The 72089-nt window shown below is 42.4% G+C and overlaps 1 protein-coding gene across 2 annotated transcripts; it reads right to left on the minus strand.

The window, feature by feature from the left end:
- Window positions 1-27164: 27164 nt before the first annotated feature.
- Window positions 27165-56454, minus strand: LOC141113755 (peptide YY-like). Of its 2 annotated transcripts, none has more exons than XM_073607038.1 (4): window positions 56382-56454; window positions 33587-33774; window positions 28987-29070; window positions 27165-27501 (listed from the first exon to the last, which is right to left on the minus strand). In XM_073607038.1, exons 2-4 carry the CDS (start codon window positions 33772-33774, stop codon window positions 27474-27476), a joined length of 300 nt encoding a protein of 99 aa, XP_073463139.1. In that variant the 5' UTR covers window positions 56382-56454; the 3' UTR covers window positions 27165-27473. The 2 variants fall into 2 exon arrangements, with proteins under 2 accessions (XP_073463139.1, XP_073463138.1); XM_073607037.1 differs by lacking the exon at window positions 56382-56454 and adding an exon at window positions 43043-43282.
- Between the last annotated feature and the right edge of the window lie 15635 nt (window positions 56455-72089).

Consider the following 72089-nt stretch of genomic DNA (forward strand, 5'->3'; position numbering starts at 1 on the left):
GGCGCACCAACAGGTCACGTTTTCAGGATTTCCCTCAGTTGAAAAGGCTGTGGTAATTACTAAGGCAGCGAAACTGATCAAATGACCTGTGCAAAATAATGGAAAGCTGAACCCTTGAAGAAGCCAATGCCGGCGAAGCGCTTCTGAAGGGTCATTCCCTGCTGCAACTTGTGTGTTAGATCTATGGTAAAATATTACTTGAATTATTTGCCATATATGTATAACACTATATACAAGAAAGAAACTCAACCTTCAGGGGTGCTTGTTATGGTTTCAATATTATGTGTAGGAACAAAAATAAATGCTGTTAAGGGGTTATACCCCTAGTATGTCTTGTGTAATTTTTTTTTTTTTTTTTACTATTTTTGTAATAAATACTTTTTACCTCCAATTTATATATTGACTTTTATTCTGAGAGGGGGTTCACAGCACCTCTAAAGTCCCATTGTGCATGATATTCTCTATAGCAGGGGTCTCCAAACTTTTTAAGCCGAGGGCCACATTGTAGATTTTACAATTATTCGCGGGCCGAAAAAAATGTATGCATTTATAAATAAATGAATAAAATGAAAATAATCTCATCATAGCCTTTCCGCACATCTGTGTCCCCATGGGAGCCCTTCTGCACATCTGTGTCCCCATGGGAGCCTTTCCGCGCGTCTGTGTCCCCCCACTCTGATCACACCACCCCCACCCCCCTCCCTTACACACCTCTCCACCATCACACACACCTTTTGGGTTTTCCAGTCCTGCCGACAGTTCCTCCCAGTCCTGCAGCTCCTCCTCCAAATGACAGTGGAGGAATCTGCAGCACGCCAGGGTGGGTTAGCTGTCACTGGGGCAGGCATGACAAGACCTCCATCCAAATCTCTGGTGTTGGTGGCAGCTGCACAGAGCGGGAAGCCTCCTTCACCCCAACCTCCTCCTCTGACGGCACCCCCCCAGCCTGACTCCAGCACGCACAGCCTGCCCGCACATCTGTGCTGCCCAACAGTGGGCCCCGCCTTCTCCCTTCATGCATGGGAACCCGCCCACAGCTCTGCCTCATTGGATCCGCTCTGACAGCGACGCACATCGCCCCACCTGCCTTCTGCTCTGCCCCGCTGCCTAAAACACACGAGGGGGGGGGGGGTTAGAGCAAGAAAGCAAGCAGTCTCTGAATGGGCTGCATAGATTATACAAGCGGGCCAGGGTTTGGAGACCCCTGCTCTATAGCAATGTAAAATAGTAAAAATCAGTGACTGTGCATACACGGTCTCACCCTGCTCTGCACATGCTCAGTTGTTTTCCATAATGGCATTGTGCTGATCGCTAGAGGCCAATCTGCTGACAGCCTAATGAATTATTGCTGTTCAGGGGTTCTAGGCTTCAGCAAAATGGCAGCCTCTGGCAAGAAGATACAGGAGCAATGCTGGAGGCCATATACAGCACACACTAATTTTGGTAGCATAATTATTAATGTGGAATGCATGTTCCTTGCTAAAGAACATTGATTATCAATTTGTTATGGATAAAATTCCACTTTTAACTTTGTATTCTTGTTCTGGTGTAGCACCGCCCCCTTGGGGACTGCTTGGATTTACCTGCTCATCTGCATCACCGTGACCCTGTAAACAATCCAACCTGACACTCTGGGTTCAGACATCATTGCAGCACCTTTAAGTAATAAAACAACACTCAATATGTTTATATTCTATTGACGTTTACTGAAATACTTCAGATAAGATATCCTTGTACAAAAGAGGTAATGGTTCCACTGAGATTTGAATAACCGCACAAACTCAGCAGAATGATCCCTCCGGTATGCCAGTTAAGACAGTTGGCAGACAACAGGATGCATTATACACATATGTACAATAGAGTACCACTTGGACATAACCTGAAAGAATTTGTAAAGTTAACCATCAATTCTGAAAATGCTACCAGAAAGAGAAACCCAGGCCGGCCTGTTCAACCCTTTTATCCCGAGAGATGAAGCTAAACATGGATGGTATGAGGACCCTTTAAGCAGCAATGACAGAATGTCCCCGTTGCAGATCTGATGGTCTTCACCGGCAGTCGGAGCTCATTAACTATATTCAATAAGGTGTAGTAACAGAGTGGTAGTATATCTTGTGCTGACTGCAGCTAAAGATGCCTATGTACAGTGTTCGAATAGAAGTGCAGTGAAGTGTTCCCAAAGTAAAGCTGCCTGTACACAGTGTCCCAGTAAAACAACCAAGGAAAGACTTGCAAAGGTGGGCAATCGCCCTCTCGCCAACGACCAGGTTGAACAAACGCCTTCCAGTTAGCGACTCCCGAATGAATGTCCTGGCTGCAGACCCGCTTGTGATGATCACCTGAATGCGGAACACGAAGTGTGGATTGCTGTGTGGTCAAGTTGGTGCTGATCAGATGTTCGATGAACCATAGGCAGCGCTGGAACCCCTTCTTGGTCAGGTAGGAATGTTGTACACCGCGTGGTAGGCCGTGACCTCACTCTCCCTGCACGGAGAGATTCATCACACACGAGGCCTGGGAAGAAGAGAGCCTGGGACGTTTCTCTGGTTTCTTTTATAGCCCTTCCCAGCAATCTCCCTGATGGTAGCAAAGAACCCTGGGGGATATATATATATATATATAATTAGTCCGTGTGTGTATAGCAATCTGGTGGAACTACCAGTCCCACAATCTCTTTGGTTGGGCTCACAAATATGATGTCAGTTTGGTAACACCGGGCACTAGAAGGATAGTATAATATACAGAAAAAGTAGGGAATAACTGCTTGTTGCAATTGTAGTCCATATTGCTACACTGGTGACAGTTCAAACTGTTGACTTCTCCATCATTTTCTTTCTCAATGACAGTCATCACCAGGACATATAACGGAGAAGAATCTCCCCAGTGGGGGCACAGATGGCAATAAAAGCTTGCTGGGGTCTAACCCTTCCCTACGCTATCCAAAACTATGAAAAAAAAAATAATACAAATCTGGATAGTTGAAAATAAGCCAAGTATTACTCTTTTGACTGCTTAAGATTAACCACTTAAGGACTAGCCTCGTTTTGGATTTTAGGTGTTTACATGTTTAAAACAGGTTTTTCTGCTAGAAAATTACTTAGAACCCCCAAACATTATATATGGTTTTTCTTCTAACACCCTAGAGAATACAATGGCGGTCATTGCAATACTTTTTTTTGCACCGTATTTGCGCAGCGGTCTTATAAGCGCACTTTTTTTGGAAAAAATTCACTTTTTTGAATAAAAAAATAAAACAGTAAAGTTATCCCAATTTTTTTTTATATTGTGAAATATAATGTTACGCCAAGTAAATTGATACCCAACATGTCATGCTTGAAAATTGCGCCCGCTCGTGGAATGGCGTCAAACTTTTACCCTCAAAAATCTCCATAGGCGACGTTTAAAAAATTCTACAGGTTGCATATTTTGCGCTACAGAGGAAGTCTAGGGCTAGAATTATTGCTCTCGCTCTACCGGTCGCGGCGATACCTCACATGTGTGGTTTGACCACCGTTTTCATATGCGGGCGCTACTCGCGAATGCTTCTGCGCGCGAGCTCGTCGGGACAGGGGGGGTTTTAAAAATTTTTTTTTTTAATTTTTATTATTTATTTTACAATATTTTATTTATTTTTACACTGTTTTAAAAAAAAAAAAAATTGTGTCACTTTTATTCCTATTACAAGGAATGTAAACATCCCTTGTAATAGAAAAAAGCATGGCAGGACCTCTTAAATATGAGATCTGGGGTCAAAAAGACCTCAGATCTCATATTTACACTAAAATGCAATAAAAAAAAAAAAAAAAAAAGTCATTTAGAAAAATGACATTTGAAAAAATATGCCTTTAAGAGGCGTGGACGGAAGTGACGTTTTGACGTCGCTTCCGCCCAGCAGTGTCATGGAAACGAGTGAGCGCCATCTTGGCCTCACTCGTCTCCAGACACCCCACGGCACAGGACGCGATTGGCTCCGCCGCTACCGACGGCTCCGGTAAGCGGCGGAGGGTACCGGATCGCGGCGGGAGGGGGGGGCCCCTCTCCCGCCACTGATAAAAGTGATCTCGCGGCGAATCCGCCGCAGGGACCACTTTTATCTGAAAGCCGGCCGCCGCACGAAAACGGGGATACCGGGGTTATGGCAGCTAGCTGCTGCCATAACAACGATATCCCCGTTCAAACTTAGGACGTACATAGTCGTGCGGCGGTCGGGAAGTGGTTAAGAGTACATTCACACCAGATGTGGGGCTGCATTGTGTGGCTATTCCTGCGCAGTCCCGCCACACCGCCACATGACAAAGCAAAATGTGCAGTGTGTGCTGAAAAAAAGAATGCCTTGCATTGCGGCCGGCAATTGAACCTAATTAAATGTCTCTGTGACATTTAACCGCTTCAGCCCCGGAAGGATTTACCCCCTTCCTGACCAGAGCACTTTTTGCGATTCAGCATTGCGTCGCTTTAACTGACAATTGCGCAGTCGTGCGACGTGGCTCCGAAACAAAATTGACGTCCTTTTTTTTTTTTTTTTTTTTTTGCGCCATAAACAAAATAAGAGCCTCAATTTTGAAAAAAACGCATTTTTTTTTACATTTTGCTATAATAATTATCCCCAAAAAATATATTAAAACACTTTTTTTCCTCAGTTTAGGCCGATCCGTATTCTTCTACATATTTTTGGTAAAAAAAAATCGCAACAAGCATTTATTGATTTGTTTGCGCAAAAGTTATAGCGTTTACAAAATAGGGGATAGTTTTATGGCATTTTTATTAATAATTATTTTTTTTTACTAGTAATGGCGGCGATCAGCGATTTTTTTTTTTTTTTTTTTATTGTGACTGCGACGTTATGGCGGACATTTTTGACACATTTTTGGGACCATTGTCATTTATACAGCAATCAGTGCTATAAAAATGCACTGATTCCTGTATAAATGACACTGGCAGTGAAGGGGTTAACCACTAGGGGGCGGGGAGGGGTTAAGTGTGTCCTGGGGAGTGATTTCTAACTGTCAGGGGGATGGGCTGGTGTGTGATGTCACTGATCTCTTCTCCGATGACAGGGAGCAGAGATCGAGTGACACTTGTCACTAGGCAGAACGGGGAGATGCTGTTTACAATGGCATCTCCCCATTCGTCCTCTCCGTGAGGCGATCGCGGGTATGACCGCAGCGATCGAGTCCGCGGGACCCGCGACCCGACTCACAGAGATCGCGGCAGGCGCGCACACGGCGGCAAATTCAAAGTAACGTACAGGTACGTTACTTTGCGCAGCCGTGCCATTCTGCCGACGTATATCTACAGGAGCCGGTCGGGAACCGGTTAAATAAAGTTAATTTACCAAAATAAAAAGAAAAAAACGGCCTGTTGTAACACAGCAACTGGTGTGAATGTGAACTATCTCTTTGTTTTATGCCATGGAGCGAGGGACTTTTATTCAATAAAATGGCAGCTGGAATAGCTGAAAGGCTAAGTTAACCTTCTTTCAGGCATAAGTTCACTTTTCATAATAAATAGAAGCCTTTTCTAATGTCTTTTCTACCCAAGCCATCCCAATGTGCATATCTCTTACTTCCTAGTCCATGGCAGCTTTGAATCTTCACCTCGGTTCAAAATGTAAAAAAATGCTTTGTGAGCCCTGACTTCCTGAATCATCATGAGAACTACGAGGAGGCGTCTTATCCCATTATGCACTTGTAAGCATTATGCACTTTTGATCTAGTACAGCCATGAGTCTTTTTGGGAAAGATGCAACAAATTTTTCACACCTGGATTTGGGGATCCTCTGCCATTCCTCCTTGCAGATCCTCTCCAGTTCTGTCAGGTTGGATGGTAAACGTTGGTGGACAGCCATTTTTAGGTCTCTCCAGAGATGCTCAATTGGGTTTAAGTCAGGGCTCTGGCTGGGCCATTCAAGAACAGTCACGGAGTTGTTGTGAAGTCACTCCTTCATTATTTTAGCTGTGTGCTTAGGGTCATTGTCTTGTTGGAAGGTAAACCTTCGGCCCAGTCTGAGGTCCTGAGCACTCTGGAGAAGGTTTTCATCCAGGATATCCCTGTACTTGGCTGCATTCATCTTTCCCTCGATTGCAACCAGTCATCCTGTCCCTGCAGCTGAAAAACACCCCCACAGCATGATGCTGCCACCACCATGCTTCACTGTTGGGACTGTATTGGACAGGTGATGAGCAGTGCCTAGTTTTCTCCACACATACCGCTTATAATTAAGGCCAAAAGTTCTATCTTGGTCTCATCAGACCAGAGAATCTTATTTCTCACCATCTTGGAGTCCTTCAGGTGTTTTTTTTAGCTAACTCCATGCGGGCTTTCATGTGTCTTGCACTGAGGAAAGGCTTCCATCGGGCCATTCTGCCATAAAGCCCCGACTGGTGGAGGGCTGCAGTGATGGTTGACTTTATACAACTTTCTCCCATCTCCCGACTGCATCTCTGGAGCTCAGCCACAGTGATCTTTGGATTCTTCTTTACCTCTCTCACCAAGGCTCTTCTCCCCCGATAGCTCGGTTTGGCCGGACAGCCAGCTCTAGGAAGGGTTCTGGTCGTCCCAAACATCTTCCATTTAAGGATTATGGAGGCCACTGTGCTCTTAGGAACCTTAAAGCGTTTGTATACCCGCTGTCTTTTTTTTTTTTTTTTTTTCTACACCTGCAAGGGAAAAGGCATAATGAGCTAGTATGCACCGCATACTAGCTCATTATGAGATACTTACCTTAGAACGAAGCGCCGGCATCTCACCTGGTCCACGCCGAGGGAGCTGACATCTCTCCTCGGCGTGTCTTCCGGGTATCGCGGCCCCGGCGCTGTGAGTGGCCGGAGCCGCGATGTCGTCACTCCTGCGCATGTGCGCGGGAGACTTCTGCCCAGCAAGCTCCAGAGTTTGCCGGGCTGTCAGCCGAGAATCCCCTGTGCGCATGCGCCGCTGCAGTCAGCAGCTCATTGCGAGGGGAATAACTCCTAAACCTGTAAGGTTTAGGAGATATTTTTTTTTACCTACAGGTAAGCCTTATTATAGGCTTACCTGTAGGTAAAAGTTAAAAATAAAGGTATACAACCACTTTAAGTGAAGCAGAAATTTTTTGTATACTTGGCCAGATCTGTGCCTTGCCACAATTCTGTCTCTGAGCTCTTCAGGCAGTTCCTTTTGAGCTCACGATTCTCATTTACTCTGACATGCACTGTGAGCTGTAAGGTCTTATATAGACAGGTGTGTGGCTTTCCTAATCAAGTCCAGTCAGTATAATCAAACACAGCTGGACTCAAATGAAGGTGTAGAACCATCTCAAGGATGATCAGAAGAAATGGACAGCACCTGAGTTAAATATGAGTGTCACAGCAAAGGGTCTGAATACTTAGGACAATGTGATATTTCAGTTTTTCTTTTTTAATAAATCTGCAAAAATGTCAACAATTCTGTGTTTTTCTGTCAATATGGGGTGCTGTGTGTACATTGAACAAAGAGTGAAAAATTGAAGGGGGTTTGAATACTTATATATATATATATATATATATATATATATATATATATATATATATATATATATATATATATATATATATATATATATATATATATATAATAATTATAAGGGCTGTGGAAATTAAAGATTAATTCCTCGATTAATCGTTCATTTTTTTTTGATCGGTAGGCTGCCTGCTCTGGGCCGCTTTGGGCCAAGCTGTGGCTCCGCTCCCTCCTCCTCCACTATATGTCATACACAGTCTGCGGGCATCTCGTGTTCTGTCTATCACACGAGCTGATCTAGGAGGAGGGCGGGACTTTTCTCACAGCGCGGCCAAAGTTTTCACACTTAGCTCTGAGACACACAGCGGGAGATGCCCACAGACTGTGTAATCCAGGTACTGACTACAGTGAGGCTGCGATTATGGGCACGGTGAGACTGCATTATGGGCACGGCGAGGCTGCGATTATAGGCACAGCGAGGCTGCGATTATAGGCACAGCAAGGCTGCGATTATGGGCACGGTGAGGCTGTGATTATTGGCACGGTAAGTCTGAGATTATGGGCACGGTGAGACTGCATTATGGGCACGGTAAGGCTGCGATTATGGGCATGGTAAGGCTGAGATTATGGGCACAGTGAAGCTGAGTTTATGACATGTAACGTCCTAGCCATGCCCCGCTATGTCTGGCTTCGTCCGTTGCCATAACAACGGTGCTAAATCAGCTAAAAGTAGTTGGATCTATATGTGCGTTATAATTAGTCGATTAATCGATTTAAAAAAAAATTGATTAATCGAAGACGAAAATTTTAATCAGTAACAGCCCTAATATATATATACATACACACGGTTGCCCTTAAAGTCCCCTGTGTACTCTGTTGGGGGGCACTTCTTCTTTTTAATAATATAAATATGGGAGAAGGCTGGGTTCGGAGGCTGCTGCCTGCTTTCTGTCAACTCTCAGACAGGGCTGGACTGGGACAAAAATTTGGCCCTGGAGTTCATCCAGACTGGCCCACTTTGACAGGTCTCTCCCATGCCGGCTTGCCACCCAAGCCCCCCCCCCACACTAGCCATTAGCCGTTCTACATTATTTCTCTTATAGGCAGTACCAGTGGGGAAGCTAGACATTATTTCACCTGGGGCAAAGAATCAGTTTGGCGCCCCCCCCCCCAATGGGACAAGATTAGGCAGGAAAGTGAGGCCGCCCTCCTTCCAGATCGTATGATGAGCTTCTCAGTGTTGACTCCTGAGCATCATGTCTGTATTCAGGCGCGCTGCATAACTAGCCAGGGAGAGGAGGTGAGCACTGCGGGGGGGGGACAGAGGACCGGAGGGAGGCAGCGGTCCACTGTCACTGAAGTCGGCCCACTGAGCCATCGGCCCACCGGGAAACTCCCTGTAGTCCCAATGGCCAGTACATGCCTGCTCTCAGACAAGACATTTCTGTGAATCATGCGGAAAAGGCATGGGGGTTCCGGAGCTCACCCAAAGCATAAAAAACGCTAAATGTTACCATGCAGAGGTACGCCTGGGCAGTCATTTAGTTGTAGTTAGGGTTAGGAAATGGACTCTGTTCACATTGAACTGTGTTACTGAAAGACTCTTAAGTAAAGTTGCATCAACTGGTCTGAGCCTGGTCTGAAGTTATTCAAAGGGGTGCATGTTGGTTCTGGCATATCAAAAGAACCAGGGCCTGTAAAGCACAAAGGGGTATGAAGCTCTACTACTTTGAAATTGGCTTGGCGAGACAAGGAGGAGGAAAGCAATTGCTTTGAGTAACCAAGTACTAGTTCAAGACACAAACAACCATTTGTTAGGTGTGATACCTGGCAAGGTCACAGGTCCTCCAGTATGAGGGGGGGTCGATGTTCTGGCTCCCTCCCTAGCGGTTGGTTTCCAGTAGAAACCGAGCCTGCGTTAGAGATCAAAAGGTATGGGGAGGAAGGCGTTAACAAGTGCATGCATGAGGTCCATGCTAGGTGCATGGCGGGACCCTATTCTGTTACTGGGAGTGAGGTAACAGAGGTACACTGGAATGATGGAGAGAGTGGGGCTTAGCACATCCCTCCTAATGCAACATGCATCAAATAATGCCCCGTACACACGGTCGGACTTTCCGACGTAAAATGTGCAATCGGAGCTTGTTGTCGGAAATTCCGACCGCATGTAGGCTCCATCGGACAGTTTCCATCGGAATTTCCGTCACACAAAATTTTAGATCTGGTTCTCAAATTTTCCGACAACAAAATCTATTCGCGTAAATTCCGATCGTGTGTACACAATTCCGAGGCACAAAGTGCCACACATGCTCGGAATAAATTACGAGACTGAAGCGCTCGGTCTGGTAAAACTAGCATTCGTAATGGACATAGCACATTCGTCACGCTGCAAATTTTGAAATCTTTTAATGCAGCGCATTCTCTTCTTCTTTAGAATGCTAGAAGAATGAAGTTGTTTTGCTGCTCATATTCACACAGATTTCTCACAAACTTCTTTCTTTATAATTTCTCGTGACCTCATGAATAATATTTTTTTTTTTTCGTCAGATCTCCATAATACTTTTTTTGTTTTTTTATTTTTTTATTAAGATCTGCCTTTTTTTATTTTTCTAGTGCTCTTCATAATATTATTTCTCGTTTTGTGTGTCAAGTTACCACAACACCATTATTATCTTTTATTTTTTTACCTCAAGGAGGTTGGTTGGTGTCCCTTGTTAATTTGACATTGTATTTTGGAAATGTACTTGCCTACTCACAAACAAACTGTCCTTTTTGAAGTAAAACACATAGGCAAGTATTTGTGAAAAATAAATAGCCATTTATTCTGGGTCATAACAAAATAAAGAGGAAGGCAACGCTGGAGAAATTGCTGAAATTTGCGAAGCCTTTGTACCCCAGGGCAGACATCAATTATTTTACAGTCAAAATTGGTGGCCTGAGGAGTCCTTATAATAGTGAGCACAATCTGGTCCAGGACTACAAGAGATCAGGAACAGAAGCAGATGACATCTATGTCCCCAGGCTGTGGTACAACAGCCTGCGTATTTTGCCAGACCAGACTAAACCCAGGCCATCACTCTCTGGTCTTCCTTAGACGCTTCCTTCCACGCTGTGGCTCTGGTGTTGGAGGTGTGGCAGGAGGTGAAGGAGGAGGAAGACCTGGAGGAGGAGGACCATGGTTCAACTCACAAATGTTGCTTTAGCTTGTGTGTTCGCCCCTCAACCTCTTATTTAGGGCTTGCAAGATCACTTCCTCACATAAGAGGCATTGGCCCTCCTCCATTTAAAGCATTTTGAATGCTGTCATGTAGGCATAGTCCTCTTGAACACTGGGGGGGGGGTTCTTCAGAAATAGGCCAATTGCTGTCTCCTTCAGGTTACTCTTCTTCCTGGCACTTTTTGAGGCAGGCGCAGGGGAGGGACCTGGGATTCTGGCAGGCTACTGGGCTCGGCCACCTCCTGGCTGCCATTTACCCCACCACCTCCTGGCTGTCACTTTCCACGGCCTCCTCCTGGCTGAGACTTCCCTGTGTATGAAAAAGGGACATAGTTTTAGTTTTTTTGTTCATCAATCACACACAATTTTCAGCTCATGACTTTTGCAAATTGAATGTTAATAAATAAAAAAGACTATCATTCTGACCCCAGCATTTTTCATTCTTGTCACAATATTTTGTGGCCACTACTGTCTATTGCTATGTAAAACACTTTGTGATATCAGAAATTAGTTATCTAATCTTCTAAATCTATCTTAACTAACATATATTTAACATCATTAATTTGACAACCAGAAATATTTTGAAGAATGCTATACCTGACTCAAGCTGGGCTCCTCCACATGTTGCTGCCTGGAAGGCCCAGGTTGGATGTCGGAAGCCTCAGCTGAGGTGGAAGGAAGCCTTAAAGGAAGACTGGAGAGTGCTGGCCTGGGTTCAGTCTGGCTTGGCAGAAAATGCAGTCTGTCATAGTACCACAGCCTGGGTACATAAAAGTCATCTGCTGCAGCTCTTGATCTCTGGGAATCCTGAACCTTCTTGCGCTCCCTTTTTATAAGTGCTCCTCATGCCACCAATTAGGGCCTTCAAATAGGGGATGTCTGCCGTGGGGATCACCGGCTTCACAAATTCCAGCAATTGATCCAGTGCTGCCTTCCTCTTTGATTGTTATAATAGGGGTGGTTTACCTGCCACAGACAGGGCAGCTCCCTGTACATATCAATGAATATGGGGATAAAGTCCTCAATGTTGAATAGATCCATTTTCTCTGCAAGACACAAAACAAGACCAACCCTAATGTCAGGTGAAACTCTCCTAATCTTGACCCAATATAGGCCTCAATCTCTAAGCAGTATAGGCCACTGATGCACTTTAAAATTGTACCTTCGTTATAACGATCATCGCTTCCGTTACTTCGTCCCCCGCTCACAGATCGTACATATGATGCATGCGTGTTCCGCATGCATCGCATGCGCGAAACTCCGGCCGCCCCTGACTTTCTTTCTATTCCCCGCCCCTTGTCTTTCGACGCAGTGGGAGAGACGTGCATGCAGAGGAGAGCAGCAAAGACAAAAGGCCGGAGCCCCGATCCTCGCGATGCCAGAGGAGATTTAAGGCCTCTAATATGTCCTTTGTAGAGATGGTGGACATCTTGAAGAGGGCCGACTATGACGGGAAGCATGGACCTTGCCCAAACCCAAATGTGAGAAAGGCCAAGATCATGCCTAAAGTTGTGAAGAGTCTGCACAGGAATTTTGGGGTACGGCGATCCAAGGAGAAATTGAGGAAACGCTGGTCAGACCTCAAATTGAGGGAGCAGGATCAGTACAGAAGAATCAAGAGTGCTGCAAAAAAGTAAGTAGTTTGTCGTGTGTTCTTATTCTTCTTCTTAACGTTCGTGCTGCCCCATGTGCTTTTCTTTACTGTTGTACATTTTAAAATGGCAACTTTCATGTTCATGGGCACAGTAATCGGTCGTAGGAAACATTGTTCGTTCACCCACTTATAAGATGTTTTAGGCAGATAAAAGTTAACTACATTTGTTCATGCCTATTTGCATTAAAATAAGTTTGTTGTCTAGATGGGTTTGTAACTAGAATGAAATGAAAACTTGATTCAGTGTAAGGAGAGGATACTCAGCAGCTGTTTACAGCTGCTTACGCAGTTTTCTGGACGCAGGAGCACTAGTGTGGGACACCAGAACAAACTTTTTTGGGTGTCCCACACAGGTGCTCCAGTGGATACTAGGGGTGTCTCCATGTGTGAAAATTGAACAAAAAAGGGAAAAGGGGAAGTATTCCAGTATTGGAAAGGAAATAAAAATGTCTTCAGCTTGGAACTCTGCCAAAACAGACACTTGTACAACACCTCCAAGCAATGTTTCATATTCCTATTTCTGGCATCAAATATCTGTGTGCTAAGTATACCTTTTTTTTATTCACATAGGGGAGAAAAGACTCGGGACATCTGAGGACACCAGGGACCCCCCACCTCCGAAAGAAGGGGAAGTCACCAAATCCAAGCAAAGGATGAGGAGGGAGAGGTTTTGGAAGTGGGCGAAATTGTCACCACAACAGGTGAGTGTCTGAGACCACAGCTTCAGGTAAGAGATCTGTTCCTGTATATTTATAATACATGGTGTGTTATTTTGTTTTTTTTTTTAGATGATGTGGATGTTGTGAAAGAAGAATCTCATTTCACCAGTGAAAGTGCCCAGATCCTCATCGGGGAGATAATGGGGTGCAATCGCGATTTCAAAATTCTAAAGCAAAACATCAATGATGTTAAAAAAAAAAAATGAAGAACATCGTTGATGTTTTTATGGAGAATCTAAAACACCCAAGAATGTAACCCTTTGTTTTTGTGCATTTTGGGTTTTAAAAAAAGTTTTATTTTAAAAGCCTAATTTTGAAGATGCACACAGTGTGTCAACATGTGCTATCTGCCATCAGGGGATATCAATGTACACGTTTTGTGGGTGCTACCCCTTTCTCGCTACTAAAGTAGATGAAAGGAAGGGGTTGCACCCCCAAAACACGTCCATTGATCCTCCATGATGGGAGCTAGCACATGTTGACATTAGGCATGGGATCAGGAGGAAAATCCCCATTTTGAATCCCAATTTGTGTGCATCTTCAAAATTAGGCTTTTAAAGGGGTGACATCACCCCATCTGATGAAGGCAATATCAACACATTTTGGACATACTAACTGCCTTCACTTTGTCAAAGTAGAACTTTGTAAGTTCCTAAGTTCTGTATGTTATGCTTTGAAACATGCCTGTTTAACCAAAAAAGGCTATTTCTAATTAATGTGACAAACAAATAATGTTACACACCAAAGATGTTGGTTTGTTCAAAAACACTTTTCTAAACTCACATGTGAATGTGCTTTGAGTAAAAACTTTTCTACTCAACAATGTGTGGCTTCTTATTTCAATGATCAAAAGCAGTTTTTGGAGTAACAGTTGGTGTTTACAGTGACAATGGGGGTTATGTACTAAAGGCAAATCCACTTTGCACTACAAGTGCAGTTTCAGTGCAGTTTTAAGTGCACTTGGAGTGCAAAGTGGAATTTCCTTTAGTAAATAACTCCCACAGTGCTTTCTAATTTGCCTCAATCATGCCATTTTCGTGACTCCACAAAATTCATTTATGGTGCTGAAAATCATGAATATTTTTGTCAGTATTGCATTACATACATTAACAACAAAAACAAGGTGTGTGTAGCAACATAATAATCGTTTGCTGAAGAAGAGATTGTCACCTCATGTATCAAATAAATTAGCCCATTGGAGAACCTAGGAGACAGCTAAAAGAAACCCAGGCAGTAAATCAAAGGAAATATTCTTTCAGTTTAAGTTCAAAAATTGTTGATAAAATGTTTCTTAAACCGTTTTTGCCATATCAATGGCTCCCCTACCCGCAAAGTACTCGACATACTTCTGTCTTACTTCGCGGGCGCTTTGGGGGGCAAGCCAGGACGGCCAGCTTCAAGCGCCGTCTGGGTTTTTTGTTGAAGTCTGGCCTCAGGCCCAACTGAGGCCACATAGTTCATTGAATTTCTCCTTAAATAGTTGTGTAGAATGCAGCATGCAAGGATTATCTGGTTAAGTTTATATTCTGCCATGTTGTTTGGCGTAAGGAATAGGCGGAACCGGCTGACCATTATCCCGAAAACTTTCTCCACCACTCTTCTGGCTCTGGCCAGACAGTAGTTATAAACCCTCTGGTCTGGGGTGAGGGTTCTCATGGCTTCAAAATGGTCGGCTGGTCAGAACGAACTAACAGAAAGCACTGAAAAACAGAAAGGCCGGAGCTGAAAATGAGATACGAGTGGACAAGAAAATCAAATACGTAATATAAATATGAACCTACAAGCACAAATTGAAGAGCAGTAACGATCATAAAAGCAGGAGGCTGAAAAGCGCGAATCTTCTGTCACCAAACTTCTACTAACACGAGATTAGCGGTAGAAGCACAAAGGGTGGCGCACTTGGTATTGAACATCCTCTTTCTAGTGCCGTCGTACGTGTTGTATGTCACCGCATTCTTGACATTCGGAAATTCCGACAACTTTGTGTGACCGTGTGTATGCAAGACAAGTTTGAACCAACATCCGTCGGAAAAAATCCATGGATTTTGTTGTCGGAATGTCCGATCAATGTCTGATCGTGTGTACAGGGCATAACAGTTTGTAGTGATATGGGACATCTTTCAGAGGAACACTGTATGCTTTATTACTGCACACAGTGAGGGCTCATCTCAAAGTCGGTGAACTTCCTCAATGCTAGATTTTTTAAATGATTGCAGTCTACCCCTGGGGCATTGATGAGCGGGCTTCATGCGTTAGGTACCCCACTGCCTTACTGCATCACAGAATATGGTGTGTTTTACTTCTGTATATTTATTATAATAATTATTACAAAAATAATATACTATAATATTACTATTGCTTTTATTATTATTAATAAAAATATGCATAATATTTAATGAAATAATAATTACAATTTCCCAAACTTGTGACAGTATTAAAGTAAAACCAGAAATTAAATATATATATATATATATATATATATATATATATATATATATAATTAGTTGTGCTCATAAGTTTACATACCCTGGCAGAAATTTTGATTTCTTGGCCATTTTTCACTCATGGTTAGTGTTTGGCTGAAGCCATTTATTATCAATCAACTGTGTTTACTCCTTTTTAAATCATAATCACAACAGAAACTACCCAAATGACCCTGATCAAAAGTTTACATACTCCAGTTCTTAATACCCTGTATTGCCCTCTTTAAAATCAATGAGAGCTTGAAGTCTTTTGTGGTATTTGTGGATGAGGCTTTTTATCTTCTCAGATAGTAAAGCTGCCCATTCATTTTGGCAAAAAGCCTCCAGTTATTGTAAATTCTTGGGCTGTCTTGCATGAACTGCACATTTGAGATCTCCCCAGAGTGGCTTAATGATATTGAGGTCAGGAGACTGAGATGACGACTCCAGAACCTTCACTTTATTCTGCTGTAGCCAATGACAGGTTGACTTGGCCTTGTGTTTTTGGATCATTCTCATGTTGGAATGTCCCATGCGCAGCTTCCTGGCTGATGAATGCAAATGTTCCTCCAGTATTTTTTGATAACTTACTGCATTCATCTTGCCATAAATTTTGACCAAATTTCCTGTGCCTTTGTAGCTCACACATGCCCAAAACATCAGCGATCCACCTCCATGTTTCACAGTAGGAATGGTGTACCTTTTATCATAAGCTTTGTTGACTCCTCTCCAAATGAAGCGTTTATGGTTGTGACCAAAAAAGCTAAATTTTGGTCTCAACCCTCCAAATGACTTTGTGCCAGGAGGTTTTAGGCTTGTCTCTGTGCTGTTTGGCGTATTGTAAGAGGGATACTTTGTGGCATTTGCGTAGTAATGGCTTTCTTCTGGCGACTCGACCATGCAGCCCATATTTCAAGTGCCTCCTTATTGTGCATCTTGAAACAGCCACACCAAATTCTTCAGAGAGTCCTGTATTTTACCTGAAGTTATTTGTGAGTTTTTCTTTGCATCCCGAACAATTTTCCTGGCAGTTGTGGCTGAAATTTTAGTTGGTTCACCTGACTATGGTTTGGTTTCAACTGAACCCCTCATTTTCCACTTCTTGATTAGAGTTTGGACACTGCTGATTGGCATTCTCAATTCCTTATCTTTTTATATCCCTTTCCTGTTTTATACAGTTCAACTACCTTTTCCCGCAGATCCTTTGAGAATTCCTTTGCTTTTCCCATGACTCAGAATCCAAGGGTCTGTCAGGAGTCCAGAAACTCATTGACCTTTTATACACGCACACTAATTACAAGCAACCAGATCACAGGTGAGGATTGTTACCTTTTAATAGCCATTCAAACCCCTTTGTGTCAACTTGTGTGTATGTCAGTGTTTCTCAACTCCAGTCCTCAAGGCGCCCCAACAGGTCATGTTTTCAGGATTTCCCTCAGATGAATCGGCTGTGGTAATTACTAAGGAAGTGAAACTGATCAAATCACCTGTGCAAGATAATGGAAATCCTGAAAACATGACCTGTTGGGGCGCCTTGAGGACTGGAGTTGAGAAACACTGGTGTATGTTATCAGGCCAAAATCAGCAGGGTATGTAAACTTTTGATCAGGGTCATTGGGTAGTTTCTGTTGTGATTATGATTTAAAAAGAGTAAACACAGTTGATTGATAATAATTGGCTTCAGCCAAACACTAACCATGAGTGAAAAGTTTTTGTGTATTCTCTGAAAAATGGCCAAGATTCTGCCAGGGTATGTAAACTTATGAGCACAACTGTGTGTATGTATGTGTATAAATTTTTTTTTTTTTTTTAAACCTCGGGTCACATTTCCATTCCATCCCCTTTTTACTGTGTTTTTTTTGTTTTTTGCTGAAAATTGTTATTAGTTTTGCTGTAATTTTGCACACTCTGCTCCAAAATGGTTTATATTTATTCTAACTCCGCTCCATGGAGTGTCACAGCTTGATTTAATTCCATAGCATTGGTGTGTTCCATAGATGCTGTGATAATGAAAGCTGGACAGATAAAGACTTCCGGCATCCTTAATCTTCACCTGAATTCTTCCCATCCAGGTAGTACATTTCAAGTTAAATGGACGTTTGGTGTTATGACCATACATACTATAAGGCTTGTAATGCTCTGCTCTACTATTCATTTAAGATGGCACCCCAGAGCACAAGTAGAGTAGGTGCCCATGGACGTGCACTGCAGTTATGTACATTATGGTGGATAGAAGACAATCATGCTCTTCACTAAGCCCAAACTTATTTTAACTCCATAAAAGATAAATACATAGATCTGAGGGGAAGATCTGAAATGAGGGGAAGCTCTGCTGATTTTATAATCCAATCATGTACAAGCAAAAATGCAGTTTTTTTTTTAATTCTCCTTGCATGTCCCCCTCAGTTCTACAGTGAATGCACTTCTAAGCACGTGTAGTACAAAGTGGATTTGCCTTTTGTAAATAAACCCCTTTTGGTGTTGCATAGTGCTGTTGGTCTAACCTATTTCAGGCCCTGGGAGATGAAGGGTCTAAGGTGAGGGATTGACCTTTCCTTTTGCTATTGTACTACTGGCCCCAGTCCAGGGAGGGTGAGGGGGGAAAAAGGTGTAGCAAGTTATTTAAGAGGGAGAAAAAAAGGAATGAATTAGTTTTAGTCCACATATAAAGATTTTATTTTTATTGAATTAAGTTAGTTGAGTATAAAAGCCTCTAATGTTATTAAGACAGTAGGATCTAATGATGAGAGAAAGTGTAAGGAGAAGCTTTAATGATATTGGAGGCATTATAGATTGAGAATGCAGAGGAGTGTGAAGATAATGATTGAATTAAATTAGGGGCTAATTCCATAGAAAACCCTTGGGAGATTTATTTAGACTTCATATAAGCCAAAATCCGTTTTTTAAACACGCTTGATGAAAAAACACCTTTTTATCAAATGGTATATTCAAATCCGACTGTGAGTGTGTGTAAATCGCAATAAATTAGGGTCCTTGTCTAAATAATTTACAACAAAAGGCTCCTGTATGTCAGTCTAAACACATACCCAATCCAATTACTGTGATGCACAAATCTCAAAGTGTACAAAAATTTCCCCTCACCTTCCCTGATTGACCCAAATCCTCCCTTATTTTTGTGTCTCGTGCTCCCCCCTTCTAGCCATCGCAGCTCACAGTGGGAGGGTTTCAGCAAAAGAGCCTGTAAATCAGCTCTGCCAATGCTGATAGCCACACCTCCTCCTGCAATATGTTCATATCCCACTGTAGTGTAAGCAGGTACAGCCTGCATGAGAGTGGCAACTCTGCTCTGAATTTAGGAGCAGTGGAGCATTGTTGCCAACCCTTCACAAGCTGCATTAGGTGGACATCTTTGGCAAGATCCACAGGTAATTGTGGGACTTTGCAGGGGGACTACAAGAAAACTGTAGGTACAGGTCCACTTCTATTTAAGTGATCCAGCAGGTAATTTTTTTATGGAAAGCCTTATGCACACACGATCAGATTTTCCGACAACAAAACCATGGATTTTTTTCCGAAGGATGTTGGCTCAAACTTGCATATACACGGTCACACAAATGTTGGCCCAATATTCCGAACGTGAGAACGCGGTGATGTACAAGACATACGACGAGCCAAGAAAAAGGAAGTTTAATAGCCAGTGTGGCTCCTTCTGCTTGATTCCGAGCATGCGTGAACTTTTGTGTGATGGACTTGTGTACACACGATCTGACTTTCCGACAAGTTTTGTTGGCGGAAAATTTGAGAACCTGCTCTCAAACATTTGTGGGCGGAAGTTCCAACAGCAAATGTTCGATGACGCATACACACGGTCGGACTTTCCGACAACAATCTGACCTCCAACATTTGTTGTCGGAAAATCCGATTGCGTATACGGGGCATTAGTTCTCCTTTTAAATGCGGTAGAACAGAAGACCATGAAAGATATGATGGAAAAGTAGGATTTTTCATCTGAATGCTGAATGCAGCCTTTCATGCTCCCTGCTGTGAATCAGCATCATTCATTGCCATGGTGCTGGTGGCCCAGCCCCTAACACTATAGTAGCAGACACTGTTGGTTCTGCCCTTAAGCATCATTTGGTTGTTGTGGTGCTGGCCCACCTTCACCATGGCAAGTCATGACGCAGGACATACTGGGCCTTGTGCTCTCCTCACGCCTGGGGAACCCAAATGGTATCCCAGATTACCACGGCACCGCAGTTGAGAAACACTGCTGGATCAGCATCATGAGTTGCCAAGGTGCTGATAGCCCAACCACTAACACCATAGTAACGAATGGTTCTGTGCATTCTACCCTAGAGCATTATTGGTTGTGATGGTGCTTGCAGCTGACCCAAATGGCATCCCAGTGTGCCCCGACACCCCAGTTGAGAAACACTGCTCTGGAAAGTCTCAGACATGAACCCCCTGCCGATAGATTCCATATGAGTGGATCTGAAGCCCACATATTGATCATAAATGTATGTTTATTTTTTCATAGTAATGTACTTTTAATAAATGTTCTAGAAATCTACACTATTTTAGTGCACTCTGGGTGTTTTCATGTACTACTGGCTCCTATGCCTGGAGTGCTGGGAGAACCAAATTATAAGTACAAGCAATCCATTTCACAATAATGCACAGCTGTGACTATGAAAGGGCTCATATGAGCAAGTCTGGTGCTTTGGGTGCAGTCTAATTTAGAAGCAGGAACTTTTAAAAAGGTCAAGCTCTTCAGCAGAGCTATAGAGAATACCAAAGTTGCTTTGTTTTGTAGCAGTCGTCTGTGAATCCATTCATGTTGTATCAAGTGAGTTTGAAAACACACCACTCTAGAATTTCATGTAAGCTTCCAATTTACCGTATCCCAGTGGAATTTCAGAAATCTGAACATCTATTACTATTAACTTATGGTTCTGAAAGGTCAACCACTTTATGGGATATTTCGGGTGAAGATTAAAGGCAGGGCCAGATTAAGAGCATCATGGGCCTGGTGCTGAGGATTTTGGTGGGCCTTTTTATGGAAACAATATGAAAGTGCAAACATTTTTTGCTAAAACAAATTAAATCTACTCTCACCAGTAATATCAGCCGTGCAGCCTCTGAGCAGCAGCAACACCACCAATACCACCTGCTATGCAGTCTCTCACTAACAGCAACATAGGGCGACCACATTTCCAAACTGCCATTCAGGGACATCCCCCCCTTCCCAAAAAAAAGATGAGGGGGGATGTAGTCTTGGGTTTGATGGGGAAATAGGTGGCGGGGGTGATTTTTCGGGCAAATGGCTGGTGTTAGCACTTAAAATCATCCTGACACTATGCTTGATATGGCGTCAGGATGATCAAATTCCATTATTTCTATTACTACATTGTAATATATAGTGAAATAGTTCAACTCATCATGATGCAGAATCAGTGGGAACCTGAGCTTGTCACTTGCCACCATCGCCTGCCGCCAGATGCCACCCATAGCCTGCTATCAGATGCAGTGTGCCACTTAACACCTGCAACCTGCCACCAGATACAGTGTGCCACTTGCCACCGGCAACCTGCCACCAGATACAGTGTGCCACTTGCCACCAGCAGCCTGCCACCAGTGACGGTGTGCCACTTGCCACCAGCAGCCTGCCACCAGATACAGTGTGCCACTTACCACCAGATACAGTGTGCCACTTGCCACCAGCAGCCTGCCACCAGATACAGTGTGCCACTTGCCACCAGCAGCCTGCCACCAGATACAGTGTGTCACTTTCCACCAGCAGCATGCCACCAGATACGGTGTGCCACTTGCCACCAGCAGCCTGCCACCAGATATGGTGTGCCACTTGCCAACAGCAGCCTGCCACCAGATACAGTGTGCCACTTGCCACAAGCAGCATGCCACCAGATACAGTGTGCCACTTACCACCAGATACAGTGTGCCACTTGCCACCAGCAGCCTGCCACCAGATACAGTGTGTCACTTTCCACCAGCAGCATGCCACCAGATACGGTGTGCCACTTGCCACCAGATACACTGTGCCACTTGCCACCAGCAGCCTGCCACTTGATATGGTGTTCCACTTGCCAACAGCAGCCTGCGACCAGATACAGTGTGCCACTTGCCACAAGCAGTCTGCCACCAGATATGGTGTGCTACTTGCCACCCACAGCCTGCTACCAGACACAGTGTGCCACTTGCCACCAGCAGCCTGCCACCAGATACAGTGTGCCACTTGCCACCAGCAGCATGCCATCAGATATGGTGTGCCACTTGCCACCAGATAGTGTGCCACTTGCCACCAGCAGCCTGCCACCAGATACAGTGTGCCACTTGCCACCAGATACAGTGTGCCACTTGCCACAAGCAGCCTGTCACCAGATACAGTGTGCCACTTGCCACCAACATTCTGTCACCAGATACACTGTGCCACTTGCCACCAGCAATCTGCCACCAGATATGGTGTTCCACTTGCCAACAGCAGCCTGCGACCAGATACAGTGTGCCACTTGCCACAAGCAGCATGCCACCGGATACAGTGTGCCACTTGCCACCAGCAGCCTGCCCCAGATATGGTGTGCTACTTGCCACCCACAGCCTGCTACCAGACACAGTGTGCCACTTGCCACCAGCAGCCTGCCACCAGATACAGTGTGCCACTTGCCACCAGCAGCATGCCACCAGATACAGTGTGCCACTTGCCACCAGATACAGTGTGCCACTTGCCACAAGCAGCCTGTCACCAGATACAGTGTGCCACTTGCCACCAACAGTCTGTCACCAGATACACTGTGCCACTTGCCACCAGCAATCTGCCACCAGATATGGTGTTCCACTTGCCAACAGCAGCCTGCGACCAGATACAGTGTGCCACTTGCCACAAGCAGCATGCCACCGGATACAGTGTGCCACTTGCCACCAGCAGCCTGCCCCAGATATGGTGTGCTACTTGCCACCCACAGCCTGCTACCCGCCACAGTGTGCCACTTGCCACCAGCAGCCTGCCACCAGATACAGTGTGCCACTTGCCACCAGCAGCATGCCACCAGATACAGTGTGCCACTTGCCACCAGCAGCATTCCACCAGATATGGTGTGCCACTTGCCACCAGATAGTGTGCCACTTGCCACCAGCAGCCTGCCACCAGATACAGTGTGCCACTTGCCACCAGCAGCATGCCACCAGATACAGTGTGCCACTTGCCACCAGATACAGTGTGCCACTTGCCACCAGCAGCCTGCCATCAGATATGGTGTGCCACTTGCCAACAGAAGCCTGCCACCAGATACAGTGTGCCACCTGCCACCAGATACAGTCAGCAGCCTGCCACCAGACACAGTGTGCCACTTGCCACCAGCAGCATGCAACCAGATAGAGTGTGCCACTTGCCACCAGCAGCCTGCCACTGCCTCCAGAACTCTGCCCAGACAGATAGGAGGGACAGGGCCTGTATAGTCAATCAAATCCCTGGAGCCCCTACCCCTCCTGAGCTGGGATGGTATGGCCGTGTGTGTGTATGCCAGGAGTATTGATCAGACCAAGTTCTACAGGGGGTTGTGTGTACAGCCTTTGGGCTCACACTGGTGTGCTGCAGTCGGCCGCACTGCTTGTGTATCTGCAGTTTTAGCTGCAGTCCTATTGATATATATCAGGTTGCAGGTTTTGCTGCATTTTCTGACAGTGCGCCAAAGATAAGATGCAGCATGCAGGAATTTTGGTGCACTTTCAGAAAAAAACACGCAACCTAATAGAAATCAATAGGACTGTGAGTAAAATGCAGGAAAACTGTGGATACACCAGCAATGGGCCAAAACATAGCAAACCAGTGTGAACCCTTCCTAAAAGCACAAGGGACCGAGTACTACCACAGGCTGAGGACACAATTCTTAACACTTTGGCTGCAGTTATAAGAGCTACTGCTGGAGGAATAAGATAAAAAGGAGGGGAAGGGAGATAAGAGTCACTGAGCTCACATTTGGATGGTCCCTGGAGGCTCATCACTCAGAGATATCTGCCGCTGTTCTGTTCATAATTTCCCACCCACACGGCTCCTTCACTACACAGCCACAGACTTCACAGAGTGAGAGAGGGGAGGGGAGGGGCAGAGCCGACTCAGCCTCTCCCATTTGTGTAGGGGGGGAACTGTGCACTGTGACAATGTAATAAACACAGTGAGCAAACACAGATGCAGCCAGACACCCCTACATTTACACACAGCTTCTCCTGTCCCATAGAAGTTTATGGACACGAGAAAATCGGCCTTTTACTGCTGACTGTGAGGGCCGATTTTAAGGCAGGGGCCTGGAGCTGCAGCTCCATCAGCCCCTATGTTAATCCGGCCCTGATTAAAGGTAGCTTGGGTTCTCATATACTATATGGCCATAAGTATAAATATCAGACTAACACACCTACACTATATGGTCAAAAGTATGTGGATACTCCAAATTGTTGATTTCAGATATTTACAGGAAACTACTGTTGGTGCTATGGCATACAAAGACCATTGTGCTCTTCCGACTTTTTTGTTTTTGGTTTGGGGAAGGTCCTTTTCTATTCGAGCATGACACTATCCTTGTGCACAAAGCCAGCCAAGACATGGTTTGCTGTAGAGGAACTAGAGTGATCTGCATAAAGCCAGGATCTGAACAACTTTGGTGTGAATTAGAATGCCGACTGTGAGCCAGGACTTCCCATCCAACATTAGTACCTGACCTCTGAGAGGGCACAAATTCCAACAGACACACTCCAATATCTTGCAAAAAGACTTTCAGAATGGAGTGGAGTGCATGGAGGCTGTTATAAGGCCACAAAAATTTGGTCAAGTTTGTAATGATTACCATGGATTTTGAATCGATGTCCAGCAAACTTGTTTAGGTGTGATGGTTAGGTGTCTAATAAATTGGCCAAGTTGTGTATATCTTGGGGGTTGTTGTGTCAAGACATTCCCAGTGTCAGTCAACTGCTGCTTGCATGCAAATTTAAATGAAGGGTCATTTTTGCTAATAGATGTTTAGAGTAATAGAATATACTAATAAATGGGATGACCAGTTGAGAGATCAAGAACCCTATGGTTTTATAAGAGGTGGGAGACCAAACCTCCTGCAGGTTTCTGACAAATATACAGTAAGCTGTCCTATGTGGCCCACCACTACCTACTCTATCAAGATATCAGTTGACTGGTGAGTTATTTTAACTTTTGATAAATGTTTTTTTATAAATAGAGGTATGACTTGGGTGTGGAATAGTCCTTCTGTGCCATGAAGTGAGCATTTATTTGTTGAACGTGCCTTATAGTTGATACCTTCCTTAAGCCTTAATACTGTAGGAATGATAACTCTCCACAGAGTGTGGCTATCAATATGCGCTTAGCTCTCTTTCATAAACCACTAGGTTACTCCACTCTGTGATCTGCATTTTACCGTTTCATAAAAGGTAGGCCACGGTGTTGGATCTATAGTACCTTACAAATTTATTTTTGTCCATCAAGCTTAGAGATGTTCATTTAAGGACATATAATTGGGTTCTTGTCCTGGCTTGTGTTTTTTTTTTTGTTTGTTTGTTTTTTGGAGTGGAGTGTAATGGCCACAGTTCTGCCATACTGCTGCTTTATAAGTGGACTCCTTTGTGAAAAGACTTTTCACACCCAAAATACTGCAAAAACTATAAAATTATGCAGAGTACTGCAATAAATTAAACTTATCTGTGCAGAACGGCCTCCTGCCAAAAATGTATTTAGAATTATTATATTTTAAAATGTGCAGTACCTAAAATAAGGCAAGTTTTGTGGATTGAGTTCATTATGTGTTTTAAGAGGAGCTGGACTGTAAGGAAATTTGTCATAATTTCAGTTGTCTGTATCTCTGAACCTGAACATCATGTTGACATTCTGTTTTCACTGGCGGTAACCTCTGTTTGTGAGTTTTTTCATCATGGGTTTGCATTTAATGCCAATAGATTTTAGGTATTTTATTATGATTTGTAGGGATACGCCAAAAGTAACCTAATCAAGACTTTTCAGTGTTGCGATACTCATGTCTCATGTCATGTCATTCACCATAATATATGGGTATGCAATCAATCTGGTTGGTTGTTCTGTAATCATTTTCTTGCCTCCGGTTCCTATAAATCGGCTCCTATGTTTGCTGGGTTGTCAAGACCTAGAAGGGTGTTGCTTTGCATATTACCACTGCCAGGCCAAGGAGCCTAAAAATATGAGACATGCTATTGCCATTCAGAGATTGCAGTGGTTTTTTTCCAGCCTATATACGGATTATAATTTCCCTCTGTAGAGATCTCTGGTCTCCTTGTAAAACACATTATTGTTTCAAATAAGGAGCTAGTGAAAGCAGTAAATAAAACCAATTAACACTCTGACCTCTTTTGCTTGTAATGTGAGAAAGATTAATCTGCAAGACCTGCATCCACCACCTGCACTGACAATGGAAGAAGATTTATAAAACTGGCACAGACTGAAAGCAAGGCAATGGATGCTCTTTTTACAAAATGTTTGCATTTTGAGTGAATTTTTTAAAAATCTCATCAAAAGCTTTTGCTATGTTCTATGAAAAACTGCAAAAATATGTATGTTTTACTATTAGGCATTGAAGACCTGGTTTGCAGTCGCTTTAAGCTTTATGTCTATGTAGTCTTTATCTAGTAAAGGTTCCTATTGCATCCACAAATTCACCAAAATTTGTTTCATTTAAATTGTTCAGCCCTGCCCAAGTAAAACCCAACTATTTTTAGTAATACCCTCCCAGTCTTGTGAAATGTCTCATTGAAATAGGGTTTAAACAGAGTTACTATAGGTAATATCTATGATTTTTTTTTTTTTCAATTTTCATTACTTATTTTTTGTTTATTGGGGATAGATGGATTTGGTCAGCGGAGGTCAGATCCAGACCTCCATGCAGCTGCAGAGCCGTTACTACACTCCCAATGTAAACCCTATATGGTGTTGCATCGTTAAGTCTTATTTATTTAGGCGCTAGCAATGTTGATGGTATCAGAATGATATTTATAACTTTGTATGACACGTAGTCCATTGTTGAAGGGTCAGTTCCCACCCCCTCCACTGGAAGCTTTTATTTATAATTAGAGCCTTGTAGGCCAAGTAGTCAGACCCTGGATTCTTATACATATTGGCAACTCCAGTAGCCTGATCTCTCCTAATTCATTAATCTGTTCCTGTCCACCTGGGGATTTTTGGGTGTTCCCATCCACCTTGGTGTGTTTCAACACTCCTTGTTCTATTCTCCAGTATATAAAATACATACATCCAGCGAGAGATATTCTATTTCTGTATGAAAGAGTGAACTCTTCCTTGTGGACCCAAGATGAAGTCTGCTGCAGGAGTGTCTTTGAGACGTGTGAGACATGCTGGTGGGTAATATAGCTCATCCTTGTCCATGCAAAAGTAAAATATCGGTTTTGCACGGAGAGAACTTTTAGTTAATGCACAAACACATTGTGTAAAGTACATTGGCCCAGAATAGCCAATTAGATTTGACTTTTTTAGAGTTTACAGCCATCAGAATGAGGAAAGGCGCCAGGTTGCTATGCGTGACCGCGCTCTTTACATTGCTCTTTGTCATATTGAATGTAGAATGTGTTGATGCGAAATAAATTGGACAGATGCACACTCAGAACTGTGTCACTTCCATTAAACTTGCTTTTATTATCTGGACATGGTGAATTTCTCAGTCAGACAGACATTACGGATTGTGTGTTTATGGGAGAGGCAGCGCTGGAAGAAATGGTGCACACACACGACACGCACATGCGTGCTCTGCACACACCCCCCGGGAAGGGTGTCACCGACCACTCTGCACTCCGATGGGTGGAGAGACGAGATACAGGAACCAGTCAGAATGCAAAATGGCATAAAAATAATAGATACGTTTAAAAAGAAGGGAAGGCGGGATAGCGGTCACCTGGGTAGCAGAGGGAAGAGAGGGCTCCAAGGGTCACCATTTATAGTAGGAGTCGTCGTACCTGGGAAGAGAAGAAAAGGGCAGGGTTAGTCAGGCAGAATGGAGTATTTGTATGTGTGTTAAATTGTGTTAAGCTGGCCATGCACCAGTAGAATTATGTTAAAAATTCTTCATTTTAAGAACATTTTGTTTGATTTTTCTAAGTGTTATTGGGGTGTTATCAATGTTCAATTTCTTTCGAAGTGACGAGAAAATATTGAAAGAGTTGGATGAGAATTATTTTTTGCGCAAACAAATTTCTAAAAGTGTATTTGGCTTTCATTCCATCAAGCCCATCTATTAAAATACGTTATGTTAAAAGTGAAATTTTAAAGTACTATTGGATGACAATGATTTGTTATCGAATGTACTGAGAATTTTCATAGGAATTTTTGGAGAACTGTTCGAAAATCTACTAGCATTTGGTCACCCTTGACTTAAAGCTAGAAATTTTAGGTATGGAAATTTTGATTGGGTGAGGTGGAGATTGTGACATCACCTCTTCACCTCATCCAATCAAAATTGCCAAACTTAAACTTCAGCTTGGGAAAATGCAAAATTGTTCCTTGAATGGTGCCTATGCCAAGCAAGTGACCTCCTGTGTTTGCAATGCAGCAGGGAAGTTGCTCAGCATGGGAATAGCTAGTGGAGGTCACTGAGGTAGTGGTGCCTACTCCAGAGATTTCCAGCTTCCACGGGGATCCCACAGGTATAGCACTTATGCTACATTGGTCCAAGCTTGACCAATATAACCTTGCCATACCTAAACTTCAGCTTTAGGGTATGTTTGTAACTGAAAGAAGAATTGTTACAATGTGTAACCTACAGAAGATGAATAAAGAGAAGCAATTTGGGCAGGGCTAAGCATAGCTCTTTGTGTCCTATGGACACAGTCAGGTCGGGAACTAGCATGCATGAGTGCCCCCATAGCAAGCGGCTTGCTATGGGGGCACTCGGCAAGGGAGAGGGGCCCAAATTGGGGGAACCAAGAAGAAACCCTTTAGGCTCTGCGCACACATCTGTCCAATCTCCTTTTAGATCTTCCAACAAGTATGTAGTCCTAGGGCTTGTCTGATTAGATAAAAATTGATTGGATAGTTCAGGTAGGTCATTATAGACCTAGATGCTTATGTATGCTCTCAATTGGTCACCATTTTTGTAATATTCTTTCTAAAGTCTTAAATGCAAAAATTCTAATTGGTAATGCCCATTATTTAATGAGCAACCAATTATAAACACAATCTTGGTGTTGTGATTGGTAGTCTCTATGATTAAGCCCCACATTGGGTGAAACACATTCGATTGAGTTCTCCTATGGGCCGGAGACTAAGCTGAAGAGATTTTTGACTAAAAAGGTGCACCGTATGGGCAGTGTGTCGATTAGGCACCATTTTGTTGTAGTTGTGATTGGTTGTTATATAAGATGACCGCTGCCGGGTTCCATCTCACCTTTGCAGTCTGAACTGCTTTAATGAAATATGGCTGCGTATGTTGTGCATACACCTACCGTGATCTGCTATTGTAGTTTCCGTTGTCACCGTACAGAAGATCAGAAAGCAGGTTGTCAGCGGGACTGTCCCTCTTTCCATACCTGAAATATAAGAAGACCATTAGTAGGAGTAATTACAATGCCTATAAATTCTAACCAGATTATATTCTTCACTGCTTTGAGTCACATTTATCTGCCTTGCTACGTGTAGAAGTATCCACGTTTTTTTCTTTATACTAGAGTAGCTTCCTGTAATCTGCACATCAGCATTGGGAGAGCCAAAAACACCCCAAAATGTGGGCATTTTTGCATTGTAGTGCTGTCCAGTCTGTCCATGGAAAGTTGCTTACGGCAGAGGACGGAGATGACTTGTCAGTGTGCAGCACCCTATTTCTTAACCCTTTGCCAATGCTGCCCCTTAAGAGGCTCTTAATGTGCATATGCAGGCTTCCTGGTCATGCAACCACAGTGATTGACTGTCACAGTGGTCACATGATTGGGAGCTTGTCCAGGAGTGCACAGCAAGGGCTCTCTTAGCATAGAATGGCAAGTCCCCATGGGTGCTTATGTGTAGTGACTAGGCATTAAGGCCCACCCATCCTGCTGCCACATGTGTACAGCCGACAAGAATAGGTTAACTGTAATGATGTGGGAAGTCCCTGTATTGGCTGTTAACTGTGACCAGGGTGTTAATTTCAGGCAGCCAGTCAAAAGGAGAATTCTTATCTGTCGGACGGGCGGTGACTCAAGCTGAGCAAAGGTTTGGGTGGAGGATGGTGTGTCGACCACTGTGCCCTGATGATTTGCCCTCCAGCCACTAATTTGTTACAGGACACAGTAGTCTAGGTGGATCCACAGCACCCTCCAGGAGGTGTCCAATATCAGTGGCATTCCTAGCTCTGCAAGAGAAGGAAGATTGGCAGTGGTTTGGCGGTATCTGTAGTAAACAAAATAATGAAAAATACCTTGGCTGGCCTCCCCCATAAAAATGGTTGTTGCCGATCTTGCTCTGGATTTAATACTTTAGGTCACTAACCAGGAGCAAACGTCCCAATTTACATACTCGTTCCCAAATACTGATTCACAAAGTACCAGAGCCATCAGATCATTGTTACAGCCATGGAAAAAAGCATTTTCAGAGGGATAGGTCAATGTTGCAGCCAGGGAATTTGCATTTTCATAAGGTTAGGTCAACAATGGCAGCCTCCATTCTTCTTTAGTATAAACTTCCTTTTATTTTTGAAGATCTGTCACGGGGTTAAAAGGAAGCATCAAAAGCCAGTATTGGAAGGCTGGAACCAATTTGTGAAAGGAATCGGCAATGCCTAGATAAAACACTCCTAGAAGAAGACAAGACTGCCTGCTGAGGGATAACACTTGTGAGGGATCCAGGTGACACTGGATTTGATTTACTAAAACTGGAGAGTGCAAAATCTGGTGCAGCTGTGCATGGTATCCAATCGGCTTCTAATTTCAGCTTGTTCAATTAAGCTTTGACAAAAAAAAAAAAAAACCCTAGAAGCAGATTGGTTTCTATGCAGAGGTGCACCAGGTTTTGCACTCTCCAGTTTTAGTAAATCCACTCCCATTGTGTATATCCTGCCAGACATGTCACAGGCAATAAACTATTATGTAATGTAGTCATTTAAAGCATTGCAGTCTATGAATAAATAGACCTTTGCGAGGCTGGCTAATTGTGTGTAAGACAGGAATGATATCTGCATACATGACGTTCATTCTGTGTCTGCTTCTCCAAGAGTTCACTTGCTCTATTCTCTGTAGAAGTGCAAGGGCAATGGTTTTCTGCCTCTTCCTATATACTCTATTCATGTCTGATTTTAAAGGATTTCTAAACCCAAGAACAAAAATGTAATATATTGCAACTTACAAGTGATTAGATGTAAATAAAGTAAGGAAATGGGGTAAGTGGCGCTCCCTATACTTGGGGGAATGTGCTCCCTGTGTAAACACAAAGGTGTGCTCCCCACATATTAAATACTTGCATCAACAAAAATATATAATATGTTGGCGTATGTCTATGTCGTAAAACCAAGCAGTTCAAATAATGAAAAAAATATCTCAAAAAATGAATAAATATATAATATGCATAACATAATGATCGTTATATCAATTGATATTATGTAGGCAAGTGACCCAAAATAAACTAATAAAAAAATATACAAAGATACATATATGACAAAAGTTATAAACCAATTGTGCAATAAAAAGTGAATAGTTCCCAACTGTCATCAAAAATTATGACAAAAATGTATGGGGAAAAAAGTGTGTCAAAAGCAAGTCCAATTGATAAAGTGTCCCAAAACAGCAATGTTGGTAAAAGATAAAAAAATACATAAAAATATTTAGTTGAAGCTCCAAAATGGTGAAGTGTTCAGACAAGCAAGTGACTCTTGTGCTTGATCAAAATCAGGTGACTCGTGTGCTCCCCCTTAAGGGTCCCCAATCACCAGCTTCTGGTATCCCTACAGGGGTGGTAGGCATGTATAGATAAAAGTGGATGGTCTTCTGTCCCAGATCAGAACGTCCGCACGGGTCATCCACGCAGGACCTGCTGGTGATGATGGGTCTTCTGCTCTTCCACGACTCTCCAAACTGCTCAGCCCTGGGAAGCTGCAACATGTTACATTTTTGTTTTTTGGTTGAGATACACTTAAAGTCCCTTGCACACTGGGTGTTTGCCCAGCTCTCCTGAATGCAGGAGAAAAGCAGTGTCAAACACCTGCTAGACCCAACCGGGACAGGGGTTTTTGGAGGGGACTTCAGGTAGCCTTTTGCCTACTGACTGTGGGCCCTGGCATTTGGGGGGGCTTTATTCTTTGGGAGGTGTGTGCCTGGGGCACCTTTTTAGCATGGCTTTGCTTCAGACTCTGGGAACCTAGGACCTGGATACAGATTTGGGGCCCTGTGCCCAAACCAGCATTGACTGCTTCAACCCACCCAGACTCAGACTCTAAGCAGAAGATTATAACTGGATTAAAACAACTTGATACTGAAATCTTCTGTTTAAGGTGTCTTTCTCTCTTTGTAGAATTCTCCATTGTGTGCCTCCTAGGTGTGGATCCCCATTTTTAATTGAGTGACCTATTGTTTCTGTCTGTATGCTAGTAATGTGTCACCTTGTTAACAATTTATTGTGGGACGCTTAGATTACTGTTAGATGTTTATTAAATGTACTGCTATTACTGTTTACAGTTTACATTGTTTAGGCTAATGTAATCAAGCTCTTATCTGATTTTGTGTGGTATATATTGTGTGAGCGTGCAAAGTCAGTTCAAGCTTGCACCTAAGCTAGTATCGTCCAATTCTTGGGTGCAATTCTACGCTATAATTCCTGGTTCCAGAGTGGAGGAAGCTGTATCTTGGTGGAGGCACCCAGGCTGGGTGCCAGGCGGTCCATCACTGTGCCTAAGGCCACATTTTTGTAAATGTATTTAAGTGCTGGGGCATTAATAATTTTCACCTGCCAGAATAATAATATATTCTGGCCAGTGAAATGAATTAACGCTCAAGCATTAAATGCACCTTGACACTTTATGTGCATTTATACGCATTTAGGCACGTCAAGCGTTTTTTGGAGCCAAGGCGCTGCCACTACTGGCAGTGGGGGGGGGGGGGGGGGCGCATTCTGACTAAGAACGTCTGTATATGCCTATGTGGGCATAGATACATAGAATAACACTGAGTGGCATTTAGAGGCAGAAGAAATGTCAAACGCTCCTTAAAGTGGAGCATTAGTGTGCATGAGGCCGTAAGCCTATTGTCAAGTAAAATCAAAAAGATAAAATTATGTACCACATTAAATAAACCAGTTTTTCCAAAATTTCAATATGCCACCTTACAAAATGCATTAAAGATACATTAATATACTACTAGTAGACCAATCTGTATATAAAGTGAACCTGACATGGCAGAAAGATGGAGATTGCCATTGTTGAATTCTCCCATGGAATTTGCTTATTGACTGGCCGTTTGCTTCAGCACTTTGTCTCAGTGACCCATCACAAGTCTGCAGTTAAAGATTTCTATTCATTCAGATTTTTGGGATTTGTGTTTGGGGTCTGTGACTCAAAGTTTTGGAGTTTAAAATTAAAGCCAGTAGGTCAACGTTGTCCGTAATCGCCCTCTGTATTTTCTCATGACAGGCTTATATTAAAGGGTTTGTATCCCAATTATTTTTTTTTTATTAGCAGTTCTTTCTGAGACTACAGAAACCCCTATGTTATGGAGGAGAGAAGTGCTCTGTAATCTAAAACCCCTCCCGTCCTAGGGTGACACCGCTGCTCCTCCATAAATACAGTACAGTCAGGGAGTGTTGTCATCCTAAGACAGAAAGTGAGTTACTGGCCAGATCACCAGGTGGAAATAAAGGAAGGGAAGAAAACCAGAAAGAAAAACTAATGCAGCCACTCCATGTAAGGACTGGGAAGCTGCAATGCATTACATTATTTGTTCTTGAGTTTATATACACGTTTTAATGATTATGTGTATGAAAGAGAGTGGTTACAAATTTAGAACATACTATAGGTTGAAAAGTATTCTTGTTAGACTTAACAAACGTTTGTCAGCCAGACTACGCCAAAAGAAACTAGCTACTCACCTCTGCCGTGTCACCAGGTTGATGTAATGCCGCAGGGCTGTCAAATATTTGGTCATTTCTTCTGGTGAAGCGTCTTCTCCAGGGTTTTCCGGTTTGGGTGGATATCCCTCTACTATCGTTCCTAGACATATTAAGACGCAGATTGTGATGGCTACCATCATTGGCCAGAGCTTCAAGGAGGTCACCATCTGAAAGACAACACAAAAGATTGAATTTTTAGTAGGTCTGTGAGTGTCCGCAGACCTTGAACTACAGGATGGCACAATCTGGGAATTTACTATGAAGTTCATACATTTACCAATTTATTACATGGTATGAGATGACTACTGGATGAGGTCTCCCCTGCAAAATGAGTGTCCCCTTCAACTGGATAGTCGAGCCACAAAGCACACCAAACAAATGTTGTAGAAGTCCAAAGACTTTCATTTTACAACTAATAGCAAAGAAAGAAAAGGCAGCTAACACATTTTAGGGGGGGGGGGGGGCTCCATTAATTTGTTGCCAATACTGGCGCAACTAATTGACTGACTGTTCTGAATTTCTCCTGCCACAGGAGAAATTGTGTGTCCAGGAGCTCTGTTCTTTGAGTCCACTAAATGCTTTGCTATGTTATTGAGGCCCCAATAAAGGGCGTTTTGTTTTCGCCTTGAGTCACATTGATGCTTTCTTGTTGCTACTTGTGAAATTTAGAGGCTTTGGATTTCTGACAAATTTATTTGGTGCTCTTTGTGGCTCAAATACTTTTGGATTTCCTGATTTGGGTGACCCCTACTTCTTGGTGAGGCCATTTTATTTTTAAAGAGCTGCTGAACTCAAGCTATCAGGCATAAACGTGTCCAATGCTTCGATGCTACTCTTCTCTTGGACCCCCAAAACTGGATATGACAGTCTCATTTCTAGCCCCTCATCCATTGGTTAGACGATTCTTTCTTCATCATCAAGTATGTCAATATACAAATCTGCAAGCATTTTTTTTTTTGCTAAGATCCAGGTATCTAGGACAGGGGTTACAGACAGCGTAGTGATAAGACTACCGGAGTAATCAATAACTAAACTAGGAAATCAAAATTCCTTCCACACAAAGTAATTTAATTTAGTTTTTAGTAGATGTTGGACATACCTTCCAACTTTTTGAGATGGGGAATGAGGGACACCTATTAGCAAAAATATGGAAGCATAGGACACACACCCTGCCACGCCCCCTTTTAAAGTAGAATATTACAAAAAAAAAAAAAATTAGATAAACCCACAAGTGCTTTTTTTAACCATTACTATTTCTTTATACTGCCTTTTGAAATTGGATGAAAGGTTTAGCACTGTGAAACCCTTTTTGAAGGATAAATAGTGCATTTTATATACAACTATATAGATCAGACCAAAATGAGGGACAAATGAGGAGGAAAGAGGGACTTTGTTTCAAATCAGGGACAGTTGGGAGCTATGTATTGGAGGTAACCCACTTTTCATGTACATCTCTGGGACTTTAGTGGTCAATTTACTGCACTTGAAATCCTAAATTTACAACAAGAGATGATGGATCATACAAAGCAGAAACTGCAAAGTGGAAAGGAGCAGATTCAGGAATTACTATTGGGAGACGGGGGGCGCTAGGAATATTTGCAGCAGCAGGTTTTCTATTTATTTATTTATTTATTTATTTTTCTATTTTAAAATTGGGTCATTGTTTGTCACTGCAGGTATTCCATATTTTTTAACACATCAGGGAACTCCATTTCTGCTATAAAGATGGATCAGGGAACCCCACTGCTACTGTGGGGGTGCAAGGGGGAACCCAGTGCCTAATGTTAGGATGCCAGGGGGTACTCTATTCCTACTGTCAAGATACAGGGGATAACTCTGTCTCCAATGTCAGGATGCAACGGGTACAATATTTATACTGTCATGATCAAAGTGGGGAACCTGGCCCCTACTGCCAGGGTGCAAAGGAGAAGCTGCTTACTGTCAGGATGCCATGAGGTACCCTGTCCCTACTATCAGGATGACACAGAGAAGCCATGTCTCTTCTGTTGAGTTGTCATGGGGAACACTGTCCTTACTGTTATATTCCGCAGCACTTTGTAAAAGTGGTATCTAACCCGTGTGTTTGATTATTACTTAAAAAAAAAAAAAAAAAAGTATGAACTTCCAAGATCTGAGATCTAAGAAGTCAAAAACTGACCCACCAGCCAGGCTCCAACTATACCTAAATGTACTATAAGGCCAAGAGCTTGTGGATAACTGACCATTGCACTTATTATAAGACCGAAATCATGTGGACACCCCTCAAAATAACTAAGTTCAGGTGTTTTCCAGACCTGATAATGCTACAGCATACAATGACATTTAGATGATAGTGCCCTTTCAACCTTATGGTGACAGTTTAAGGGAAGGCCCTTGTGTACAAAGCCAGCTCCATAAAGACATGTTTTGATAGGTTTGGCGTGGAGCAACCCTAGTGATCTGTACAGAGCCTTGAGTGCAACCTAATTAAAAGCAGGCCTGATTCTGATCCATCAGTACCTGACCCAACAAATGCTTTTGGCTGAATGGCCCCAGATCCTCTCTAGGTCTGGTGAAAAGCCTTCCCGGAAGAGTGGAGGATGTTCTAGTCACAAGGGAGGATAACTCTATATTAATATTTTTTGATTTTGGAATGGAATATCCAACAAACTCCTATTGGAGTAATGGTCAGGTTTCTGCAAACTTTGTATTCATATAGTGCATAATATTATGACTATACCATCAACTGACGGAAATATGGCTCACCTACTTTAAGTTTATGCCTATTTATGAGAAAAGAACCTAAAGTGCACCTGTCTCCAGACTATGGACAGCAGACTTGCATATCCTCAAAAAGCAGTAGGAGCTTTAAAACAAGCCTGCATTTAGTTATTTAGCTGTGTTTTAATGTGATCTTATTCATTCTTAAATATCACAATTTCTTAAAATGAATTTCTTCACAATGCTTACAGATACAGAGATGAATGAAGGCTTAGATACAGGGATGAATGTGTGCCTGTGATTGTCTTAATGCCATGATAATGGGCACGGGTTCACTTTAATTTACCACTTAATAAAGTTTCAGAAATTTGCAATGTGCCTGTATCGAGGCGTCATAAAAGTGTGATGGCCAGTGTCCACAATATTAAGTGTATGATTTCTACTGAGCCTTTAATGTGCATTGTATATGTATGTCATAGCATCCCTTTTAAGGTAAATATCACAAATGCTACAATGTGTAACTAAGGAAGTTTGTAATTATGTATCTGTGTATACTTTACTGGCTATCTGTGTATACTTTACTGGCCAGAGTAATCTCAAACATATTCACAAAAGCACCAATACATATGGTCAGAGATCATAAAACCCTCATATGGGCTATTGGCACAGTCAATTAGGTTACCTGCTGAATAAACCTGACCAATTGCTGCAAAAATGCAAGAAAACTGAAAGGTTAAGGTTGGGCATAGATGAGCTGAAGCTTCATAGAGAAGGACAGGTAATGGGATATTAGCCAGTCCTTGAACCTGCTGCAGTATAGTTTGTGACTTGGCCAATGAGCAGACTCGAAGCAAGCATAGTTAAACATCTGCTTCTTTTAGCATATGATCAGCACTCTTTGTACAGAGATTTTCCGTGTGTGTGTGATCAAAGTATCCTCCATTGGCCAACAGCCCTTGTCCCCCACCACCTCCTCCAGGGAAACCCCATACAGGTAGATTCAAAACAACTGTCACATTAACTATGTACTTGTATTGTCTTCCTTGGTGTACATGGGTAAGTCCATTGGGATGCAAGGTAGAAGACTCACTATTTATATTCAGAATTACTAATTAAATGTGTGTTTTTTTTTTTAATAAAGATCGAAGGTAAGCTTTGTATTTTTATTACTAAATATGCTATAGGAGCTGTGGAAAACCCATACACTATCAACCCATATTGTAGCCGGTCAGGTAGAAGTCCTAACTGGGTGGTGAGATTTCATAACTAGAGTCTCTGAGAGACGCAATTAATGACAGATTTAGATAACAATTAGCTCATAGCAAATACTTTGTTTTTCTAAACTACTTAGGGATTTACTAACATTCCATGGAGTCTTCCCTAAATTGCAGTTCTTGGAAACATGTTAGATGTGGGTTGCAAAATGTTATTAAATGTCAAGGTTCATTCCTATTCCTGATATGTAAATTTTCTAGTGATGTATCTCTTAGCTGGAGTTCCCTTTAAACTATGTTTAAAGCCCAAACTTTTTTCATTTTTGGAAATAGTTAAACCCCCTGTCCTCACTTCCTGTAGACACAACAGGAAGTAAGGGGAAATTGGCCCCTTTTAGACAGTTTTCACCAGAAGACGTGCCCCCATTGGAACATCCCCCCCCCCCACTTTTTTTTTTCTATTCTGGTGAAAACTAAAAATCTTAGATTTCTCATTCAACATTAATGACCACCAAGACAGGGTTAATGTCCTTAGAAGGGGTACAAGCAGCAATAAAAAAAATGGATATGGGCTCTAACTTGTAAAAGCTTCAATAAAAAAAAGAAATAAAAAACACATTAATAAATGTTTACACTATGTTACTGTGTTTTCCTGAAACCCACAGAAAATCTATAACTTCCAATAAATGAGCTATTGATATCATTCGATGTCCATGCTATAAAACACTGAATATTTAAATTAAAAATATTCCGTTTTAAATTGCAAACTACAACCCTCTCCAAAAGCATTAGATATTCTGCAGCCTTCTTTCTTTATTGATATTTTAGTGCTCTCACAAATATCACATGAGCAAAAAAAAAATCACATTGGCAAGGCAACAGGTTCATCCTTAAAAGGGATTGGCCTAGGCAAGAGTGTCTTAACTTATGGTTTGGAATCCTGAGTCTTCCCATCTTCATTGGTCCTTTTTAATTTATTTATTTATTTTATTATTTTTTCTTATGTATCATTTTTACATGGGGATGGGGGTCTATTAAATAGCGGTACGTAGGATTTTAATAAAAGGTGTGATTTTAATATTGGCTCCCACACTTGCCTTGCCTTTGCACTACCATTGTTCTGTTTGCCTAACAAAAGGAAGAGAGGAAGCCCTACATTACTACCTTGAACTTCCATTGGGCTGAGGGCCCCCACCCTTCCCTTGGCCTGTGTCGAAATGCTGGGTGTCTGATCAGTCAATCAAGCACCAATGTGCTCACATTGGAGGATGGAGTCCCATGCTCCTCAGTACTGGTAAATACCAGGTATGTCACTTCGCTTCCTCAGTTGAATGAAGCTGTGGGGGATTGAAGGAAAGGGCAGTATAAGCTACATCTGGGATTAACAGTAAAGCGAACCTGTCGCATGGACAAAGCACATGTCCATTTTAAGACGTTAACCTGGCGACATCATTACATAAGTAATGTGTGTTTGAATGTGTGTTAGAAACCTTAGATTGTAAGCTCCTTGAGGGCAGGGACTGAAGTGAATGTATAATACATATGTAAAGCGCTGCATAAATTGATGACACTATATAAGTACCTGAAATAAATAAGCAATACATGCAGCCTCCTTCACGTGCGAGCTGATATTTACACAGAGAACAGAGCAAAGCTTCCTACAGACATGATGGCTGATCATCATGATCTGGCCAATAACAGCTGGACTGGGAAGCAGCTGTATGTCTGTGGCCAATATGTGATCATGCCCTTGCTGCCCATTCTCTGGGATGAACCAAGATCCCAAAATGGGTTCTGTGGTCAGTCGCAATTTTTCTACCCAGATGAGGCCTGCATTAGGAATTTTAATTGGCGCATAAACACTCACACCCGACCATAAAGTTGTGCTTTACTGTATGGCAGAAATACATCAAGAACTTCAAAATGTATGCATAGGCCAAATTTCTTTAGTTTACTTTTGCATAGTAGAGTAGAGAGGAGTTAGAACCACTGTCAGGATTTTATTGCCGTCTGTGTCTCAGTTATGGTGATTCGACGATCTAAATTTGCACCGATTGTCCATGGTCTTCGAGAAAAGGTAAGGGGAATTCCAAAATGTACTGCTGTGACCAGAACAGGAGGTGAGGGGAAATCTTCTAATGGGAATACCTGTTCTGGTGACAGTTGTGTATGTAATTGCCATCATTTTGTATAGATTTCCTATGACTTCTGCTTGCGTCACTGGTATAGGAAGTATAGTAAAATCTCCCCAATGGGACACAGACAGCAAAAAATTAACTGATGGGTTTTAACCATTCTTTACTATCCAAAACCAAAAAATTTAATCCCTACTAAAAAGAAGGCATGTTTTTCATACATTGCATTGATAGCCAAAAAGCCTGGAACGGCATCATTAAATTTTAGAATAGATGGTTCAAGAATATTAGGCTATATTATTTCTACCAGTGGTTCTGGATGTGAATTTGGCTTTTTGGGGCATAATGGAATGATTTGCATGGCCTTGTCCACTGTCCTGAAATGAGTAATAATCCTCCTATTTTGGGATATATTATGGAATGAGACATGTGATTACCTTCTGTGCTATGGATAGATTTGTTTGGAGGGCTTTTTAATTACCTTAGTCTCTTCTTACCATAACCTGCATGGTTATACTGTCTCAAAAAAAAAAAAAAAATATATATATATATATTTACTTTAATTTGAAATATGAACACATTTACTTAAAAATCAAAAAAGCAAAGAGTTTCTGATGCAGGGATGACATAGGATTATTATTACACAGGATTATTATTACACAGCCTCAGGATACACATATATTGTACCATACAGAATACTAAAGTATAGATCTGTCAATAGGATTAGCAGATCAATTACTGAAGATGGTGTCTTGCAGATCACCTACCAATTATCAAGAGAGAATCTCCACTATTTATTTTCCGAAGGTTCAACACGTTGGAACAAGTATGGATTATCTGGGCTGGGGCACATTGGGGCTGATTTACTAAATCTGGAAAGTGCAGAATCTGGTACAGCTCTGCATAGAAGCCAGTTTATTGTCAAAGCTTAATTGAACAAGCTGAAGTTAGAAACTGGCTATCATGCACAGATGCATCCGGTTTTTGCACTCTCCAGTTTTAGTACATCAACACCATTATATTTCTATTATACATTTCATTGATATTAGAATAGAAACAAGGTCTGGTGTCTATGAATGCATTTATAATCCTATTGATTTACACAACATAAGTAATGTCATTGTTCATCTGGAGTTAAGTATGGTACCATTAAGCTATTAAAGGGCCAGTCTACCCAAAAATGATGTTTTAGTTATAGATGGAGCTTGGTGCTTTTGAGTCAGCCATGGCTTCTTGTATATCCTCAGCAGTGAGAGTTCCTTGCTATAAATTCCATCTGTGTTGCTGTCCACCTGGGCGTTTTGGTGTCCCCACCCTCCATTGTATGTTCTAATTCCTCCTGTTTCGCCTTTATTATAACATACCATCCGGGATGGTGGGAGCCCCAGTGGGTATAGAGGGTATGCAGTGGGTATAGCGGGTATGCAGACCTGGGAACTCAGCCCTCACTAATAGTCTCCCAGGGAAATAGGAAATCTGTTAAATGGCTTAACTCTCCAGCATCGGTCTTGGGTGGACTTACCTTCTAAAGCAGCCAGCAGTCAAAACTGATCAGGGAAAAAATTTTATTTCGTCTAATAATGTAAACATGTATACAACCTGTGTGGCTAAAACCAGGCATAGACTAAGTAATTTTCTTTCCTGCAATCTCATGTAAAAGCCGATAGGCTGGTACATTCAGTATGCCCATACATGATTCGAATCTCAGCTGGTTCAGCAGGTTCCTGCTGAACGAGCCAAAATTCAAACCGTCTATGGCCAGCTTTAGGATGCATACCTTGCTGGCTGCACCGAGGTTCAAGGTTCTTTTGTATCCTGGACACCTTTAGCTTGGCTTGCTTTGTGCGAAGTTCCTCAAGGCGCTCAGGTTTACTCTCACAATCCAACAAAAATAATGGTAAATTATTTGTCTTCAGTCTATCTGGGCCCTAGAGCAGCCATTCTCAAACAGGTTACTATTGAAATCTAGGGTTCCCCCAGAGGCTGCTAGGGGTTCCTTAAGGATTGCTGATGGTACCAACATAATGCCAGGGTCAGCTGCATGACACAAATGATCTTTTTAGCTGTCTGTAAGGGAGGAATTCTTCCCAAAAGCTACCAATGTAAGGTCATTTTTCCCACTAACCCCCCCCCCCCCCCCTTTTCCCCCAATGAATTGTTTTTTTTTTTAACAGAGGTTCGTTGAGACCTTAAATTAATTTCAAGAGTTCTTCCTAGGCAAAAAAAAAGAAGGCTGATCTAGAGTGTGTGGAAATATTTATCAGAAACGTAAGTACGCAATATGTTGATTTACTAAAACTGGGGAGTGCATAATCTGGTGCAGCTGTGCATAGAAACCAATCACCTTCCAGGATTTTTTTTTGTCAAAATATGATTCAACAAGTTGAAGTTAGAAACTGGCTACCATGCAGAGCTGCACCGGATTTGCGCACTCCAGTTATAGTAAATCCACCTCAGCCCTGGATCACATTTATGCAATTTCTATGTGGATGAGATACGACCTGAAAAGCAGAGATTCACATGTCGCCTAAAAAAAGCATTGTTTCCAATGAAGGCTGTTCACATATATGTCGTGCAAATTCGATCTGGTTCAAAAAAAGGGTCCTGTTCGAGGTTAGTGTGGTGAGAATTTCAGCTCCATAGACTTCTATGGCACCAGATTGAAACCGCAGTTCAGTGTTCACATCGTTGCAAATTATTTTTTTTTGCCTAGTTTTTGTATAGAATAAAATTGCAGATGTGACCACTCCCCTCACAAATTCACACTGAAATTGCACATGGCAAGCAGAAATCGCAATGCAAATTCACACGGTGTACCGCTTTAAATTCACACTGAATTCACAGCATATAAGTGTGACCAGCGTTTCCTTAACTGCTTTTTTTAGTACTCCCAGCAGGTCATGTTTTCTGAATTTGCCTGATTGAGGGACCCATCACCCGTGCAAGAACACAGACAGCGTGACCAATTAAAGGGATGTTAAAGCAAACCCGTCATCAGAAAAAGGCAGACTGCAATCGCGGATCCATCTTGAAAATGCTAGTCGCCTGGCACACATTGCTCTTCTTAAATCATTGCTTTTAAATCACTGACCCGGAACGAGTCAGCAAAGAAGGACTTCCAACTTGTCTAGTGTTCCGAACAGACTTTTTTTTGTGGTTAGTGACTTGAATTTTAAAAGCCGGTGGCTCAACATGACAGACGGGTAACTAGCATTTTCAGCGGAGGAACAATGACCAACCCCAGTATCTCTTCCATGACAGGTTTTCTTTAAGAATCCCTAAGGCTATATGCACCACGTTGCAAATTGTTCTGTGCACTTTGAAAAGTGCTGCGGTATATGTTGGTGCTATTCATATAAGTAACAGCATAAGAATAAGTTACTTACTGTCTGTTGGAAGGAAGGGGATGTGCAGGAAGGTAAGGATGCTTCAGGTTCCTCTGTATCCCTCTCTCTCTGTCTGTCTTTGTAGGCTGCTTAGAAGATTCTGCTTTATCCTCTGATGTCTATGGGTTTATATGTCTTGTGATTGCTGAAGAATAAGCCAGACTCCTCCTCCTTCTTCCTTAAACTTCCCTTGCTTCCCCTATGAGCACACACTCACTCATCCCTGATTGATCAATGACTTGTCTATTCTGGTACCTTGTGCGTGTCATGGGGAAGGGGGGGGGGTGTGTTAAGGACCAAAGAGGTTGGGTGGGGGCATCAGAGGTGTGCGTGGGTGCAAAATAGACAGTCTATTAACCTTCAGGTATAGGGCATAATCTGCTTTTACAACTCAATTGTTTTATCATTTGATGGCCATAGATGGCAGTTAATTAGTTGATAATGTTTGGGAGGAGGGTTAAGACATTTTGCCTTTTATTTGTTCATGTATGAAGAAGTCCGCTTGTGATTGTTTGGGTTTATTGCCCGTAAAACACTATCAGTGTATGCGAACATTAGCGTCCTCATTCGTATTTGTACGGGCTTGTGATATCAGCATTGGGTGCTCATTAGCATCCTGAGTTTGTTATTTTAGCAGATGAATAGACCAAAGAATTTATAGAGGTCCATAGGGTTGGCTTGGAAAGTTGGACATCTAAGCAGTCCATATGTTACTATGGATTTTCCTACTCTGGGGGAAATCTTAAGAAACGGGGCATACTACAAGTGCTAATAAAGTAGAAGAAAGCCCTAAGGCTGGCCATAGATTTATTTTTTTTATTTTTTTTAATCGGCGAAAAAAATTAATGGATTCCTCCATCCACACACGCAGGATGGATCAAGGAATCCTCCCCACAGTGCTATTGTATTCTGCTCTGCTGTCATAATGTAGTGATCAGCGCTGCAACCACTGATCGAATGAAAGTTTCCAAAGAGTCCTGTTCAATAGTCCTGGGAATGGCCATAGATGGATAGAAATTCACCTGGTCCCTGATGAACTCTACAAATTTCGATCTGTCTGTGGCCAGCTTACCTGAATGACCTTTATATTGTGGAAGCACCATGTATCATAAAGAATTGTCGTTTAGCTAATTGACCCTTTTTGTCCTTTGTTGCATATCAGTACTGCTAATCTCCTGCCTCCTCATTGCAGCAATTTTCTAACTACATGTATTCCAGTGATGGCTACCTGTCATTTCTCAGGGTGGGTGACAGCAATGCACTATAGCTGAGTAATGTGTGTTAAAACGACCACTTATTGCCTCCATCAAAAGCCTCAATGGTGTGATAGCAGAAAAGCACAATTGAACCCCTGTGCCTGTTATAGGCGCTGTCACTCTATAAAATGTAGTGGGTGAACAATGACCTTTGTGGCGGGATCACCTGAGTGAACAATGAACTTCATGGCGGGATCCCCAAGTGTTATTTTGATTGAAAATGATTGCTGAAATGAAATGTTAAAGCTTTATAGGTTTTTAGGCAGGAGAAAAGCACAATTGAACCCCTGTGCCTACAACCATCACTGAATGAACAGTAACAAAACATTGGGTTATGTATTGGGTTATGCATGAAAATTCACCCACCAATTCATTCTCTAGGGTCTCTGCTATTTTATATATATTTGGAGGTTCAAGCTAATTTTCTAGCACAAATACTGATTTTTACATGTAAACAAGTGTCAAAAAAGGCCTGGTGCTGAAGTGGTTAAAATAAACATCACCATTTTTCTAAATACATTTATTTATGGGGGGTTAACCAGGTTCCGGAAAAAGAACCCCCTGCTCTATATTTATAGGAACTGTACTATAGCTTCCAGCAATGAAAAGCGCTCTATGAATGGAGAATGGGCAGATAAATGAAAAGTCCACCTCCTCCATTCATTGCGTATTACGACTTTTTATGAATGGAGGATGGGGGTGGAATAGGTGGACACAAGCAACAATTCTGATGAGTGGTCCAGGTCCTGCACCAGAAGATCACAGCTTTGGAGGTAATCAGGGGGGGGTTAGAAGAATGAAGATTTTTACAAAGCAAACATCAGCACAAGATTATGAATAAAGCTGGGGGAATGGTAAAAACAACTGTCTTTTTTTTTTTTTTCCTGTTAAATTACTACTGAAAGTTATTGAACACACTTCTGTTTCCACCATGTAATCTTATCTGATCAATTGAAATACAATTGTATTTATGAACAAAGTATCTTAGTGCTGCCAAATGATGCAAAGCATTCGATAATTTTCTGCCCTCCTTGATCAGCTCAATTTATTCCAATCTGATCTGAACTGAGTAAAATGACTGGAAAGGAAGTTTATGGCTATTCAATTGTTTGTGGATTCTACTGTTTTTTTCGAATTGGACATTGATCGGATTTAAAAAAAAATTTAAGTGCATGTGGCCACCATAAAGGGAATTCTTATGATGCCCATACATACTTTGATAAATTATTGATTTCTTCTCCTATAGCAATAATCAATAGTCCCCAACCCATTGGTTGATTGATATTCCGCAATTGGGGGGGGGGGGTGGATTTCAATTTATGGTTAAGATATGATGTTAACTTATGATTGTATGTTATTGATCACATCTGTTTCCACGAGATGTGCCTCATAATATGATCAATTGAAATACAATTGTGTGCACGGTCAAATTATCTCAATGGGAAATAATTTGGCACCCTGGCTGTTCGACTCAGACTGACCAAATACAAAATCTAAATTGAGTCTGGATTGATCAGAAAGGAAGTCATGGCTATTCGAATGGTATGAGGATTTGATCGTTGTGAACTAAGCGCACATGGATCGGATGAAAAAAAATGATGCGTGTGTGGCCACCATTAGACAGTCTCTCAAACATATTGGACCTGCTGTTCTGGTAACCATTGTAAAGTTTTGAATGTGGTGAAAATGGTCCCAGAAAGTGGATGCAAACACCCAAAACTCCCAGGTGGAAAAAAAAAAAAAGGAGTACTCGCAAGGAGATCTCGTTATTGAAATATCAAGATTACCCTAAGAAGCTAGTTGGTTGATTTAGCCCACTATCCTCCATCTAGAACCAAAAACATTTTTGGGGGGATGGACCCTTTTAACCCTATTATGATCAAGGATATCCAGCTGTTGCACTCCAAAAAAACTGTGCAGTTTTCGTTTTTGGATGTTCTGACCTTTTTAATACCAGCGCACAACCAATCGGGTGATCATGGAAGAGTGAGTGTATGTAAGTACAGAGTACAGCTCTATGGTCTATCAGGGTATTGTGGTCTATCCACAAGTATTACGGAGAATGCTTTTGAATTTATAAACTGGTTTCAGTAAAACCCAAGTGTTAAGAATAGGCAGAATTATAGGGAAGTCTACCGAGAATAGGAGACGTGAAAAGAATTGTTGAGTAAAGAACAAGGTAAGTGGGACTTCCATGGCTTTAATACAATAAGATCAAAGACTATATCTTACCAAAAATGTTCTTAGTTTTTGTTAGAGCATGGAAAGTTCAGAACCTCTGTCTGGTTTTATTGCTCTTCAGGGCTGCATTAGAGAGAACCCCCCCCATTTTCTCTTCTGGAGAAAGACAGGAAGTTAGTCTGCGGGTGTCATTGAAGAATTACAATAGATTTGTGTCTTTTTTATTTTATGTAGATGAAAGTTGTGACCTTAGAAATACATATGACAGTACAGGAAATCTTACTAGTTACATTGTATTTTAAAATAATTCTGTTTATCCCCTTTTAATCCCTAGTTAATCCCAATCAGTCCTATTCTTTTTTTACTTTTCTAAATTAACATATATATATATATATATATATATATATATATAACATATTTTTTCTATTATATATGTATATGTGAACAATTATGTAGGGTGTAGGCAAAGCAAAACTTTTTTTTTTTTTATGCTGCTGCTAGTTGAGTTGTCAGTCACTGTGATGTTTCAAGTGAGCGCAGGACAAAGTATAAGTGACATCTGGGGTATTTTAGGACTAAAACGCAGCTAGAATAAAATGAATGGGTGCAATTATTTGCTCTATCAATGTATGATACTTGACCATTTAAGTACAGGCGCTGAGAACCAGACACATTTTACAGATGTATTAAATATAATAAAGAAATGAACAAATTAAATTGGGAGTAAATGGACACAAACCGAATTGTACCTGTTAAAACACATCACAATAGTGGATAGTGCTGCTATCTATTAGTAGGTCATAAATTGTATTGCTTTTCCAGAAAGACATGAAACTTAACAGGCTCACCAAATTGACCACTGTTTCCCGAAACCTCGCCTAAAATCCACTAACAGGTCACTTAGTTAATTACCAAAAGTTTATGGACAACTACCACCCTTCCCACCTATATGGCCAAAAGTATGCTGTTGACCCTTTAAATTATTAAGATCAGAGGTTTTCATTGATGGGTTCTGTTATTGTTACTGCATACAACAACATTTTAGACATTTGTTCTCTTCCAACTTGCACCAACAGTTTTAGGAAGGTCATCTTCTGCTTTAGTATGACTGTGTCCCTCTGTCCCTGTGCACCAAGTCAGCTCTATAAAGACATGGTTTGGTGTAGAGGAACTCTAGTGTCCTGCTTGGGGACAGAGAGCTGACCTCAACAATACTGAACACCTTTGGGAAGTGTATGCCAGGTCTTTTGTCCACCATCAATACCAGACCTTAAAAAGAGTTGAGTGAATGAGCACAAATTTCTACAGACACACTCCAAAAAGTATTTCCAGAAGACTGGAGGCTTTTGTACTCCATATTAATGCCCACTGTTTTGGAATGGGCTGTCCCACAACTCCTATAGGATCCCTTTCCTGTTGTGATTACCCACTGGGGTTTCTTGAGACAATTGGACAGCAGGGCCTTTTAAGAAAGCGATTTTGAACAGGTCCCAATTAAATGCCAGGCATTAAAAAAAAAAAAAACAGAGCACCATGAGGAAAGCTACACAGTTACTACGTTCAGATTCCAAGCAGATATCGACCTCTCTAACCCAAGGATCGAGTGTCACTAGGCATGGATACTAATTGGACTCCATGCTGCCAATAAACTTCAGGGGTTGACAAATTAGTTAATCCAGTCTTTCCAATCCAAAAGCAAGTTGGCAACATAGGAGCCTAAGAATATTATGTGCATACATGATAAAAAAACAAAGAGACTAACCATAGCTTTGCAGGTGTATTGACTATTTTTCCCCCAGACTAGTCCAGCCTCAAAAATAACCACTGCAATTCTATCACCCTCCAGGCCAGCCTAATAAAAATAAAAACTGGACCTGCTGCCTAGAGAAGTAATAAAGTATTGTCCCTTATTGCCTTGAAAACCGGGGCAGAGCATTGTTATCCTGTAATAGGAAAGACCTACACAGTGACCATTTATTTTAAAGAAAGCTGCAGATTTAAAAATGATTGCTTTTCCAATAATATTGAAGTGGTGGCATTTAAAGACACCGGCCTCTGGTATAGTGGTAGGGTCACTTTAACATGTTGGTGTATATGAGATTTTCATTTGGAAAAACATTATGTTGGTAGCAGGTTGAATGTTATATTTTATAGGTACACTATATTACCAAACGTATTGGGATGCCTGCCTTTACACGCACTTGAACTTTAAAGGGTTTTTTTTTTTTTTAAAACAAATGTGTCATACTTACCTCCACTGTGCAGTTCGTTTTGCACAGAGTGGCCCCGATCCACCTGTTCTGGGGTCCCCGGTGGCGCTATCAGCTCCTCTCCGCATCAGTAAACCCCCTAGAAGAAGTGTTCTCCCTGGGGGTTACCGTTGGGCGCACTCCCGTGTCCGGCTTATGCGTCCATAGACACAGAAAGCCGGACTCTGCCCAGCCCCCGCGGTGCTCGCGTCATTGGATTTGATTGACAGCAGCGGGAGCCAATGGCTGCACTGCTATCAATATATCCAATCAAGAGCCGAGACAACGGGCACAGAGGTAGAGCATGTCTCCGCCTTGGGAATGAACGGGCTTAGCTGAGTAAAACTGGGGGGCTGGTCAGTGTCAGAAGTTTTTTCACCTTAATGCATAGGATGCATTAAGGTGAAAAAACATGAGGGTTTACAACCCCTTTTAATGGCATCCCAGTCTTAGTCCATAGGGTTCAATATTGTTTCGGCCCAACCTTATCAGTGCCACCTATCAGTGCAGCTTCATCATTGCCCACCCGTGCTGCCTCATCCTCTGTGAACCCTGTCCTATGTACTGCTGACCCCATCCTCTGCCCCATTGACCACATACACTATATTACCAAAAACATTTGGGAAGCCTGCCTTTACACACACATGAACTTTAATGGCATGCCAGTCTTAGTCCGTAGGGTTCAATTAAGAGTTGGCCCACCATTTGCAGTTATAACAATTTCAACTCTGGACGAGAAGGCCTGGCTCGCAGTCCCCACTCTAACATGTCCTAAAGGTGTTCTGTCGGGTTGAGGTCAGGACTCTTTGCAGGCCAGTCAAGTTCCTCCACCCCAAACTCGCTCATCCATATATTTATGGACCTTGCTTTGTGCACTGGTGTGCAGTCCTGTTGGAACAGGAAGGGGCCATCCCCAAACTGTTCCCACAAAGTTGGGAGCATGAAATTGTTCATATTTCTTGGTATGCTGATGCCTTAAGAATTCCCTTCACTGGAACGAAGGGGCCAAGCCCAACCCCTGAAAAACAACTCCACACTATGACCCCCCAACCAAATGATTTGGGCCAGTGCACAAAGCAAGGTGCATAAAGATATATGGATGAGCGAGTTTGGGGTGGAGGAACTTGACTGGCCTGCACAGAGTCCTCCCCTCAACCCGATAGAACACCTTTAGGATGAATTAGAGTGGAGACTGTGAGTCAGGCCTTCTCATCCACTCCAGTGCCTGACCTCAAAAACGCGCTTCTGGAAGAATGGTCAAACATTCCCATAGACACGCTGCTAAACCTTGTGAATAGCCTTCCCAGAGAAGTTTAAGCTGTTAGAGCTGCAAAGGGTGGGCCAAGACTGTATTAAACCCTAGGGACTAAGCCTGGGATGCCATTAAAGTTCATGTACATGTAAAGGCAGGCGTCCCAATACTTTTTGGTAATCTAGTGTACATTCCAGAGAGACAGCTTCCCAAAAATGGGTTGGTTTTTCCTTGTAGGCTTGGCTGTGGCTTAAATTTTCCCTTGCTGCCAAGCAAAGGTTTACTGATTTAATTTGCTGCTTTGAGTTTCTGTTTGTTATATATATATGTTAAACCATGATGATGTCTAAAGCTGAACTTTAGTTATTTGGTGAAATTCATACGGTTTTATTTACTAAATCATGAATCCCCTTTTGCAACCCAGGTGTCCCTACCAGACAGCATAACTAGGTTCTCCACCTCCACTGCAGTAGATGCAAATGCAAGGGAGCCTTGCATCAGAAAAAAAAAATTAGATGCATTTACTGGTTGCATCTATAAATGCTTTTAACAAATACAGAAGTTTAGCTTTAACCCCTTTACTCCCGAATGACGGCTACAGCACGGATCCGCTTTGCCGTCAATAGACGTCCTCCCCTTTGCACGTTCCCCCTGTGCCCCCTGCAGTTCGTGCGCAGCGCGCGATGTGATCAAAAAGTCAATGAGACTCGGGTGATCACAGATCGGAATAAGGGGTCGATGCTGGCCCCTTATCACATGATCAGCTGTCAGCCAATGACAGCTGATCACATGATGTAAGCAGAAGATCGGTAATCGTTTTTTTATTTTCTTCTCACGCTGACAGTGTGAGAAGAAAAAAAAGCCGATCACTGGCTTCTGTTGAAGGGACATCGGTCCCTATTAATGCCCATGAGTGCCACCTATCAATACCCATCAGTGTCACCTACCAGTGCCAGCTATCAGTGCCATTTAACCAAAATAAAAAACCCAGAGGTGATCAAATACCACCAAAAGAAAGCTCTATTTGTGGGTACAGTGTTGTATGATCGCGCAATTGTCATTCAAAGAGTGACAGCTGAAAGATGAAAATTGGTCTGGGTAGGAGGGGGGTTTAGGTGCCCAGTAAGCAAGTAGTTAATGTTTGATTTCCTTTTGAAAAATTTGCACAAATAAGTTTGTTGTGTAACTTATGTATTTCTCATATTAGACCAGGGATCCTCAAACTATGGCCCTCCAGCTGTTACGGAACTACACGTCCCATGAGGCATTGTAAAACTCTGACATTCACAGACATGACTAGGCATGATGGGAATTGTAGTTCCTGAACAACTGGAGGGCCATAGTTTGAAGAACCCTGTATTAGACCATGCTTGTTGACTGCCAGTGGTCTGTCCCACTATCCGAGGTGCTTGAATCATTTTACCATTGTCCATAATTCTGCTATCCTTTACTGCTCTCCATACCTCTGCTTTACTGCTCTCTGCAGTTCTCCTAGCCTTTGCTGCTCTCTATGGAGCTGAAAAAATTTTACTGCTGCCTGTGGTTCTGCTTGCTGTGGTTTTGATAGTCTTTAATTTCCTGTAGTTCTGCTGGTCTGTACAGTACTTCCGTCTAATGCCTATGCTTGTCTTTGTCTATGGATCTTCCAGCCTTTACTGTTGTCCATGGTGCTGAACTCATTCACTGCTGCCCATTGTTCTCCTGGTCCTTACTAATCCTCATGATTTAGTACTGTCCATGTTTCCCTAGGCTTTACTATTGTCCCTGGTGCTGAACCCATTCACTGCTGCCTGTTGTTCTCCTGGTTTTAAGAATACTCATGACTGGACTTGTCTTTACTACTGTCCATGTTTCTCCCAGCCTTTACTGTTTGTCCATTGTGCTGAACCCAATCACTGCTGTCCATGGTTCTCCTGGTCTTTACTAACCATCATGATTCGGCTCACCTTTACTAATGTCCATTGTTCTCCCAGTCTTCAGTTCTGTCCATGGTGCTGAAACCATTTGCTACCACTGCCCATATACCTGTTACTCTGTACTGCTGTCCATTGTGCTGAACTCATTCCTTTTAGTAAAGTACAGAATTACCCTCTTAAATGGGTGCTTTATTCCCCAATTAAATATATTACACATAGACATGTGAATCACTGCATTGTGCCGTTGTGACCAATCTCTGTATGGGTTACGTCCCATGCTCTGTGCACTGCCTAATTGAACTAGGCCATAATGTATGAGAAGGATTGCATAGCAAAAATGCTTTTACTATGGCCATAAAATGAATACAGATTGCTTTGCCTTGATTAGTATTTGGGTAGTAGGTCCAATAAGTGCAACACGGATAGTCATATTTCCAGAAGCAATCTAATTCTGTATATGGCAGGGCTTAGAATGTATTGGTATGTTTCTCTCTGTAGGGTCAGTTCACTAAGGTTCCATTCACACTCCTACGACTTCAAAGTTGCACCGACTTTGGAGTGCAACTTTGACACAATTTTGAAGCAACTTTGAATGGGTGCAACTTGGATACAACTTTGGCTTTGACCAATGATATTGGACAACTGTTGCACTGTATAACATTCAGGTATGACTTTCATGCAACTTTTGAGGATTAACATTGAAGTCTATGGCCTCCAAGTTGCATAAAATTCAGGCCAAAGTAGTGCATGAACTATTTTGAAGTTCCTGCAACTATAAGTCGCACATATATGAATTGTCATCATTGGAAAACATGGGGAACAATTTGTCATGCGACTTTGATGTCCAAAGTTGCATGACAAGTCGCACAAGTGTGAGTGAAGCCTAAAGCATGAAACAGGTTGTGTTTTCATTAACATTCACTATCTCCAAATATGTACAATCAAATTATATTTTTTAAGAAGAGTTTTTTTCCTCATAGATCAAATGAATTTATTGCACCCATGTTGAGATATTTTGCATGTAAAAATCAGTTGATAATTCTGCACGACATTCACTTTGCTACTGTCTGTGTGGAGAACAGAGGACAGGAACATTCCAGGCAGGAGAAAAGGTTACATTAAGAATTGAGGCGTGTAGTACAGGGAAAGTAGTCCACATAAATAATTACCCAAATTATTAGGAGATAAACATAATAAACACGCTTTAAAGAGGAACTGCAGTCTGCTCACTTAATTTGTAATAGAAACATCTTTGCCATTCTGAAGCTTCCCTCCAACCACTTTGCATATTATTTTATATATACTGTGATTCTGTACTTTCCAAATATGCTGCAGAAATCTCCCTCCACGGAGTCTGGCTGCAACCATTTTAACTGTGGGCAGCTGAAGCTGCTGCCTGTTCACTTCCTGGATTTACAGAGACACACCTCCAGCTCTACAGCCCTGCAGTTCTCATTGGCCCTCTTATGACTCACCCCCCCCCCTTCCTGGAAAACTTGCATAAGAGTGAGAGAGAGAGAGCTGTGATGATGTCATAAGCCTAGGCTTTTTACCAGACAAACAGGAAGTGGGCTGTAGAAGGTATTTAGTGGCAGAAAAAAATGTTTTACTATCCAAAGTTAAAACAACAACAAGGGCAGAAGATTCAATAGATGGAAAGATGAAAAAATGACTGATATTCATAGTTACATAGTACCCATATAGCGCTGCCAATTCACGCAGCACTCCGCACATACATCGTACACCCACATCAGTCCCTACCCTCAAGGAGCCCATAATCCAAGGTCCCCAACTCACATTTATATACTACAGCCAATTTTGAACAGAAGCCAATTAACCTACCAGCATGTCTTTGGAGTGTGGGAGGAAACCGGAGTACCCGGAGGAAACCCACGCAGGCACAGGGAGAACATGCAAACTCCAGGCAGGTAGTGTCGTGGTTGGGATTCGAACCAGCGACCCTTTTTACTGCTAGGCGAGAGTGCTAACCACTACACCACTGTGCTGCTTCATGATTTTAATTGCGCTTTAATTCATTGCGCTTTAATTCTGCTTTAATTACTTACACAGCCTATTTTAATGACACTTGTTACTGTCACACATTCTTTTCTCTTTTTTGTCCTCCCAGCCCCTTTCTCTTCATCCCTTTTTCTTTTCAACTCTCTCCTCATTGTCCTCTTCTTCTTTCGCACTTTTTTCCATCTTTCATCCCCTTCTCTCTCCCCTCTCCTTCTCTTCCTCTCTTCTTCTTTTGCTCTTTCTTCAATTGTTTACAATCTTCCTCCTTCGCTCTCCCCTATTCCTCCTATCTTCTCATCCCTCTCTTTCTTTCTCTTCTTTTGCTCTTTCCACCTACTTTCACACCCTTCTTGTCTCTTTTCTTCTCTTCCTTTTTTCTTCTTTAGTTCTATTTCCTTTTTCTCCTCTCTCCCTGTTTCTCTTCTCTTCCTCTTTTCTTTTTTTGCTCTACCCTTTTTTTTTCTCTCCCCTTTTCTTGTTAACCTTTCCTTCTTAATTCCCTCCCTTCTTCTTTGGCTGCATTTTCTTTTTTTCCCCTCGTCATCATCCTCCTTTTTTTTGTCTATCTCTCTCCTTTTCTTTTTCCCTTCTTCTTTCGATCCCTTTTTCATCTTTCACTGTCTTCATCTCTCTCCCCTCTTCTCCATTCTTCTTGTTTCTTGCTCCTTCACTTCTGCCTTCTTCTTTCACTCTCTCTTCCCTTTTTTTTTCACCCCTTCATCTCTCTCCCTTTTTTCCTCCTCTCTTCTTGTCTCTCCTTCTCTTCCTCTCCTCTTCTTCTGCTCTTCCCTCCTTCTTTCAGACGCTTTTACTCTTTCCCCTTTTCTTCTCTTTAATTTTCTCTCTTCTTCTTTTGCTCCCTTTTCCAATTCCCCCCCCCCCCCCCCTCTTCCTCCTCTCTCTTTATTTTTTTTTTTTCTCTCTCTCCTCCTTTTCTTCTGGCTTCTTCTTTTCACTCTCCCTTTTTGTCTTTTACTCCCTTTATCTCTCTCCCCTCTTCTTCCAAACTTCTGTCCAGGACTGAACTTCCATACGTGTATCTAGTTCTGGAGACCTCGCTTACACAAAAATATTGACTGAATAGAATGAGCCCAGAGACGGGTAACAAAAATGGTGACAGGTTTGGGAGATAAAACCTATCGAGAGCAACATCAGGAACTCAATATGTACAGTCTGGAGGAAAGAAGGGAAAGGGGAGACTTGATTGAAACCTTTAAATACATCAAGGGGGTAAACAAGGTACAGGAGGGCAGTTTTTTCAATATAAAACAAAAATCAAGAATACAGGGACATGACCTCAAACTAACTGGAGGAAAGTTTAAAACTAATCTTAGAAAGTATTATTTTACTGAAAGGGTAGTTGATGCTTGAAATAACCTTCAAGCAGAGGTAGTGAGACAGTTAACAGTAAATGGCTTCAAACATGCTTGGGACAAACACAGATCTATACTCAGACAATAAAGCTAACGAAAAAACAAAACAAAAAAAAACCCAAATGAAACCACAACAAAAAAAATGGGCAGACTTGATGGGCTACTCTGTCTTCTTCTGCCATCATTTTTCACTTTTTTAAGTGCAGGTGATTTGACCTGTGTCCTTTTATGCCACTGGGAGCATTTGACTTGGGCTTTAGTTCTGGAGTCAGTGAAAATTGTAGCTTAGACCATGACCTTTTATTTTTGTTTTTCATAGTGTGGAATGGTTACACCCTATCAGGTTTTTATTACTGTGTGAGTCCCATTGTGAAGATCTCCATCTGCCTCCTTGCCCAGTTGCACAAGAACATGTAAAAAAACAATATCCTAAACTGGGCAGAAATCCCTTCTTAGTTCATAAGAATAGGTCTTTACTGGAAGATTTCTCCTTTATTCCAGTTCTGGAGACAACTGAAACATTTTGGATTTTTCTTCACTTTCTGTCCCATCCCTCGCTATCAAAAAATGTTTTGTTTTTTGCCGGAGATATGCTTTAAAAGAAGCCAGTAGGCAATTTAACTCCAGCATCCACCAAAAACTTGAATACCAGTTTTGGGTGCACTGATCCTTTTAATGCAAAATTACTTTCCTTTACTGTTTTACCTATTTAACTTCAGAGCAGTCTAGTCACTCTTCACCATCCAATCAGATAACCCTCATTAGTCTGTATATTGATTTCTAGATTCCTTTACTAATGAATGGGCATGACCAATGGGTTAATTTCCCAGAATATTCAGCATGCCTCGTTGATCTATCTGACAGTAGGTATCTCATCCACAAAACATCTCCTGAGGCATTAGCAGACAATCCATCTGTTATCCTAGTTTCAGCGACTTATCTCGTCATCATTCAGCATCTTCGGCAGAAATATGGGCTGTGTGCCTATTAGCCTCTGCCTTCAAGTACCGGGGAAGAATGAGTAAGGGGGACAGGGTGATTAAATAATCTCTCAATGGTAGACACACACAAATCATATTGCCCATACACTCACCTTTGCCTGCCTGAACTACTGTGGATAAGAGATCTCTGCTGTCATCAGCCATGCCTGAATGGAAGTGATAGGTGGTGCCAGTCACTCAGTGTTTGTGTAATTCAGGATCAATAGGCCAGTCACAGATTGTGTTTTGACCTTTCAAACTTTTCTCTCGGTGCCAGTGATCCTTTTACATTCAATGGCTCTTCCTATCAGTAAGAGCAATTGAAGTGGAGTATACAAAGCCATTAAGTGTGGAGGTAGCAAAGAGACACTCCAATTATTGCCATTTCCTTGCATTCTGTACATATGAACTGCAATGAAGATGTTAAAAATCCATTTAGGGTAGAACATTTGGGGAAACCTATGAATGCAATGACTATTTGGCCAAAAACATGTGGACACCCTCCCAAATTATTGAGTTCAAGGGTTTCCAGTGAATAATACTTTCAAAGGGACAGCATTCAAATACATTTTAGACAATTGTGCACTTCCAAACTTGTGGTAACAGTTTGGAGAAGACCCTTTTCTGTTCCAGCATGACTGTACCCCTGTATACAAAGCCAGTCCCATGGCATGATCAATTTGGTATGGAGGAACTGAAGTGGACTGCACAAATCCCAGACTTCAACCCTACTAAGCCAATTGTGAGCCTGATCCTCTTGTCCAATACCTGACCTCCCAATGGATGCAAAGTCCTAATGGACACACAAAAAAAAAAAGGCAGAAGCTCTTATGAGTGTGATGGTTTGGTGCCAAAAAATTTTGCCCATATAGTGCATAAATAAAATGACTAATATAATTAATATGTATGAACATTTCCATATCACATAAAATGTTGACGTTTTGATGGCTTGTAACGACTGTTGTGTAGTCTGTTCTATGTTGACTGTCATTTTAGCTTTGTATCACCAAAATACCACTTGATTTGTATTCGTTATGTTTTTAAGCTAATGATGATGTAAGGATATATCAGAAAATGTAAAGGTCTAAACAGCATATGAAAGTTTGAGAAAAAAGAGTTTGGGCCTTTTTATATGAGGCACCAAACATAACCAAGTAAATGGTCAATCCGTGATAACATATTTATGTGCAAACAACCTAACAAGCTGCAATATGTTCATACATAAGTATTAAGTATATACACACATCAAAAAGCATAGTACTTCTAAGATCTAGTTTATTTCATTTATACCATACTATGCAATATTTAACCTTTATTGACCTTCTGATATGGAGTACATATTGGCTTTTATCACCTATTATTATGTGTTTATGATGCTTACCCTGTATATGTATGAATTGTACTATGCTTTTTGATTTGTATATATACTTAATTGCTTAATACTTATGTATGAACATATTGCAGTTATGCAGTTTATGTTGTCTGCAAATAAATACATTATCACGGATCGACCATTTACTTATGTCACGTGCCTCATATAAAGTCCCAAACTCCTTCTTTTCTCAGTTCAAGATATAGGGATGGAGGCATATAATTGTATGAGCTTCATTTAAAGTCCCATAACCCTCCTTCATTTTTTCATTTTTTCTAAGTTTTTGGAAGAGGCTGTAAAGTAAAATCACTTTGCCATTGACTCACTGTGACTTGTTGTCCTACCTGCTCAGCCCAGAGATGTACTCAACAATACTTTCTTCCATGTGAGTGGATATTGTTTTACTATTAAAGTGTTTTTGATATATACTCAGAGGTGCTCCTTGTTTTTTGATGCAAACTATGTGGCACTACTAGTCCCAAACTTGAAGTCTCAAAAAATGTTCTTCTTTTCTTTTCCTTTCCTTCTCTTTTCTTTTCCTTTCCTTCTCTTTTCCATTCCTTCTCCTTCTCTTTTCTTTACTTTCCCTTCTCTTTACTTTTCCTTCTCTTTTTTTTTTTTCTTATTTTTTTCTTTTTTCTTTTCCTTTTTTTTCTTTTTCTTTTTTTTCCTTTTTCTTTTGCTTTTCAGTTTTCTTTTTTCTTTTCTTTTTTTCCTTTCTTTTTTTTGCTCTCTTTTCCCTTTTTCCTTTCTTTTTTTGCTCTTTTCCTTTTCCTTTGCTCTTTTCCTTTCCTTTTTTTTTTCTCTTTTATTTTTTGCTCTTTTCCTTTCCTTTTTTGCTCTTTTCTTTTTTGCTCTCCCTCTCCTCTCTGTTTCCTCTTCACCCCCCCTTCTCTCTTTTTTCCCCTTCACCTCATTTTATCTTTTTATCTTTTTTTTTTTTTTTCTTATGCTCTCACTCTTTGCTGTCTTTTCCTCTCTCTCACTCCTGAGATGTCTGCCCTGACTATGTATTGGGCAGGAAAGGTGAGCAAATGTTTTTGGAATACCTCTAGGCACTATTACAGTGCTGCATTTTTCTGTACAGATGTGTACCGTCACATTTCTGGAGCAATGAAATACACGCACTAGAATTGACACAACCTAGAGATGCGTGCATCAGTGTGTCCCATACATCTGAGTATACCTTTCTAAATATGGAGTTAATTGGTTCTTGATGGAATTGGATTGCCGAGGTCAAGGTGGAAGAAATGACGAATGCAGGGAAGAGGTATCCCAGGAAGGGAAATATTAAAGCAAACATATAAAGCAAATAGGTTGAGTGTTCCCTGTTTAATTTGAGTTAAAAGACAATTGTCTTGTGTAATCCATATATTTGCCTTGCTGTTTAATATAATAACTCTGTGGAGGTTGAGTGTGTATGTGGGTTGGTGGTCAATAAGTGGGGGATGCATCTATTTAGTCAGTCAAATGTCTAAATTTAATTCTGATCGACAGGAACAGGGGTAGGCAACCTTTTGAGCACAGTGTGCCAAAAAATGTTTTCAAAGAAATTGAGCGTGCCGATTTAATAACAAAAAAATGTCAACTTCACAATCTCAATCACAATTTTTTTTTTTTTTTATAAAGTAAATGCTGTAAACTACTTTAGTAGTGAGAAATTAACATCCTGCACTCTCACGCCCCAGATCAGCCCCATTTCATGCACCTTCACACCTCAGATCACTGTCCCTCCTGCAAATCTGATTCACCACTGTACCCCCCCCGCTCATCTGCCCCACCACTCTAACCCCCTGCTCATCTGCCCCACCACTGTACCACCCTGCTCATCTGCCCCACCATTGTACCCCTTTCTTATCTGCCCCACCACTGTCCCCCCCTGCACATCTGCCCCACCACTGTCCCCCCCCCCTGCACATCTACCCCACCACTGTCCCCCCCTGCACATCTGCCCCACCTCTGTCCCCCCTGCTCATCTGTCCCACCACTGTACCACCCTGCTCTTCTGTCCCACCACTGTACCACCCTGCTCTTCTGTCCCACCACTGTACCACTCTGCTCATCTGCCCCACCACTCTAACCCCCCTGCTCATCTGCCCCACCACTGTACCACCCTGCTCATCTGCCCCACCAATGTTCCCCCTTTCTCATCTGCCCCACCACTGTACCTCCCTGAACATCTGCTCCACAACTGTCCCCCCCTGCACATCTACCCCACCACTGTCCCCCCTGCACATCTACCCCACCACTGTCGCCCCTGCACATCTACCCCACCACTGTCGCCCCTGCACATCTACCCCACCACTGTCCCCCCCTGCACATCTGCCCCACCTCTGTCCCCCCCTTCTCATCTGTCCTACCACTGTACCACCCTGCTCTTCTGTCCCACCACTGTAACCCCCTGCTCATCTGCCCCACCAATGTTCCCCCTTTCTCATCTGCCCCACCACTGTACCTCCCTGCACATCTGCTCCTCCGCTGTACCCCCATGCTCTACTGTCTCACCGCTGAACCATCTTCTCATCTGTCCTAACACTGAACTTATCTGCTCATCTGCCCCACCACTGTAACCCCCTTTCTCATCTGCACCACCACTATACCTCCTGCACATCTGTCTCACCACTGTACCCCCTGCTCTTCTGCCCTACACCTGTAACCCCCTGCTCATGTGTTCCACTGATGTACCTCCTTTCTCCTCTGCATCCCCCTCTGCACATCTGCCCCACCTATGTACCTCCTTTCTCTTCTGCCCCAACACTGAATCCCCCTGCTCATCTTTCCCAACACTGTAACTCCCTTCTCATCTGGCCCAACACCGAACCCCTCCCCCCCGCTCATCTATCCCACCACTGTAACCCCCAGCTCATCTGCCCCATCACTGTACCCCCCTGCTTTTCTGTCCCACCGCTGAACCCCCTTCTCATCCACCACTGTACCTCCTGCACATCTGCTCCACCACTGTAACCCCCCTGCTCATCTGCCCCATCAATATACCTACTTTTCTCATCTGCCCCACCACTGTACCTCTCTGCACATCTGCTCCACCGTATTATCCCCATGCTCTTCTGTCTCCCTGCACATCTGTCTCACCTCTATACCCCCCTTCTCTCCTTCCCCACCACTGTAACCCCCTGCTCATCTGTCTCACCAATACACCTCCTTTCACATCTGCCCCACTGCTCTACCCCCCTGCTTTTCTGTCCCACCACTGAACCCCCTTCTCATCTGCCCCAACACTAAACCCCCCTGCTCATCTGGCTCAACACTGAACCCCTGCTGCTCATCTGTCCCACTGCTCAACCCCCTTCTCACCTCTTCCACCACTGTACCTCCCTGCACATCTGCCCCACCGCTGTACCCTCTTCTCATCTATGATATGTGTGATATGCAGAGTGGTGAAAGGAAGCAGAGATGGGACACATCTACCTGTCGTGGCACACTCATCCTGCTGATCCACCTCTCGCATCCAGCCCACGTGCTTGTATGTGATGTATCGGATATATGGGATGTATGTGCTTGTATGTGATGTATGTGATGTCACATACAAACATGTGGAATGGATGCGCAATGATGAGCTCAGGTCAGGGGTATTTTCTGAAAGCAGTGGGCCTGTGTGCAGGATCATAAGTTGGGCCCCCCGCAGCTGAGAAAAAGTGCGGTGCTCTGTGCCACAGGAAACGTTGGGTGTGATTTTCATTGCGCTGAATACTGGCTGTGTCTTAAAGGAACACAGAGTTCAGGGGTTCAGTAGTAAGTGACGCAAAGGTTCAGGAATAATTTCAACAAAGTTCCCAGAAGCTCAACAGTAATTCCACAAACTGTCACAGTGAAATCCCTTTTTTCTGAGATTGGTAGTGGCAACCAAGCGAGTCATCTTCCTCCCAGATGGTGGACGGGGCTAGCAGGACTGTGATTGGTTTTAGCAGTGGCCAATGACAGTCCTCCTCCTCCTGGAAACAGGGATCGATCCCCCCCCCCCCAGAAAAACTGAACCCAATCTCTTCCGCATCACAAAAGCTGACGATCGCAGCTACAGCAAAGTTAGAGAACCAAACAATGTTTCCCATCTCATTGTGTGGGGGCACAGTGCCTCCCCCTCAGTGTAGGTGCGACGTGGGGAAATCTGAAATTGGAATGCATTAGTGTCTCACCAACACTTCCCTGCGCTGCTCTGCTGATGGGGAGGGAGTTGAGTGCCGGCAAAAGAGGCTTTGCATGCCGCTTGCAGCACCAGTCCCGGGGGTTGCCTACCCCTGGTCTAGAATGTTCTGAATGGTAGATTTTGTGTGTGAGGGTTAGATCACAATTAAAAAGGAACGCAAAATAAAAGTGTTTAGATTTTTTTAACTTTGAGCTAGGAGGGTTAGAGCCCATGTCAAGTTTCTTCAGCTGTAAAACTACAGTGTAGCAATGTGAATCCAGCCTTAGCAATACTGCTTTTTAGTTGACTCAAACTCATAGTTCATTTATAGGTGGACTGGATCAGTCAATGGTTTCTGGTAAGTCTCAGAAGCACCCGGAGGTCAAATCTCCCTGCTAAAGTTCTTTGGTCTGCTTTATCCTACCAAAGAGTCTTCTCATGCTGCACACTTTACTTTAAAGTAAATCCAACAAGGGGATTAGGACCTACTGGTAAGAGCTGTGATCAGGAATCAGATTGCAACCATGCTGGAACTACTGCATGAGCCGTCCGTCTTAAATTTACACTGACTGGCCACTTTATTAGGTACACCTTGTTAGTACCGGGTTGGACCCCCTTTTGCCTGCAGAACTGCTTTCATTCTTCGTGACATAGATTCAATAAGGTGATCCTCAAAGATTTTGGTCCATAGTGACATGATAACATCACGCAGGTGTAGATTTGGCTGCACATCCATGATGCGAATCTCCGGTTCCATCACATCCCAAAGGTACTCTATTGGATTGAGATCTGGTGACTGTGGAGGACATTGGAGTGCAGGGACCTCATTGTCATGTTCAAGAAACCAGTGGTGAGATGATTTGATCTTTGTGACATGGTGCATTATCCTGCTGGAAGGAGCCATCAGAAGATGTGTACACTGTAGTCATAAAGAGATGTAGACTGATGCTCAGTTAGCACTAAGGGGCCCAAAGTGTGCCAAGAAAATATCCCCCACACCATTACACCACCAGCACCAGCCTGAACTGTTGATATAAGACAGGATGGATCCATGTTATTTACGCCAAATTCTGACCCTACCATCTGAATGTCGCAGCTGAAATCGAGACTCATCAGACCAGGTTTTTCCAATCTTCTATTGTCCAATTTTGGTGATCCTGTGCGAATTGTAACCTCAGTTTGCTGTTCTTAGCTGACAGGAATGGCACATGGTGTGGTCTTCTGCTGCTGTAGCCCATTTGCTTCAAGGTTCAACGTGTTGTACTTTAAGAGATGGTTTTCTTGCATACCTTGGTTGTAACAAGTAGTTATTTGAGTTACTGTTGCTTTTCTATCATCTGGAACCAGTCTGCCCATTCTCCTCTGACATCAAAAAGGCATTTTCATCCACACAACTGCCGCTCACTGGATATTTTCTCTTTTTCAGACCATTCTCTGTAAACCCTAGAGAGGGTTGTGCATGAAAATTTAGTTTTAGTAGATCGGCAGTTTTTGAAATCCTCAGACCAGCCCATCTGGCACAACCAACCATGCCATGCTCAAAGTCCCTTAAATCCCCTTTCTTCCCCGTTCTGATGCTCAATTTGAATTTCAGTAAGTCGTCTTCACCACGTCTAGATGCCTAAATGCATTGAGTTTTGATTGGCTGATTAGCAATTTGTGTTACCAAACAATTGAAAAGGTGTACCTAATAAAGTGGGTGGCGAGTGTATTTCTACAACTGTTGATCCACAAGAAGGCAGACCAGTATTCCCAATAAGCCAGTGTGTATAGTGCACTACGGATGGGACACAGGCCGTGTGCACTGTAAATATTTCTAAGTTAAGGAGAAAACATTTCTTTTATTTTTTTTACAGAACAGACATGCACCATCTCATCTGTTAGAAAATGAATTATTCTTTCAATTAAAATAAATAATTAAACCGAAGGTCTGCTTTAAGAGTGCAACGGGATTTATATGGGTCCTGAGAGTCATGGAAGCTCCTATCAGCTACCCTAGAACTGTCCTTATGCCAGAAAATGGCTCCTCTTTATTCTCTGCTTTTTTACAGAAAAAAAGGTTAAAAAAAAAATAAGACAAACAAAAATGACAGCAGACAAAAAATGATCAAATACAAACAAAAAGACGGGACACAAAATTTAAATAAATGCAAAAACACTAAATTAGGAGGAACAAAGAGTAGACCTTTCATCCCTAACCATCTTTGTTTTTGCTTTTTCCTTGCACGTTGGTTGGTAAGCAGTTTGGGTTCAAAGGTGGACGTGTAGGGGAATTCATAGAAGCGAAATGGCTCTGCCAACCCAAATGTATAATAGATATTTCAGTTTTAGCCTTTTCTTTTTTTCCTCATACCAGACATCCCTGTCAGACGTTGCAGCCAAATTCTGACCTCACTTTTCTCTACTGCAGTTAGAGCAATGCAGCTTGGTCATGGTCAGCCCACACTCTGCATCTGGATGGTAAAGGTACAGCAACACAATGATATCAACCTACAATATATAGAATAGAATATAGACAGGAGTACTTTTTAAAAAAAAAATACATTCAGCGTGCATCTAAACCCTAAGAACAAAACCAGATGTAATACACCTTACCAACCCTTAGATGTGGCAGCTGCATTGTTTTGTATAAGATACTTCCCTTTTTTGTACCTGGTGATGCTTCCAATAACACACCTGCTGACCTAGAGTGACAACACGTACTAACTGTGCTGTATCTATGGGGAACCAGCATTGTCACTCTAGCATGGGAAATGTATTAGGACTACAGAACACCTCCACCTTTCCTCATCTTCTCAACATAGGGTGAGGCGCTTCTTCCTTTGCAGAGGTGGACTGGCAGGGCTGATAACACTTTGTAGATGGGGTGCAGCAGCAATAATTCACACAGTTGGGTGCAACGTAAAACTTGTATTCAAGTTGTACAGCAACAGTCACAACAAACCCGGTGGGAAGGCTGTCCAACCAGGTAAACTCATAGTTTCTAGCAATGTGAAGAGAGTAGGTTTCAGCCGGACTGACCACATCTGTTAAGAGTGTAGAATGCGGCCTGGCTGTCTCATGACCAAGCGGGATGTCAAAAAAGGGTTGCGACCCTACGCACTCCCTCCTCATCAGGAACCTTTCCCTAATGCTAGTGGTGTCCAAAGCAGGCAGGGTACCTGTCCCTACTGTAACAACTCGCAAATGCATGCCAAGCCTGGGTGCCAGGGCCTTAAATATACACAGTAGATTGGGGTAGGTGGCACTCCCTACAAATGGTTATATCGGACGTAGACAAGTATAATATGGGGGGGGAGAGGGGAGGGGGCCTGAGTGCTAACCCACCAGTGAGTATACCCCACCTATATTCAATGTATATGATCCCACCTCCAAGAACAATTACCAGTGTTGCAAATATCTGTGTCCAATGATCTATTGTAAGGTGATGTATGACTTTCTATAGTCTCAGCTTCAGTTAAATTCCGTTGGTATAGAAATCAAAAATTAACATAACATAAAATGTGCCATAGATGTGATTAGTAGGCTTTCCAAAATGTTCAGCCTCTCAATGTGATTATAATGTCTAAACGTGATCAGTGTCAGATAATCAGTGATTGGTAGAGTGCAATCTGCGTATAGCTTTATACGTTTTTAATACATTTCAATCATCATACTATACACTATGGGAGTCCACCCTTCCTTTTTTTCCCTTCATGTAGGGATTTGTAGGGAGCACCACCTACCCCAATCTACTGTGTGTATTCTGTCTGGAGAACCCCTAGGGGAGCTCCATTAGGGGAGGCAGCAGACCTATTCACTGTCCTAAGCGCAGTCATTACTTATATTTTAGGGCCTTAAATATGCTCTGCCTGACCCAAGATGGCTGCCAAAATTACATGGGGTGGCAACATCCAACCGGATTGTTTCCCCTGTGACCAAGGAAACCATAGAGGAGATATGGATAGATAACTTTGAATATGCGAACTACACTTACAGATCAAGGGCACCTTCATCCCAGAAAAGTATTATTTTAGGAATAACGAGGAAAAGGGATTTTACTAGTGCCATGAAAAATACATTTTTAAAAATATTCTTTGATTCAAAATTTATTAAAAAACGAGGCAAGCAATTGCTCACAAATAGAACATTTCTTAACAGGATTTTTACATATATAACACACATATACAGATATTATGTTATTCACAATGCTTGTTGCTCGACATGTTTCGATTTTCTGCTTCTTCAGGGGCTGTAAAGAACGTGTAACTATAAAACCATAGATACAATCAACACTATTATCAGAACAAACAATTTCTATGTACATAGATTTGCATATATAAATATTACCAAACTGACACCCACATAAAATATGAGATAAATTAAATGTATACACAAAAAACAATGACCGTTAATGAACTACATTAATCTCAATGAGAGGCTGACCGCACTGCAGAAAGATACAAGGCCAAGGAGCACTCACTGTATGGGCACTGCTAAAGATCATTATAGTTGGTATAAAGTGCAGCCACCTCCAATGGCTATAATGGACTGTAGGGAGAGCACATTGGAACAAATTTTTCTGTAAAATAATGAAGCATGAGCCTGAATAACTCTGGACTAAGGTCAAGAAATATGGCCCCAGACCAAAAGAGATAATACTACCAATAAACACAAGATACCCCCATAAAACCTTGGGTACCTTAACTTGTCCAGTATCTCTAGACCCATCCAAAAGACACGTAAGAAACGGTAACGCAAACGCATTCAGGAACCTTACCCTAAAGCTAGTGCTGTCCCTAACAGGCAGGGTACCTGTCCCTACTCTACTACAAATGAATGCCACGCCTGGGAGCCAGGGCCTTAAAGTGGAGTTCCACCCAAAAATGGAACTTCCACTTTTTGGATTCCTCCCCCCCTCCGGTGTCACATTTGGCACCTTTCAGGGGGGAGGAGGGAGCAGATACCTGTCTAATACAGGTATTTGCTCCCACTTCCTGGCATAGATCACCGCGGCGCTTGCTTTGACCTACGCCACTTCCGGCGCCTACACTGTCCTCCCCCGCTGTATTCTGGGAGACACACAGGTACCAGAACACAGCAGGGACCAGAGAGGATGCGCAGCGCGGCTCACGCATGCGCAGTAAGGAACCAGGAAGTGAAGCCGCACGGCTTCACTTCCTTATTCCCTTACCGAGGATGGTGGCGGCAGCAGCCGAGAGGCGACGGACGGATCGGCTTCGGCTGCCGGCATCACGGGCTTCCTGGACAGGTAAGTGTCCATATATTAAAAGTCAGCAGCTGCAGTATTTGTAGCTGCTGGCTTTTAATATTTCTTTTAAATAGGCTCTGCCTGACCCAAGATGGCTGCCAAAGTCACATGTTGCGGCAGCATCCAACCACATTGTTTCCCCAGTGACTAAGGAAACCATAGAGGAACTGTGTCCCTCTTGACTTCCTCTCTGGCTACAAGGCCGCTGCAGATGAGCGCCACCTTAGGTGGAGAAAGTAGACTACACCTGCCTACACAGGTATTTACAATCTCGCCAGATTTCGGGCAGATTCAACAGCAAATTCAACAGCAAATTCATAAAAATGCATTTAATTATATTTTTAACAGACCAAAAGGGAGCAAATGTAATTGTTGAGGTTTAATACCCTTTTAACTGCTTTAAATGGTGGGTGGGGGGGGGGGGGGTCACATCTACCTACATCTTAAGTTTAGATAGTACATAGAAAAAAATGTAGGGATGTCCTATGTCAGTGTGAATTACATACATCATACTATGGGGTCATCATGTCTGTCGGGACCCTCAACCGTAGAAATAGATATCCCGGTCTGGTGTTCACCTGATCTGTAGCCTTTGATGCTCAACGAGTTAAAAAGCCCTTTCTTCTAATACAGATAATATGAAGTCGGAATATCTGGAATTGAGATATGTCTGAATTTATTTGCTTTTAATGATGTATCTGCCCAGGAAAAGCCTGAGTAATTGACTTATTTGATGAGATTTGTCACTAACCCTGAGGGCTGAGAGCTTCGATGTCAAAAATGGGATTTATAAATGGGTCTTGGATCCTTCACGTCTCTTCTTCCAGAACAGAGATTTATACAGATGGGCGAAGAAAATAAAATCAGTGCCTCTTACAGGCAATCGGACACTTTGTCACATGGAGGAAATGAGTGTCCCAGTGCCCTGTTCTGCCCTGACACCTTCCATGCGCCACTGTCATCCACCCATAGGAGAAGGGTTAATGACCGCAAGCTGAGTTTACAGGAAATGAGGGTTGCTCACCTTTTTTTCTGTGTGCGTAAGAGAAGCTGTCATTTTATGAACCTCAATAAAATTTAGGAAGGCAGTAGGGAGGTTGTGGGGCTGTTCACCCCGTCTTTTAGGTTTAACCCTTTTCTCCAAACTATTATTCCTATTAAAGATTAGGTACTGGTTGGTAGCACAGAGTTTTTAAGTTTCTGATGCAAAGCTTATGGGAAGCCTCTGGAATTCAAGCGTTTCTGCAGTGTGCGACTTTCCTAGATTGGCGTTCACACTCCTAATGCATCCCACAGTGCAACATATATATAATGCAAAAGTCTTAGGCAGGTGTGAAAAAATACTATAATATAAGAATTATTTCATAAATAGAAGTGTTTTTACTTTATTTTTATCAATTACCAAAATGGAAAGTAAATGAACAGAAGAGGAATCCAAATCAAATCACGTCACATAGCTCCACCTCTTGGCACGGCGCCTTTGATAGACAGAACGCCAATCCAATGCGAGACATGTGACGTCATCAAAGGCGTCGGGCCAAGAGGTGGGGCTATGTGACGATGAGCCCCGGGAAGACGGGAAATTTAAATGAAAGCTATTACAGCAGGCAATCCTGCTCTCTGCTGATCCGGGTGGCTTGCCTCTTCCTCTGCACAGGTGGGGCTGTATGGGGCACAGGCAGACCAGGTTGTATTGGGCACAGGCAACGCTGTATTGGGCACAGGTCACGCTGCATGGGTCACAGGTCGCGCTGCATGGGGCACAGGTCGCGCTGCATGGGGCACAGGTCACGCTGCATTGGGCACAGGTCACGCTATATGTGGCACAGGTCACGCTGCATTGACGCTAGGGCAGCTGTGGGGGGGGGGGGCTGTTTGCAGGGGGGCCCCATACAACATTTTGCTATGGGGCCCTGCTATTTCTAGTTACGCCCCTGTCTGCCTGTATTTCTCAGCATTGAGGACACCATTTATCCCAACCAAATCTCAAACTCCTTTTGCAGAAATGCAGCCCCAAACTTGTAAGGAACCTCCACCATGCTTCATGGTTGCCTGCAGACAGGGGGTGTTAGTTCCAGTGAAGGGAACTCTTAAGGCGTCAGCATACCAAGACATTTTGGACAATTTCATGCTTCCAACTTTGTGGGAACAGTTTGGGGATGGCCCCTTCCTTTTCCAATATGGCTGTGCACCAGTGCACAAATCAAGGTCCATAAAGACATGAATGAGCAAGTTTGGGGTGGAGGAACTTGGTTGGCCTACACAGAGTCTGATCTCAACCTGACAGAACACCTTTGGGATGAACTGCGAGCCAGGCCTTCTCGTCCAACATCAGTGCCCGACCTCACGAATGCGCTTTTGGAAGAATGGTCAAATATTCCCATACACACTCCTAAACTTTGTGGACAGCCTCCCCAGAAGAGTTGAAGCTGTTACAGCTGCAAAGGGTGGGCCATCTCAATATTGAACCCTACGGACTAAGACTGGGATGCCATTAAATTTCATGTGCATGTACAGGCAGGCGTCCCATTACTTTTCCTAACATAGCGTACATATGGCCTTGCATTCAACAGGTTTTTTTCTGCTGCATTGCAGCTCTATAACATGGCTTATCTGGGGCAGGGACTGAAGTTAAGGCTTCTATGTACACTATAAAGCACAGTGTAATATGTGAGTGTATAGAAACATATCAGAAATGGGAATATTATATTCTATATACAGTAATTTTTTATTTTATTTTTTTTATTTTGTTCCTTTTGCAGAAGCTGTAGGGAACAACAGCACTCACTTTAGATACAGCCATATACAAAGAGAGGGGTTCCCCTTGGATAGGACTTTAATGGCACTTGAATAGGAGATCCTTCACCACTTTCTGGGTGAAGGATCTAATTCAATTACCATCCATTTTGACTAACTGCGCTATCAGTTATGGTTGATATGTACGCTCCATGATACATGTTTTTATTTTTGTATTTTCTAAATAAATATATGCATATACGTGCCGCTAAAGTCCTATCCAAGGGGAACCCCTCTCTTTGTATATGTATATTTGGATGTTGGCACGGTTAAACAATCACTGCTACCTCTCTATTAGATATAGCCATAGGTCTTTCCCCTAGCTTTGTGCTCTTTTTGTGTACATTAGGAAACCCCGGATATAATGAGATGGAAACTCCACAAACATTGAGAGACAAGGACTCCCAGGTACTGTTTATTCAGAATACTGACTCACTCTGCGTATGGAAAATGATACCATTTAAGGTCTGGTATCAAGGCACTTGCTGCCTTGTATTTACTCCTACATGCTGGAGCCACACAAGTCATCAGCCTTGTTAAAGATTTCTTTGCTTCAGATGTCAACAGATTGTATGCTGGTGTCTGTGTTTAACTTCCTGTAAGCAATTCACGGTTTAATTTTCAGCTCATTGTGTTACTTCTGGTCTCGTAACAATTTCTGTTGACTTTATATATTATAAATATGTTGCAAAAAGGAAGTCTGATGTGCCTCAAGCAAGCATCTGAATCAAGTGTGTGGTGTCCAAAACAAGAAGGGACAAACTGGGGGTAAACCCAACAGTGTCCCACGAGATTTTGCCGAATACCATGACAAATCTACCTCTGATCTTCATATATGGGTTATTGAATCCATTCCGGGGAAAAATACTCACTAGCCAAACATTTCCAGTGCCCCTGTAAACAAATGTTTTGGATTTATACTCTGGACACCCTATGCCCAAAAGGATTGGATGAGGAAATTGAGGCGCATACCGTTATTCTTTTTGGCTTATTTTTTGGCACATATAGGAGTTGATTTACTAAAGGCAACTAGATTGTGCACTTTGCAAAGTGCAGTTGCACTCTGCAGGTGCAGTTGCTCCAGAGCTTAGTAAATGAGGTAAAGCTTCCCTTTGCAAAGAACACCCAATCACATGCAAAGGAAAATAAAAAAACAGCATTTTTGCTTGCATGTGATTGGATGATGGAAGTCAGCAGAGCTTCTGCTCATTTACTAATCTCTGGAGCAACTGCTCTTGTAGAGTGCAACTGCACTTTGCAAAGTGCACAGTCAATTTAGTAAATCAACCCCATAGTGTTTTATATAGCTTTTAGATAATGCTAACTTCTTTTTTAGGTATCAGGTACTCCCCCTGTTATCTTACTGATCTATTGGAGAGATATATATGCACTCAGATAATTTTTTTGTATATTATTATCATGTATTGATGGTCCATTTACATTTTTTAGGTATCTTGTATTACTTTCCCTTTTTCTTTCTTTGTCACATCGATTACATTATCCTCCACTGTATGGTGGTAAGTAGTGATCATTTCATATAATACATACATTTAATTTGTTTCATGTCTACACGTCCTGGATTGCTACATTGCATTCATTGGTAATTGTCTGCATGCATTTTCCCCCCTTTTCTCCCTCTATACAGGTGTATCTCAAAACATTTGAATATCATCAAAAAGTTAATTTATTTCAGTAATTCAATTAAAAAAGTAAAACTCATATATATTATAAAGATTCATTACACACAGAGAGATATATTTCAAGCATTTCTTTTTTTTTATTTCGATGTTTATGACTTGCATCTAATAAAAACCCAAAATTCAGTATCAGTATTCAGTGTCTCAGAAAATTTGAATATCACAGGAGACCAATAAAAGGATTTTGTCATAGAGAAATCTTGGTTTACTGAAAAGTATGTCCATTTACAGTATAGTATGCACTCAATACTCCTTTTGTATTAATTACTGCATCAATGCGGCATGGCATGGAGGCGATCAGCCTGTGGCACTGCTGAGGTGGTATGGAAGCCCAGGTTGCTATGATAGCAGCCTTCAACTCGTCTGCATCGTTGGGTCTGGTGTCTCATCTTCCTCTTGACAATACCTCCACAGATTCTGTATGGGGTTTAGGTCAGGCGACTTTGCTGGCCAATTAAGCACATTGATACCATGGTCATTAAACCAGGTATTGGTACTTTTGGTATTGTGGGCAGGTGCCAAGTCCTGCTGGAAAATGAAATCAGCATCTCCATGAAGCTGGTC

This window comes from Aquarana catesbeiana, linkage group LG12 (assembly GCF_042186555.1).
Source record: "Aquarana catesbeiana isolate 2022-GZ linkage group LG12, ASM4218655v1, whole genome shotgun sequence".
NCBI classification, from domain to species: domain Eukaryota; kingdom Metazoa; phylum Chordata; class Amphibia; order Anura; family Ranidae; genus Aquarana; species Aquarana catesbeiana.

Excerpts from the sequence above, each read along its gene's own strand:
- LOC141113755 (XM_073607038.1), bottom strand. The coding sequence starts at position 33,774 with ATGGTGACCTCCTTGAAGCTCTGGCCAATGATGGTAGCCATCACAATC. Across the intron at positions 29,071-33,586 it reads AACCTGGTGACACGGCAGAG|GTATGGAAAGAGGGACAGTC; the intron begins GTGAGTAGCTAG and ends CTTATATTTCAG. Across the intron at positions 27,502-28,986 it reads AACTACAATAGCAGATCACG|GTACGACGACTCCTACTATA; the intron begins GTAGGTGTATGC and ends TTCTCTTCCCAG.